Consider the following 62500-nt stretch of genomic DNA (forward strand, 5'->3'; position numbering starts at 1 on the left):
GACCTTTACCTTTACGAATCATACGACCTTTACCTTTGCGAATCATATCAACTTTACCTTTACAAATCATATAAACTTTACCTTTACCAATCATATAAACTTTACCTTTACCAATCATGCCACCTTTATTTTTGCCAATCATGCCACCTTTACCTTATCAATCACACAACTTTCCTTCCTATTTAGGTTATGCCATCAAGTATGAGGACACGGGCAATACTTTTAAAATGTATCTATTACATTAAAATATTACATATACTTTTAAAATGTATCTATTACATTAAAATAATACATATACTTTTAAATTGTATCTATTACATTAAAATAATACATATACTTTTAAAATGTATCTATTACATTAAAATATTACATATACTTTTAAAATGTATCTATTACATTAAAATAATACATATACTTTTAAATTGTATCTATTACATTAAAATATTATATATACTTTTAAAATGTATCTATTACATTAAAATAATACATATACTTTTAAAATGTATCTATTACATTAAAATAATACATATACTTTTAAAATGTATCTATTACATTAAAATAATACATATACTTTTAAAATGTATCTATTACATTAAAATATTACATATACTTTTAAATTGTATCTATTACATTAAAATATTATATATACTTTTAAAATGTATCTATTACATTAAAATAATACATATACTTTTAAAATGTATCTATTACATTAAAATATTACATATACTTTTAAAATGTATCTATTACATTAAAATATTACATATACTTTTAAATTGTATCTATTACATTAAAATATTATATATACTTTTAAAATGTATCTATTACATTAAAATAATAAATATACTTTTAAAATGTATCTATTACATTAAAATATTATATATACTTTTAAAATGTATCTATTACATTAAAATAATACATATACTTTTAAAATGTATCTATTACATTAAAATAATACATATACTTTTAAAATGTATCTATTACATTAAAATATTACATATACTTTTAAATTGTATCTATTACATTAAAATATTATATATACTTTTAAAATGTATCTATTACATTAAAATAATACATATACTTTTAAAATGTATCTATTACATTAAAATATTACATATACTTTTAAAATGTATCTATTACATTAAAATATTACATATACTTTTAAATTGTATCTATTACATTAAAATATTATATATACTTTTAAAATGTATCTATTACATTAAAATAATACATATACTTTTAAAATGTATCTATTACATTAAAATATTACATATACTTTTAAAATGTATCTATTACATTAAAATATTACATAAACTTGACTGCAATCATCAAGTTTTGTTTACAGGAAAACATTGTACATGAAATTAGTTATTATGTATAAAAGTATTGTAATAAACATAGGATATTTGCTTCTTGTATTCACGTCTCTGTTTATAGCCTTTTTAGATTTTAGTGCTTGTTTGTATGAGCATGAAGAGTCGGGGTTTCGAAGTATTTCTCAACCAATGTTACTGTCTAATTACTAGGTGCAGACGTCATAATGTACTATATTCACGAGATTTTATTGTGCCATAGATTATTTTCTTCAAAGGGACTGTCCCTAATTTCCAAACTTAGAAAATTATCTGAATATTATACGTATTCGTGTTTTGTAATTTGATATAGGAATAATTCTTTGTATTGTATGTCTGGGTCCTGTTTTGCACTGCATGGCTTGAATTGCAAACATTCGGCTCGGAAAGGCTCACTAACGAATCAAACAAATGTGAAGAAAAAACATGCAAGTGTGAAACGAAAGTTTCGTGATGTGTGGTCATTATGTGCTTATAGTAAAATATTTGTAGTATTCGCGCGGTTAAAAATCTTTCAGGTGATAACGACTGATGCCTTGGGATCCTTGTAAACAAGAAAAACAACTGGCCTCAAGCCAGACTCACGCGGGTGTTTGATTCGCTGGGTACAGATAATTTTTGCGTATAACAGAATGTACTTGGAACTGTAATGGCAATTAAATTGATAGCATTCAGAGGTAAGCTGGTCTGACAAAAAAATCTGACTTCATTTGTACGAGCACTTAATGTAGACGGCAGATCAGAGCTTAATATGTTTGCAGTTGCGTCCATTTTATACGCGAGTATGATACGATATTCAACGTATCATTTAACATAAATGCACACATTAAAAACCAAACCGAACACTATACAAAATTTAATCATATTACTATGACTGATACTGAAACAAAACTAGAGGTGTTGCAATCTCCAACCACGCATCCGCACAAACCAACACCAGTTTACTTTTCCTGACATAACATACTAAGGCCCAGTCTTCAGCTTATTCCAGTATGATCCAAAGGATGTGATGAGAAACAGATGCAGAGCCTAACTGAAGAAGTTCCATGGAAAGGCTGTTACCGTAATGGAATTCTCCGTAACTAACCTATATGGGATAATTTCTGTACAATTCTATGACACTATGTGCACCATGGCTAGATCCGTTCACATTATTTTTAAAAAAGGAAAGTTGAATAATAAATTAAATTTTACCGTGATTTTGCACACGGTGCAACATCTGTATTTATCTAGTGGACATTAAGTGTAACAATACATATCTATCTCGCCAATTATATCATTTGCTGATAATTTCAGTCTTGTTTTTAGGACATAGTGTTGGACAGTTATGTATTGTATGCTGTAGAAAAGCATAGTATAATGAGGATATATGTAAACAGAAATGCGCACCGGAGCAGAACACACGCACTTAAATACACACACAAAACAAAAAGCCCTTAATGTATCATTGTATAATGTTTGTTTTAACGTGGTAGAAACATATTAATGTGTTTAAACAGAGCAGTGGTATTCTTTCTATGCGGAGCATGTCCAATATTCAATGGTTCCCTGACTGTATATGTCATGTCTTTATTACATGTGTATAATTTCGGGGCAGTATGGTTCTCATGACCTTGTTACATGTATAGAGTTCGGGGCAGTATGGTTCTCATGACCTTGTTACATGTATATAGTTCGGGGCAGTATGGTTTTCATGACCTTGTTACATGTATATAGTTCGGGGCAGTATGGTTCTCATGACCTTGTTACATGTATATAGTTCGGGGCAGTATGGTTTTCATGACCTTGTTACATGTATATAGTTCGGGGCAGTATGGTTCTCATGACCTTGTTACATGTATATAGTTCCAGAACGACATGGTTGTCAAGTCTTACATATAGCATGATTTTGAACCTTCACATTCCTTATATAAGATATTTCAAGATAATTTGTATCTAAATAAATCGATACTCAGAATATTATTGTATTCTGTATATATTTTATTTTCATTTTTACTTTTTCTCTTTTGTACTGTAACTATCGACTTAAACGCATAGAGGTTGCCATTTACCCAACTTCCACATCCTATAAATTGGAAACGACTCTCTCTCTCTCTCTCTCTCACACACACACACACACACACACACACACACACACACACACAAGGGTATTACAATTATTTTACCATCCACGAAACAACGCAAATCCATATATTTCAATATGAGACATTAAAGAAAACTTCACAAATAACATACTGCTGAAGTAAATTTGCAACAGTCATGATGAAATAAAACTCCGAACATACAACAATCGCTTGCTACATCCATGGTGTACAGGTAGCTCCCTAATTACTTTAGTAGGTATGTTTCTTTGCCAACGAAGACAAACTGATGGGAATATATAGAATGATAGAAGTTACAATTGGTGAATATATTAAAATATTTTCAATTCCATGTAGGACAAGTTCATAATGTTATGACATCGTTAAAGTAGTATTACCTCCACTATGAATCTGTTTAATGACGGCAACGGTAAAGGTGGATTCTTAGAACTCTTTCGATCACTAAACAGACATATATTGATATTAGTCAGTCATATGTCTCACCTGTATTTTATTGCTATTTTAGGTAATCCCACTTAATTGCTAATGAGATACTGTTTAAAATACACACACATTACCTTTAATAAGTATCAGAGAAGCACATTTTGGTTTCGATTGTATTCTGCCTTCATTTTGTTGAAGTATTTAGCCTAATGACCATGGTTAGTTTTGTTGGGCAATCAAAACAAATTGCCTGTCCCAAGGCAGACCTACCTTGAAATTGGAATCGAACTCGGTTCTCTTGCGTGATAGCGCAGCAACTCTAACCATTGAGCCACCTCGCCTCTCGATAAAATATATGGTTCGTGTTTCTCTGAGACGCGCAATACTTGGGTCTTCTTTAAAATGTTTTGCCTTCAACACAACATGGACATTGCACGGAAACCCACAATGCGCGGTATAGGAATCGAACTGTGTGTATTCATGCACAAGAGTCCAGCACTCTAACCACTATAATATCTGAGTGCATTAGTGACGCACATCAAGATTTTGATTTACTAGCGATAAGACTGTATTTAGGTGATTTTACAAGTGGCTTTGTTACGTTGAGCAATTATAGTACATTGTGCCTGGCATAAGGGTATAACTTGTCAGCCGAAACTGTCTGGATTAGGAATCGAACCCGGTTCTCCTTATTACGAGTCTAGTTCGGTAGTTAGAGCTAAGGTCCTTTTCTAAAATAATATTGCTGTGCATCAGAAACGATCAATAACATATTTGATGAAGTTAGGCAAAGCCAGCTGTAACTTGTGCTTTGGTTAGTGTTATTTTTTTATGTGAAATGAGAGCAAATCGTCTTTACTATGACCACAACAGATCAGTCGGTCCGTTCTCTAGAAAGAAAAACTGCTGGACTTATTTGTTTATTTTCTGTTTGAGGGTTTTGGTGTTTTTTTATAACCTCTTTAATGTGGGCAAACTTTTTATAATCCCTTCACTAGAGCAAAATTTGAAATGATCGTGTTTCCTGTCTAAAAATAAAAGGATATACTATTGCATCTTATCTTATCATAGTGTATCTACCCTGCCTGGCTCAGTTCGGATACAGTTTTGTTTGATGTGATCTCCAACATCCTCATCTTTCCTTATGTCTTTTGTTTTACTTGGTCTGCTTGTTCTTCTGTCTGACAAAATAACTGACCGCTGTAGAGGCCATGGGATACACTATTCTAATTATATTACAGATTTAAATAGTTTTGTCTAAAGTTACCCAAATTATGACACATCATATAATATAGTTTTTTTATCCGAAGGAGAGTGATTAGAAGTGAAACCAACTGGACAGGTACGATGATTTCCCAGGAATTTCTATACAAGGGAAATAATCTAAACCAGTTTTCACACATTGGAATTTGATGGAGTTATTTTCCTTTTTTGACTTTGGTTAGGCTGTCCTATGGTTTCAATGTTTTTTTAGTGCGATTGATTTTAACGCTTCAGCTACGCAATGGAAATTGTAAACAGATTTTAAACTTCAGGCACGTTTATTTGATTAAAACGTCAAAACTGGGTAATAGTATTTTACAGCGTCCAGAGTTATTTTCGTATGAGGAGGATTTGTATAGTTCACACAGAATTAACACCAAATCGAACTAATTTAAGTGTGTGTGTGTGTGTGATTTGGATTTTTAAAACAAATCCAGTCATATCGCTACGATGTCTGCAGTGTGGTAGTTTGTAGTGATGTCTAGCACTGGGGCATCATGCCGCAGGCATGTAGCATGACGCCCCATCCAGTCACATTATCCTGATACCAGGCTGACCAGTCCTAACACTAACCTCTTAATGCTGAGCACCAAGCGAGGCAGCTGTTAGTACCATTTTTAAAGAACTAATTTAAGTCTTAAAGTATTAGCCCAATCAATTGCAAAGAGGGGTAAAGTCTGTGATGTGCTTGAAAACTTTTGAAAGGAAATATGCGGTAGATATGTGGACCCTTTCACATCCCATACTATTTCGGGGGTGGCACCAGCTTTTTTTTTTCTCCTTGAGAAAGGTGCTTTCCTCTTGTTGCATAAACAAACAAACCCAATTCGTAAGGCAAAATACTTTCAATATTTCTTAACTCTAACAAATCAAAATGTTGTCGTACCTTTTTATTGATGCCAATGAGGGGCAGGGGACCCGAGTGGCCGAGTGGTCTAAAGCGCTCACCGTTACGGATCACTGCCATCTCATCTGTCTGCGTGGGTTCAAGTCCAAGGCTCGGATAGCGTGGGTACGTGGGAAAGCCTTCCAGTAGCTTCTCGTGTGTCGGTGGTTCTTCCCTGGGTTTTCCAGGGTTCTTCCTCCATCAGTTATACTGGCCGCCATGTATAGCCTATCTTGTGCTGAAAAATGGCGTTAAACCCTAGAACAATAACAACAACAACCAGTGAGGGGTATGGTTGCTCGGTCGTGAATGTGTAGGGTTCGTACGCATTGGAACAGTGTTTAGTTCCCAGAACAGAGAGGTCCGGTTGCCTTGTTGCGTCCGCAGGAAAGACGATTTGCTCCCATTTTCCAACAATAGTGACACCAACCAGAGCATCCATGCAAAACTTACACAAACCCAAAGTATCAGGCAAAACACGAGAAAGCGGGTCCAGCCAATCATACAAAATGTTATTACGCCTTTCTTATTCACACCAATATTAGTTTATGGAAGCGATGTAGCGCTCTCTAGAGTGCTAGATTCGAAAAAAGGAAAACCGGGTTTACTTCGTCTGACATCTTATGCCTGTATGTCAAACATAATTTAATCTGCCGTCCATACAAAACTAACAAACTAATCCAAGCATCTAAATGCAGACGTTTCGCAATGGAATCAAAATTGTGTTTTGTGTCTGATGCACTTAAATCCTAACGCGGTTATCTTGCGCATGAATACACGGTTATATTCCTAGTCAAGGCCCGATCCACCTCTGTGCTATGTACACGTTGTGACCTTGAGCAAAGAAAAACGAAAAGGACATACCAGTAGCAGTAGAGTTACCGATGTGCATAGTTTTGTTATTATTATTATTATTATTATTATTAAAGCAAGAGCCTTCCGCTTGATCGTGACTGTGGTGTCATTTACAACTTAAACTAACCAACGCTTCAAGGCAAAACACCTTCAAATGGATCACGCCAACCTCATGTGGTTTACTGAGTGGCCCCGTGGCTCAGTGGTTAGCGTGATGGGCTTTTATGCAAGATAACCAGGTTCAAATCCCATTCCAGTGCGGATCTACCTTAGGACAGACACTTTACTCGGATTACATAACAAAACTCTTGCCCCGATGATGTTTATTTCAAACGTTTAGTATAATAGCACAATGCTGACACCTTCACGTTTTGGGAGGACAATAAAGTACATAAACGCAGGGCTTTGTAAAAAGCAAATTATTCTACCTTTAATTCTGAAACAATTAAATGTGCTCGTGACAAAAAACAACAGACAATAATAGCATATACAACTGTAGTCTTAAACGTTCAATGGATGTTTTGTACGAAACAGAGAGAAATAAAACAGTTTTATGCGAGATGCATCTTCAATGATTTTTATTGTAAAAAGCTGACATAAACTTGGGAATTGGGAACAATTTAAGATGGGCTGCAATTGGTGTTAATAACACAAACACAAACACACATGAATAGAGTATGCATAATACGTAACTCACACATGAATAGAGCATGCATGATACATAACTGAAACACACATGAATAGAAAATGCATGATACCTAACTCACACATGAATAGAGTATGAATGATACGTAACTGAAACACACATGAATAGAGTATGCATGATACGTAACTCAAACACACATGAAAAGAGTATGGTGATACGTAACTGAAACACACATGCATAAAGTATGATGAAACGTAACTGAAACACACATGAATAGAGTATGCACGATACGTAATTAAGTACATTATGTTTTATTTTACTGAACGTTTTGATTAATGATATATTATTTAATTTCATTATAAGCTACAATACTAACCGTTATACAACATATACCAACGTAACGAGTCCAGCCTGTTTGTAATTAGTTTTGCTATTCTGCTTACAGTACATAAATGTATAAGTAACATAATAGACTCAGTTTTAAATAGTAACTGAAGTATTATCTTTTATAATTTAATTTTGCAAACACGTTCTTCTTTCAGATACATGGTTCCATTTCCCACTGTAATTTTAAATTTTAAAAAGTTATGAAAAACTTGAAATAAAATATTAATAACTTAAACTTGAATAACGAAAATAGTTTTTAAAAATCAGCAACTATTAATCGTCAATGCGTTATTTCGCATGTTGATTTTCGGGTTTGTAAAACAAATTAAAACGCAGCAGCATGGAATGTGATGGCTGCATTTTACCTTTTACCTGTGACAATTAACTAAAGCAATGTTTGCTGAAGTTTGAAGACAAATATCAGTAAATAGTTCAAGAATTAAGAAAAAAGGCATGGCTTACGATATTTCCATTCCGAATTTACATTTACTTAATAAGTCGCTTTCGTATAATAAATGTCCTGTTCGTCTAAAATAAATTATATTTCCATTTGAGGCAATATGATAAAAAAAATTTCATTCTTGCAATATCACGATTTTACTTATAGCAAACACAATATTTATATTTGCTTTATTAATTTCAAAGCTATATAACAAAAAAATATTTTTTTGGTTCCTTTTTGCATGCCGATAGTCCATTTTGCTACATTTCGGAAAAAGAAATTCAACTGCGCATTTAAGACTTACCTCATTGCACTGGCTACCTATTGCTCACAGTTGGCTTCTCAAGGGGAACAGACAACCCCATATGTAACCCAAATGAAACTCCATTCTGCCAAAGATGTGAACTACGAGGCACAAAACAAGTGTGTGTGCGTGTGTGTGTGTGTGTGTTTTGGATTTTTAACGTAGCTATAACATCTTTACAGTCATATCTTTACAATATCTGTAGTGTGACAGTTTTAGCGATGTCTAGCACTGGGGCATCATACCGCAGTGACATTATCCTGATACCAAACTGGCCAGTCCTAACACAAACTTCTTAAATCTTGAGCGTCTAGAGAGGCAGCTGATAACAAAAATTGTATTAGTCTTTGGTATGTCTCGGCAGAGGTTCAAACCCGAGACCTCCAGTATCCAAGGCGTATGCTCTAACCACTAGGCCACCGGAGCGGTGTTAATCCCAAATCAAGGAAGCATAAATCATGGTTAAAGCAAACCATTTCATTGTCAAATACCACAAGCTAATGGACATCTTGAAAGTAATTCCTCCTGAAAATGTGATCACACCTGGCGTTTTATTTGCCAACAAATGCCTTTTATGCATTTTGACGATAATTCTAACAACAGCTACAGTAGGCAGGGACAGTGCGTCAGATGGCAGCACATTTTACAGAGTTAAATACAAACTCTCAGTCGCCGTCACTGTCGAGCGGGATTGTGGGTCAGCAGTTTTGTCCCCAGCCCAAAAGTATTCTATTTCTGACATGGATAATGACCCGCACAAAGATTTGTTTGTTTTTCCTTTAATCGCCGCAACACGTTTGGTCTGATTCTCAGATAGGTGCGGACATTTCAGACACTTATCTTGCCTTAGATGTAGACAGTCTGCACATTTTTGTCTAGCATTTGCAGACACAAACATGACCCTCAACAATCAGGGTTAAAGAATTGTCTCACAAGTACAATATATTCATTAATTTAACATTATGGTTGTACCTTAATATGTAACAGAAAAATATAGAACATGCTCCATAAATACAAATATTTATTTTCAATATGCTCAGAATCATGTGACATCTGCAATAGTACCGGTTGTCGCTGCTATGAATTCTATGTTGACAGGACCATGGATAACAAGACTCTTACAAAGTGCTATGAATTCTATGTTGACAGGACCATGGATAACAAGACTCTTACAAAGTGCTATGAATTCTATGTTGACAGGACCATGGATAACAAGACTCTCACAAAGTGCTATGAATTCTATGTTGGCAGGACCTTTGGATAACAAGACTCTTACACAGTGCTATGAACGCTATGTTGACAGGACCATGGATAACAAGACTCTCACAAAGTGCTATGAATTCTATGTTGACAGGACCTTTGGATAACAAGACTCTTACACAGTGATATGAACTCTATGTTGACAGGACCATGGATAACAAGACTCTCACAAAGTGCTATGAATTCTATGTTGACAGGACCTTTGGATAACAAGACTCTTACAAAGTGCTATGAACTCTGTGTTGACAGGACCATTGGATAACAACACTCTTACAAAGTGCTATGAACTCTATGTTGACAGAACCATTGGATAACAAGACTCTTACAAAGTGCTATGAACTCTATGTTGACAGGACCATGGATAACAAGATTCTTACAAAGTGCTATGAACTCTATGTTGACAGGACCATTGGATAACAACACTCTTACAAAGTGCACGAAATTGATGCAGATACATTCCGTCTTCTTTCTAGACTTAATGACTTACTCCACAGACGCCATTTCCTCGGCTTGATTTGAGAAATCTTTATCGGTGACTATGTGGTACTCAAAATAAATATAAACATGTCCAGGTAATCGGCTTTCGAATAGCACAGTTTATTGGTTCCAAGCGGGTCACGTGGCTCTCATCCATATAGGTAATGACATCATCATTCCAAAACTGGACAAACAACCTAGAGTAAGAAAATACTGATTACAACTTCAGCATCATTCAACAAATTCGAGACATGTACCTCGTAGGGATTTAAATTATAACCCCCGTGAAAGCAACATGACCACTTATGAACTTGGAAAATTATTGCACAAAGAAACTGATTACACGGCAGGAGAATTTATTCTAAAATTTTCTTTCGTCTTAAGAAAGATGGATCTTTCAGACTGATTTGGATTACCGGAAGACCTTCGTAATTATGTTGAATATTATCAATACATAATGAAATCGTAAAAAAAATATACGCTTCACTTAACTAAGAGAATTGCTGGTTTTCTTTCGTAAACTTAAAGACTGCTTTCCTTTTTGCCAGTCTCCTTTCAATATAGAACGTATCTGATGTCTATTAGGCGTAGCCAACTGGATTTCACTTGCCGCCCAAATGGTCTTGCACCTGCTCCAAGAATATTAACAAAACTTCTCGAACCAACTCTTTCGTCCTGTTGTTAAAACAGGGCACATAAATATGTGGCTTACACACATGATAGTTTGCTTTTGATTGACTTTTCTTGCTGAATTAAGCTTTACAAAATATATATTCACCCCAAAGTATGAACTAAAGTTAAATATATTATAATGATACCGAAACATCAAAATAATATTCTTTCGCACAAAAAAAAATTATTTTTTGTCTACGTATATTTGTGCCTACATAATGTTTTTACAGTCGCTTGCAAAAACAGTCGCTTACTAATGGCAATGTCTATTTATTCCTAACAGAAGGGAAATGAATGTTTCCTTATAAAAGTTAGAGTAATGAGTTATAATATATATAAAAAGTATTTATAAATTATCGACTAATTTGTTCTCCCAATTTATATTTCAAGTTCAGTGAGTGAAAAACGGACGAAGCGGAGCTATCAACCTTTTGAGAAAAGCACATCTGATGTAAGGTAAGGTTTTATAATCTATAGTCCAAAAATAAACCCATCCATCATGAATCAAAATAATGTGAATTAAAAGTGATTTTAACAATACCTCCGATCGACAAAATCTTTTATTTTAAATAAATGCGATACATAGTGACGAAAGCCTGCTAACGTCCTCTTTTTTGAGAGAGAGGAATAAAATATATTCAAAATATGAAACTGTCGAGTGAAACCAACATAAGTAATCAGTTTGAAAAATGCCGGAACTTATGACGTCTGGGTGCCATTTTGATGGCTTTTGAGTCTAGACGTATGCAAAATTGATCAAATACCAGGCTGTATTTTAAAGCAACGTTAACGACCTCTACCTCTACCTTATATCACCAAATGTACTGACGGCACAATTATGGCATGTACCATATTTCACTAATTATTATTATACAAAACAGGAAATACGTACATTTGTCTGCCATACTAATTTATGCATTTCAATGACACCATTTTTCGCATAGAAATAGTATTGTTAACAGCATTAATGGTATTGTTAACAACATTAATAGTATTGTTAACAGCATTAAAAACAACATTTGATGATACGGTCATGAAATGCATTGTTTAGTTAGCGATAACAGAGAATATTTGTTTGAAGTGCCTGAATAACGAATATCTTTCATCGAGTTGATGAAAATACCCAAGATGAAATATATCCGTTATTCGCTAGAAGCAAGCAAATTTTTTTCTGTTTATTTTATTTTCCAACGTATTGGCTAGCAAGATGTCCAATTCAGTGGATTGAAGTGGCAGATTTATACAGGATCCATCGCGATATCAGCTGATTACCGTTTATGTTCCGCTTTGTTTTGTGATTATTCAGGGAGAAATATAAACAGTTACACAATTCTTCTTCTCAATTCAAAGTAAAATATCATAACAAAATAAAAACAATTATTCGTGCCTTAATTGATTTGAACTCAAATTTAACGTGAGTATAAAAAAATAGCTTCGAATGTCACGTTTATCTTGTTATCAAAGCAGCAATGAAATTATTTATCATATTTCACTCCGCTGAATTTCACAGTGAATCATCGCAGCTCGGTTAATCCAGTAATTTAAGGCTTAGCATAAAATAATACTATATATATTTTAATTATATCACCGTTTGCCAGTTAATAACATTAAACAATCATTTGGTAACACGGCCATGAAATACGTTTATTTGTTTGCGAGGTTACTTTCTGTATTTATGTGATACCAGTTTTCGCAGGTGACTGATATTAAGCAATCGTTTGGTATCACGGTTATACAATTCTTAGCAGAGAGCATCGTTATGACTCGTTCTGATAAAACCTTGTTAAACAAAAATTAAAATTCTACGTAATAAGAAGAGATTTTACCGCCAGCTTAAAGAACAGGAACAAAAACAACAACAACAATAAAAACAATAATAATAATAATAATAATGTTACACGCACACGGGTATTTACTTGACCGAGCGGTTGTCAAATCCTGGCGCGATTCTCGCTAGAAGTCATAAGTTTCCCCGACTTTCCAAAGACTTCCATACAACCTCAGTTGTAAATCAGAAAGCCCGACGTGTCCATTCTGTACCTAAATTTTCCTCTAATTAATGCAAGACCACAGATAAACCAAACTGCCAACTATCTATCAACCGTACATCTGCGTGTTTTGGCTTCATTATGTTTCCGTACCACCAACCGTTCACGCCTTAGAACATATATGAGTACTCCCTAACAATGGGAACTATTTTAACTCCGCCACCTTAGGCCAGTCAATGTATGCTTTCCAGGCACATTTCGCCGATGTAACTGCACCATATTCGCCCACATGGCGACATAAACAGTGTCTGTCAAGTCCCTTTTTATTTATTCCCTTGTGTAATTTACCAGTTTAATACCGTAAGTACTGTCCTTGCAGTCACGCTACCAATGTATACCACTAGATTTTAATATGTACTATTTTACGACAGGGACATTCATTCGGTTTTGGTCGGAATTCACTACTAGTGAACCAGGACATCATGGAAACACACTAACACTTCACTCCATGACGTTTGCTCCTATTAATTAGCTCATTAGTTCGGGCCAGGAATATTTCCATGGCGACGAATTCCAATAATCAAACAAGTAATCACACAAATCTAAGAATTGCTTAAAACGGGGCACTACAACCACGTGCACATACTCTAAATTTACTACATTACCCCCGCCTTTAAAAAGATCACTCGACCTCGAGTGACACAAACGTCACACTTCTGTGGTCTAATCAGAATTGATTATTTTCCCGAAAATCAACCACCCAACCGATTAATGATTCCCAAAGATGATTAAAACAAAACTCTGAATCAATGGACTTGTTCCTAATAGCCGCTCACTCAACATCCGTAAGTAAACTCTTTTTTTTTTTTTTTTCTGTTTGAATCCACTGCTTGCTTATAAGTAACCTAAATGTCAACAATAAACACAATTTAACCAAGTTGAATCTAACATGAAAATGTTCCAACAAGCTGTTCGGGTTCAAACTCTCTCAAATCAAAAACAATCTTCGGAATTCGCTGCAGGAAAGACTTTTCTACACATAGGTCTCTAACAACAAGACAGTAAATGTAACACAGGACCATTCCTGTTTACCCAAAAATAACTCAGGTCTGGAGTTTGCGTTCCCACCAGGATACACGTCTCCAAACAGACCTTGTTACGCGCGTACACATATTTCTTTTTTTTCGCCCCAGTCTGTGTCAGACGATCCTATCTTCTTACAACTAACTCACCACTAATGAACTAATGCTACAGCGTCCCAACATAGCCATAAAATAAAACGTACTCCCAAAAGCAAACGTTTAGAACACCATCATATAAACAATTCACTATACTGTGGTGTGCAATGTCATTACTTCATGCTGCTAATTAATTAACATGTTTTACAAATTGTCAATCACAACTTTCCAAATGGACACTTTTCCATCCAAGCAGACAAATCAAACTACACATGATGGAAACCACACCGAATCATTATGATTGACAGGATGGTAGTGAACAATTTTTAATACACACTGTACGAAACAATTCTCAACTGGCAAGTCTTTAGCAGTTCAATGACAAGAAAACACAGGGACCTTCCTGTGTACAACGAGATTAGAGAATGCGCTTTTCAGAGAAGAACACGTCTCTTACGAACCTCAAATACAAGTCAACCATGACTTCAACGCCAAACTGGCGCGGTACACATTGTCATCCACCGAACGCATGTGACACTGCCTTTTCCATGATCTATTCACCACTTGTACTAACTCTACAGTGACAGAAAAAAAAAACAGTCCACTAATCTCCAAACAATCATCATAAAATCATCCTCTTCTCTTCATAATGTAGCTTTGCTTCACACCAAGCACAAACCAAACAAATAGATCTAATTTACCAAACTATGGATTCCTCTGAATCCTGCTTTTTCGGCTGTTTTTCAACCCAAATACAAAACTTTATACGAAAATAAACCAAACGCCATACCTTCCTTTGGCATTAGAATATCATCCAGCCTTGACACTACAAATATAGATCTTTCTAAAATTCAGAAAACATCCATCTCCGAAACACCACCCTGGCTAATTAAACAACCAAAAGTACGTTTTACGCTACACGATGGAGAAAAGTCCGAAACAAACCCTTCTATCTTCCACAACTCTTACCATGAACTCCTCACCGAATTTAAAAACTATACCAGAATTTACACTGATGGATCAAAGGATGAGGAAAAGGCTGCTGCAGCCTTTGTTTGTGGAAATCACACAACGCAAGTTCGCTTACCAAATGGAGCATCAATTTTTACAGCCGAAATCAGAGCAATAGACCTTGCTCTGCAACATATAGAAAAGAACTGTATTTTAAACAGTATTATCTTCTCCGACTCGCTATCAGTACTCCAGTCACTACACAATAGAAAACTGGAGAACCCATTATTGAAAAGCATACTCGTAAAAAATACCGAGCTGAGTGTCTCCCACAATATAATATACTGTTGGTTACCTAGCCACATTGGTATTAAAGGTAACGAAAAAGCAGATCGCGCTGCTAAAATGGCCCTTTCTCAAGAACCATCTGATTTTAAAATACCATATACTGATTTTAAACCTTGTATCAGAAAGTTCTTCGGTCAGAAGTGGCAGGCATCATGGAATGATGCTGTAAATAACAAACTTCATGCAATCAAACCAACTCTAGGAGAATGGACTCCTTCCTACAGAACCATTCGTAGGGAGGAGGTAGTCATTGCAAGAATCCGAACTGGTCATACTTATATCACCCACACCCACATACTAAAAGGTGAAGACCCACCAGAGTGCGTTTCTTGCAATGAACCATTCACTGTCAAGCACTTTATGATAGAGTGCTTTGACCTACAACCTACGCGCGATCGTTATTACGTTGTGCATGACATGAAAGAACTTTTTGATAATATAAACATCACTCGTATTATCGAGTTCTTGAAAGCCGTAAATATTTACTCTAAACTCTGACTTTTATGCTATCACCTTGTGCAGTTTTATGCAATATATATACCGTCCCATTTTAATACCTATTCATCTTTTTTACATCTCCCGTTGATCGGGAAGCTTTATTTTGCACCGTTACCATCTTACCGTTTTTAATTTCAACCATTTGTTCTTTTATATCGCTGGTCGATATAGAACCTTTTATAAGTTTTAAAAGATTATACAAGTAACACTTTGTTTGGCGCTAAATAGCCTAAAAGTGCTGATGCGCCGTTAAAAAACAAACAATCAATCAATCAATCAACCAAACTATGGATTCAAGCAGCAAACAACTTCTACAACTATTTTGAATTAACTCTCCACACGATCAACACATACATCTTATCCATAGGAACATAATAAAGACAAAGATTGGACATCTGTCATCACATAATTAATTTACTAGAATCACACTATTTACACAGCCGACGGGCGCAGATTATTATGATTCTAACTGCGTGGCCTTGATTTTCAAACCCGTTATGACAATGTGTCCGTACCCAACCAATTTAATAATCACGGGGACACGATTATTACCCACCCATTGTTTATCACCGGTCAGTGCTATAAGTTCATGAAATAACTGTACTCAGTTTAAAAACATGTCTGTAACTTGTCACAACCAGTGACACTTCCTCGCCTTGCCCTTCTTTGTTCCATTAGTTTAGTTCTTTGAGCCGTAATTGGATAAGGCGATACTTCTTCCTCCTCATCGGTATCATCATCACTAACGTGTATATCTTCGTGGTTATCGGTGTGTGTACCTTCACTTTCTGGTCGCACCAAGCATGGTTTTAGTCTATTGAAGTGAACAATCTGAGTCCCCTTATGATTGCTTCTTGCGATCAGGTATGTAACATCCGTTACTTTCTTAACAATCCGCCATGGTCCAATCCATTTGACCTGTAATTTAGGTGACTTCCCTTTCTTTCGTAGCGTATGGTGCAACCACACTAGGTCACCATCACTAAAAGATTGACCATGAACCTTAAGATCATAAGCGACTTTCTGATGCCGAATAGCGGTGCCTATTTTTTTTTCGGGCTTCCTCGTTGGCTTCCCACATTGCTTCTCTATAATCCGACACAAATCGAGGCAGATTCTTTGGGGCCTCGTCTGGTGTTTTGCCAACTAGAAGATCCGTAGGGAGAATCACTTCTCGGCCAAGCATTAGCTTGTTCGGGGTGAATCCGGAGGAAGTGTGCTCAGATGCACGATATGCCATGCTCGTAAGAGAAAGGTATTGGTCCCAATTTTCTGGTTTATCATCTACGTATGCTGCTAGCATCTGGCATAAAGTTCTGTTATACCGTTCCACCATCCCATTACATTGTGGATGATAGGGAGACGTTCGCGTCTTCTTAATCCCTAATATTACACACAGCTCTTTGAATACGGCACTTTCAAACTGCCGGCCTTGGTCAGATAACAGCACACGAGGCACGCCAAATCTACAGATAAAATTATCCAGCAACGCTGTTGCGACCGTAGTGGCTTCAATATTAGGCAGAGGCACCACCTCAATCCACTTAGTGAAGTGATCTCCAATTGCAAGGATGTATGCATTTCCTTCTTTCGATTTCGTAAGAGGTCCCAAAATATCTAGGGCTACCAGCTCTCCTGCTTCCCCAGCCGTTATGCCCTGAAGTTTCGCTCGGCGCTTCTGTTTGGGACTTTTGTGCTGAGCGCACACGGAGCACGTCGCACAGTAGTCACGAATATCATCCCTCATACCGGGCCAATAGTAACGTTGACGCACTTTACTGAGCGTTTTGTCAACACCTAAATGTCCCCCGGCGGCTCCATCATGGCATTGTTTTAGGACTTCTCGCCGCCAACTGTATGGTACGACGATGTATCTTTTAACTGGCTTGCCGGCACGATCTAGCCAATCTCGCACAAGCATGTCGTCTGACATCTCTAATAATTTGTATGCCCCCCATAAAGCCTTAATGTCTGCACTATTCCCAGATATTTCTTCCCAAGCAGGGCGTTTCTGTGCCTCAACCCAACTAATGACTCGTGATAAAGTAACATCTTGTCTCTGTATCTCTCCGAAATGTATCCCACTGTCTAGCCGTATAGCGGAAAACCCCACGGTAGGTTTGCTACAGTATTTGCACCCGTTGCACGGTAAGCGACTCAAACCATCAGCATTGGCATGTCGAGTTCCAGGGCGATGTTCTATCACAAAATCATATTCTGACAACTGCTCCAGCCAACGAGCCAACTGTCCCTCTGGCTCTTTGAAGCTCGTGAGCCATCGCAGGCTACTGTGGTCAGTGCGTACCTTGAAATTTCTGCCATAAAGGTAGGTCTTAAAAAGGCGAATGAAATGTACGACGGCCAACAGCTCACGACGAGTGACACAATACTGGCGTTCGGTCCTGTCCAGACACCGACTAGCGTAAGCTACTACTCTTTCTTTCCCATCTATGTTCTGGGACAGGACAGCACCTATGGCTTCACCACTCGCATCTGTGTCAAGTATAAAGGGGCTATTGAAATCCGGTACAGACAGCACTGGTGCAGAGGCAAGCGCTTTGCGTAGTTTTTCGAATGCCGCCTGGTGTTCCTCTGTCCAGCGGAAAACAGAATTCTTTGTCGTTAGTTGGAGTAAGGGAGCTGCAATTTCAGCAAAGTGACCTACGTACCGCCTATAATAACTGCAAAACCCAAAGAACCTCCGCACTGCGGTTACTGATTTCGGAGTGGGCCATTTCAAAACAGCAGCTACTTTCTCAGGATCAGTGGCAACTCCGGCCGCTGAAATAGTATGACCCAGATACCGAACCTCTCGTGCTCAGAGTGTACATTTGCTGGGTTTCAACTTTAGGCCGGCCCCTAAAAGACAGGTAAAGACCCGTGCTTGTCTTTCTAGTAATTGCTCGAACGTGCTTCCGAAAACTATCACGTCGTCGAGATAAATCAGACAAACTTCATATTGCAGCTCGGCTAGGACGGCTTCCATTAGTAGCTCAAAGGTCCCTGGCGCGTTGCATAAACCGAACGACATGACGTTAAATTGATAGAGACCCCTTCGCGTTGCAAACGCTGTCTTGGGCCGATCAGCCTGCTCAATTTCAACTTGCCAGTACCCCGACATCAAATCTAATGTCGAGAACCAGCTCATCCCAGACAGCGAATCCAGACTATCATCGATTCTAGGAAGAGGATACGCATCCTTCTCTGTAACTTTATTTAGCGCCCTATAATCCACGCAAAACCTCTTCCTCCCATCTTTTTTTGTCACCAATACCACAGGGGCAGCCCAGGGGCTTATGGACGGTTCTATAACCTTTTTTTCAGCATGTCGTCCACTTGTATGTCAATCTCCTGTCGTAGCTGGAACGGTAATCTTCTAGGTGGTACTCGAATTGGCGCGGCATTCCCTGTCTTGACAGCGTGCTTGATAAGGTTTGTTCTGCCCAAGTCGTCATCATCTTTAGCAAACTCTGTGCGAAATGCGCTTAACTGTCTGCTTAGGGCGGCTGCTTGATCTGAATTCAAATGGACGCTTGATCTCTCAAATAATTCAGACAAATACAACGGTAGACTGCTGTTCGAATTCTGTCTGGAACAATCGACATTTTGTGTAGATATGGCTGCACTGGCTTCAGCACAACAAACACCAGCCTGCAAGTTCACCGCCTCTTTAGTCGGGTTTAGCAACCGTATTGGCACTGTTCCGTCTACCGTCTTGATGACGGCTCGTGCGACAAGGATTTTTGTTTCATGTCTAAATGATGATAGAGGCTCAAGCACTGACTCGGTAGCTAACTTTCCACAGCCAGCATTTGCCATCCAACCTCGCGTGATAATTTCCTTCTCACCTGGGACAATGATGTTTTCAGCCAAGGTGATAAGGTGACAGCCTAAAGACCCCGCAAAGTAGCACGGGAGCTTTAGTCCCTGCATTTGCAGTGTACACTGTGTTATGCTAATGTCACATTTATGCAGACGGAAAAAATCTAACCCAAATATTCCATCAGGCCTAATGTCAGCAACGACGAAAACGTGTCGCCTTCTGACGCCTTTCCAAGCAATCAAAAATTCAGCCTGACCATAAGTTTCAATTTTGTTACTGGATGCACTGATTAGTTGGCTATCCACAGTGCTGAGTTTTGGCTTTCGATGACATAGTGCTTCATACCGCCTTTTGCTGAAAATGGAAACGGCAGCACCAGTGTCTGCCAGCGAAGCGAGCTCCACCCCATTAACAAGACATTGTGTGTACAGTCCCGGTTCTTCGTTTAAGTAACGTACATGCTTGGAAATGTCTGTACTGCTTATCTTTTTGAGTCCCCTTTTTGTTGGTCTCTTTTTCTCCACTGTTCGTTGTATTTGTTGAGAGGCTTAGTACATTCGCTTTGGTAATGACCCCATCTGTTACAATTCAAACACTGAACCCCTGATCGCCTTAACTCGCGTTGCCTACATTCCGTCTGGTGCCAACGATCTAATGTTTCCTGCTGTTGTTTATTCAACTTCTTATTTTGTTCCACTAATGTTTCTATCTTTGCCTCAAGTTGTTCTATTGTAGTTTTATATGTACTCTCCTCACACCTGTCTGCAGACTCCTCATAATCCTTCCTAGCAGAACTTACTGGCTTCTGCCTTGCACCAGCACGCAGGAAAGCCTCCCATTCGACCCCTACCATGATGGCTTCTTGCAAGCTGCTAGGGCGATGACGCCAAATTTCAAGCTTCAGATTTTCATCCTGTACCGCCCCTAAGAAGTGGTCTTTTGCCAGCCTATCGCGAATATCAGGTGGGCAACAGGGATATGCCAACGAAACCAGTCTTTGTATTGTTTGACCTAATTCAGGGAGTGTTTCCCCCCTTCTCCTGAAACAGCTTCGGAGCTGTGCCTTGTAGTACTCATCTTGGTTACGAGGCGCAAAGCGAGCTTCCAAGGAAGCTATCAACTTCTCAAATTCCACTTGACCGGACTGGACTTGGAGATCTGTTAAGACTTGGAGAGCATCTTTCCTTAAACACGCAGCTAAGCGCAACCCTTTTTCAGCTTCACTCCAATCGTTAATCATTGCGCAGTGTTCGAAATGTGTCATGTAGTCTAGGAAAGGTTGCGAACCATCGTAAGTGTCTGCTTTAACTCTTGTCTTTGTTCGAGTTGGAGACAGTGGGGCACTACACTCTGTTTTTCCCGTGTCATCTCCCTGGGTTTCACGTGAGCCTAACGTCACTTTTCCATTGTTTATCTCACTGTGGCTCCCGACCGATTTTTCTCTCAACAAATTACCTATGGTTGTTCCTAATTTTTCGAACTTTTCTGTGATGAGGGTATCTATAGTCTCTAGCAGACTGTCAGTGGGCGGACTTAACTGTCTCTTCGATATTGGATACGTAGCTCGATTGTAACCGTCAGACCTCACGTTCTCAGGCGTACCCTCCTTTAAAGTTTCGAACTTCAGACCATCCGACTTGCTACCAAATGCACCTGCATCGCTATCAACTTTATTGGACTCGCACGGAGTCGAGGTCACAAGAAACTGGACGTTACTGTCTACGTCCACATGTTTTATCTGGCTCTCTATAGTAGGCGACAAGGGCGATAACAGTCGCCAGTGAACAGACTGTGGCAAAGGCGTATCAATTAAAGAGGTAGGCGTACCTCTGCCAGTAGCCATTATAATAACTTATAATAATTCCCTATTAGCCTGTCGCGATGAACTTTAAAAGAAACTTTCCTACTACCAATTGCTATTTAGAACAGGCTTAGAAGTATTCGTTGTTGTTGTTGTTGTTGTTGTTATTGTTTTGCCAAATCCATTACGAAATGTTAATAAATTCAATATTAAACTCATCGACTTAACACAATACGGCGAGGGGGGAGGTGTCAAATCCTTTTTTTTTTCAACCAATTAATGGTCGCTTGTCGCAAGTACGCAGACCAATCTGTGTACTTTTCAATTCACTGAGAAAGTAGCAGGTCTGTCAAAACCTAAATAATGAGATTTTAATAACACGAACATAGAGCGAGATGGACGATTATTTTGGTCCAATCTGTGTTTATGCTATGGGGGGGGGGGGTATCAAACACGCGATCTTACGCACGGTTCTTCTCTTATTATTTAATAATTATACAGCCAAATTCACGAATCGGGAATGCACAGAATTTCAAGACCAAATAAATTATGATAACGTTAGACCATTTCAGCTTAGTTATCTCGGGAATAATTAGTCGTTTTGCCCAATTCTATATCCACGTCTCAGCAATGTAACACGATGCTTGTGACTGACCCGCGTTCGTTTATCCGAGAGCCATCTCCAGTTTCACTTGCTTGGCTGCATCACTGCTGACATTACGTCCTAGATAAAATATTCCGTCTCGACTGGACATATGTACTCAAATCAAACAAATTTCTTAAGAGCAAATAAATCTAACTACTTTCGCAGACTAAATATTGCGAAATAATGAAAATAATTTTTAAAAGTGTTGTATCATTTATATCTATTTTTAATATTTATGATTTTTTTTTTTAATTTTATAGGACACGTCTTTCTTTCCAAATTGCGAAGGAATAGTCTGTTCTATACATAATACACTTTCAACATATCACATAACTATTCACATATCCCATCGCTAGCCACCAGAAATTTTCTGTTACACGCACACGGGTATTTACTTGACCGAGCGGTTGTCAAACCCTGGCGCGATTATCGCTAGAAGTCATAAGTTTCCCCGACTTTCCAAAGACTTCCATACAACCTCAGTTGTAAATCAGAAAGCCCGACGTGTATTATGTACCTAAATTTTCCTCTAACTAATGCAAGACCACAGATAAACCAAACTACCAACTATCTATCAACCGTACATCTGCGTGTTTTGGCTTCATTATGTTTCCGTACCACCAACCGTTCACGCCTTAGAACATATATGAGTACTCCCTAACAATGGGAACTATTTTAACTCCGCCACCTTAGGCCAGTCAATGTATGCTTTCCAGGCACATTTCGCCGATGTAACTGCACCATATTCGCCCACATGGCGACATAAACGGTGTCTGTCAAGTCCCTTTTTATTTATTCCCTTGTGTAATTTACCGGTTTAATACCGTAAGTACTGTCCTTGCAGTCACGCTACCAATGTATACCACTAGATTTTAATATGTACTATTTTACGACAGGGACATTCATTCGGTTTTGGTCGGAATTCACTACTAGTGAACCAGGACATCATGGAAACTCACTAACACTTCACTCCATGACGTTTGCTCCTATTAATTAGCTCATTAGTTCGGGCCAGGAATATTTCCATGGCGACGAATTCCAATAATCAAACAAGTTATCACACAAATCTAAGAAATGCTTAAAACGGGGCACTACAACCAAGTGCACATACTCTAAATTTACTACAATAATAATAATAATTTCCCGAATCTGATGTTTGACGATAATCATTATGATTTATCATCTCAATATCATCATCATCATCATCATCATCATTATTTGTGTTATTATTGTCACCGTTATCATTATGATCATCATTATGACAGCACTAAAATCAATATCGCGGGCGAAGTTTTGGACCTCTACAGTTCTTTTGGAAGGAATATAAATGACATAAAGGTCATGGTAAAACTGTCTATATTGGCAATTTCTCGTACAAAAATGGTATGTGGATATTTTTCTATCTTACCTTCAAGTTATTACACCCTAAATAGAGACAGGTTGTTGTTTTGTTTGAATGTTAAATAAAGTATCTCCGGTTCACTACATGATCTTTTTTCTTAAAACTTCAAAGTATTAACTTTAAGTACATGCTTTCAGACGGTGGCGATAAACAGAATTTTTATTATATATCAATTAGACCACAGAGTCATCATTTTGACGTTAAACGTAATATTGTTCGCTCTTGAACATATCTATTTATTACATCCAGGCATACCGTACTGTTCCGCTTTGAGGTAGTTCTTCTCTCTCCTATGGTGCGTATCATACTTATTGATGAACATGCGTGTTGACGTTCGATTGGGGCGTTAAAGGTCAACATTTAAACAAACGACTGTGTTTACTTCATTTTTTTTTTTTTTGACGATTGTTTGGGTCATCCAATGCGGCATTTTTTTTATTTGAAAGGGCAATTTATGATGTCGCATCTTTGTTAAATAAAAAATATTTCCCTAAGATACTCCACACACACCGTAAAAATGCCCCCCTCCCCCAAAGAAAATAAATAAGCAGCTCAACTGCTTGATCAGGTGGTTATCTAGTAAGAAGCTTGGAGGAAGAATTTCACTTATTTTGGTCATCCTATCGCTTCTTGGATATGGGTAATAAAATGTTCTAAATTGTTCCGGTTGGATAACATTTCATAGAGACACTTTTCAACTTTTAACTTTATAAAGACATTTATCTGATTCACATAGGGTTTTTGTCTTATTTTCGACAGGATGGTGATCTATTTTTATTTGCATTTTCTTATACCTGTATTAAAATTGATATCGAGATGGTGCCAATACAATGTAATCTTTCTTTTCAAAGAAGATAATTTAGTTCATGAAAACGATTTTTACCCATTCATGATTTTATTTAATGCGTTACTAATATTTAATTTCCACTGTTTGTTACTTGTTTGAAATTCATTATATGATATAGATAAATGCATTTTTTACTTGACCTTGTCCAAAATCAAGTTCAAAGTGTTCCTGACTAAACACTCTGATGATGTTATATTTTAGTAAACAAATAATATAAGGCTAATATTTTCTCTGTGAGAGTTGTTTTCTTTTGGTTGGTTGGTTGTTGTAGGGTTTAACGCCATTTTTCAGCACACGATAGACTATACATGGCGGTTAGTATTAATGGTGGAGGAAGAACCCGGGAAAACCGGAAAGAACCACCTACTCACGGGTAGCTACTGTCATACCTTTTCACATACCCACATTGGACCAATCGGAGACTCGAACAAACGCAGACAGAGGTGAGATGGCAGTGATCCGTAACGGAGATCGCTTTAGACCACTCGGCCACTTGGGGCCCGAGAGGGGTTTAATATTAGGATCATTATCAATAGAAGTAACCGTATTTATCTTTAGCCTGAGTCAAAGACATTGTGTTTACCATGTTCTTTATTATACTTGTAGCAAAAGAATTTTCTAGAATTGAAGTTTTTATTAAGTAATATGTTTTTAATAGAAATTGCTGATTTTGACCTGGGTCAAATGGGTGGCTTTATAATGTTGTTTATATTTAAATTATTCATTCATGCTGTATGATCTTGAAGCAGAATCAGTCTTATTGTTGTGTTCGTATTTCATATGGGTTGGAATTTCATTGTTAAATTTATTCATTCACTAGAAATACCAAATGCGCATCTATCATGTTCTTGGACACAAACATTTACTTGGAATTATGGTGAATTCAAACAAGGATATCCTGGATTATATTACTGTGATTCAACAAAAGACTGTTCGCACGTCATTGCAATTCAGGCCATTGGTACATGACTATCAGCCTCTACAGGCTCATCAGCACCTTCAGCACTGGAAGTTATTTCGAACACCACTAAAGCTTATTCAGAATTTTATTAATTGGAACTTTTATTAGAAATTCTAGCATTATTTGGGATTTAATTATCAATACCGTAAGTTTCTTTTTACACTGTCATTTTGTATTCTAGCGAATTGTACAAAGATTGCTGCTTCTCACTCTTTTTTTTAATTACTTATTGCGAGATCATACAGACATGAAGCTTGTAGATAAGAAAATATTCGCATTTTTTCCGGGTTGGATAACATTTCATGGATACACTTTCAAGTTTAAACATTTTACTTTTTGATCAAGATTACTTTGTATTTTATAGAGATTGTTGTTTTAATAATTTACCGTTTATCTAAGTTGCTAGTTTGTATGGGATAAGACTGTGATATATGTTTTTAAACTACTTCGTCTTATACTTGTAGTAAAATCCATATCAAAGTGAGGGCAGTGCAATGTAATCATGCTTTCACATAAGATATGAGTGTGTGTGATTTGGATTTTTAACGTAGCTTTAACAATTTTTCAGTCATATCGCGACGATGTCTGCAGCGTGGCATTTTATAGTGATGTCTAGCACTGGGGCATCATGCTGCAGACACGTAGCAGGATGTGCCACCCAGTCACATTATGCTGACACTAACCTCTTAATGCTGAGCGCCTAGCGACGCAGCTGTTAGTACCATTTTTTTAAATGTTTGGTATGACTCGGCTGGGCTTCGAACCCGCGACATACCTCATCCGAGGCTGATGCTCGAACCACTAGGCCACAGGAGCGGTTTAACATAAGATACTTTCGGTGGTGAAATTTATTTGTGCAGTTTCAATCTTATTTTCTTGACTCCCTTAGCTCCGATATGACCCACGTCGAGACTGTATATTGTTTCCTCCGAAAAATTAATTTTATGGGTGGAGCGGGTGCAGATTTGGTGGGAGGGGAAGGGGTGCGGAGGGGAGGGAAAGTAGCAGTGATGAGTAGAAGCTCAATTCAGATCCTTGCATTTCCAATAACATTAAAAATAAAACAAACTACCTAATACGGTATTCAACATAGTACCAGAAACATTTAAATCGTTCAGAAATTTGTCAAAATGTAGGTTTTGACAGCTTATAATAGGGGCTAGATTCTGTACATTGTAATAACATTTTTCATATCGTAAACTATTTGACTCTCTGAAAATAATGCAAGTCTGATTTAGTAACGCATCACTGTGGGTTTATCGTTGTTGTCAAGGAAGTAAAGGAAAATAATCTCAGGCAGACGCGAACAACGTCTGCTCAAATGTCTTTTTCAATGATTAATTTCGTATATATAATGCAAAGGCAGTTTCTATATATGTGTTCTAAGTCCAACAATACTCGTTATTGTTGCAGGTATATGTTCTGCTGGAGCACACAATCAAGCGACGCATGGTATGACTGGAAATCTTATATTTTCGCATGTGAAAATATTGGAATGCAACATCATGAAAATTATTTTGCCAAAAAGTCTGTATATTTTACACTTAAGCTTACTATAAAATACATTATTTAATAATGATATTATAACTTTATTTAATCCATTACAAATAAAATGCCCATATGCCGGTTTAAAGTCTAATTACTACATTATTACATGATTACTGTCTCATTTCTAAATGATCACATGACTGCTGTCTCATTACCACATATTACTAATTATAGCACTGAGGTAATATTTAGGTAAAACTAACAAACTGAACACTACACTGAATGCTGTTCAATGTTTAACCATATTACCATTATTAACAAATTACCATTATTGCCAGTCATATAAACAAAACTAAATCGGTAATAATCTCTCAGCCACCCACTACCCCAGCCACCCACTACTCCACCCAACTCTCTTTCTCTCTCTGTCTGTCTGTCTCTCTCTCTCTCACACACACACACTCACACACCACCACCACCACCACGTTTACTTTAACTGACATATGACATACTCCGGCTTACTTCAATATAATACAATGAACTTGCCTAAAAATAATGACGAACATAATTGTTGAAATTTCGTGATAAGACTTTTACTGTTAGCATTCCACCGTAACGGAGCTCTCCAGATATGAGCGGTCATTGTTTTTAGTTTTGTCTGTTTTATTAAATGTACGATATACGACGCCACTCGCGCCAAGGCTTCCATAGCTAGATCAGTTCACATTCTTGATTAATACATTAAGCTGTCTAATAAATTAAATTTGACTTCGATTTCACACATAATGCGATATCTGCATTTATTTAATGGGCGTGCAATGTAACAGTATATCTCATCAATCAGATAACTTACTGACAATTTAAATCTTGTTTTCAGGACATAATGTTGGACAAATATGCCTGGTCTGTTGTAGAATAGCATACTAATGTGGGCATATCTGTAACTGACAAGCGCACTGGAACATAACACAAGTAAACAAATACGCACACATAAAAAGAACACAAATATATCATCGTTTGTACTGATTGTGATCTGTACCAGTTACGAAAAAAAATTATGCTTAAACTTATTAATGTTATTCTTTCGTCTTTCAGTATTTGGTGGTTCTCTGACTGTGTATGCCATGTCCTTATTACATATATAAAGCTTCAGAGCAGTACGGATTTCATGTCCTTATTACATATATAAAGTTTCAGAGCAGTACGGATTTCATGTCCTTATTACATATATAAAGCTTGAGAGCAGTACGGATTTAATGTCCTTATTACATATATAAAGCTTGAGAGCAGTACGGATTTCATGTCCTTGTTACATATATAAAGCTTCAGAGCAGTACGGATTTCATGTCCTTATTACATATATAAAGTTTCAGAGCAGTACGGATTTCATGTCCTTATTACATATATAAAGCTTGAGAGCAGTACGGATTTCATGTCCTTGTTACATATATAAAGCTTCAGAGCAGTAAGGATTTCATGTCCTTGTTACATATATAAAGCTTCAGAGCAGCACGGATTTCATGTCCTTATTACATATATGAAGCTTCAGAGCAGCACGGATTTAATGTCCTTATTACATATATAAAGCTTCAGAGCAGCACGGATTTCATGTCCTTATTAGATGTGAAAAGTCCAAAGCAGCACTGATGTCATGTTTTTATTACAAATATAAAGTTTCAATACAGCAAGGCTGTCATGTCTTTACTATATATATATATATATATATATATATATATATATAATGTTTCAGAGCAGCAATTATGCCATGTCTTAATTGTATATATAAAGTTTCAGAGCAGAATTCTTGTCATATCTGTGTTACATGTAGAACGTTTCAAAGCAGCGAGGACGTCATGTCTCTGTTAGATATATAAAATTTCAGAGCAGCATCATTGTCATATTACATGTAGAAAGTTTCAGAGCAGCAAGGCTATCATGTCTTTGTTACATGTATTAAGTTTCTGAGCAGAATTATTGTCATATCTTTATTACATATATAAAGTTTCAGAGGAGAATGACTGGCATATCTTTGATACATTTATAAAGTTTCAGAGTAGCCTGATTGTCATATCATTGTTACATATACAAAGTTTCAGAGCAGAATGATTGTCATATCTTTGTTACATAATCAGTATGGACCATCAAAGAAAACGTCACATCTGAGATCCCGCTGAAGAAAATTTGAAATAGTCTCCACCAAACTAAACTCCATACATATAAATATCAGTAGCTCCTTTTAAGTGGTAAAAACCCATTATTTATTGTATTAAGTACGATCCGATGTCGATAGAGACAAAGAGACAGGCATGTACAGACAGACCAATAGGATTTGAGACGTACTAAAATATTGTCGATTTCATTTATAATAAGAAGCTGTGGAATTCTATGTTGTGGAGTTTTAGAACTCTTTAGTTTACCGAACAGATGAATCATAGTATTCATCTGATTACTAATTTTTAAGTAATCAGAAGTAACTGTTAATGCGATACTGTTAAAAATACATGTAAATAGAGTTTTAGAACTCTTTAGTTTACCGAACAGATGAATCATAGTATTCATCTGATTACTAATTTTTAAGTAATCAGAAGTAACTGTTAATGCGATACTGTTTAAAATACATGTAAATAGCTATTTAATCCATGACGGTAAACATACATTATAACCTGAACTGATGTATGATTATTACATGGTTTTATTTCGATAGCAACATACATCTACACTAATTGTGTTTTGCTTTAGTTTGTTGATATTATATGTGTATCAGAGACGCATAACAACATTTTGGTTTGGTTTGGATTATATCTATATCTTTTTAAAAGTATTTTGCCTAATGACCTTGGTTAGTATTGTTATGCAGATCCGCGTTGTACTGGTAATCGAATCTGGTTCTCTTGCCTAGAAACCCAGAACGCATGCCTTGGGCTACCGAGCCACTCAATAAAATGAATGTGGTTGGTTTATGTAAGAAATCAAAATCTAAATCATTATGATTTGTGAATCTATAATAATTGCTACAAAATATCAACGTAAATGTGACGATAAAGAAAAAAGATAAAAATTAAGAACACATAACCTATTATATTTTTTAAAAAATCAACTGAACACATGGTCAGCAACTTAGGCAGTTAAGATAATAAATGCAACAATGTATAATAAAATCATTTTGTACACCTTGTGCTTGATTTAGGACGAACGTCAAGTACGAACTGCAGATATACGTAACATATAATCATTATGAAAATCCCCAGTGAACAATACAAATTATAAATTAATAATAATAATAATAATAATAATAACACACCATCATCATTAACAACAGCAACAGCCTAATGCAAAATTCTGATGTTTTACATTAAATTCTTTGCTTAGTGTTCGAATTCGTAGATTTTGTTATTATGTGGAAGATTTTGATCACAAGTTTTATCACACTGATATACATTCCATATTCGCACTTAAAATTAGACGAAATATTTATCATTTTTACCGTATACAATAGCCTATATGCGGTTTTAAAATACCTGTTTTAATTCAATTGGGGACAAAATATAAAGTCAGGGTCTATATCTTCTAGATGTTACAATCAGGCATATCGTGCTGTTCTGCGATGGAGAGTCGAGTACCACGCATGCTGTCGTAAGTGAGTAATGACCATGAAATGGGGATTTATGGCCATCCTTCTTTTCTTTTATTTTCTTGACATTAAAATTATGCAATGCGGCTTTTTATATCAAAACTAACTTTATAATGCCACATTTTGTCTAGAAAATAAAGCCATCCAGTAACGCCTCCACGCACATCATAAATTCCTTCCCATAAGCAACTACTTGATCAGCTGCATATCTTGACGATATAGTACGATGTTTGGACGAAGAATTACACTCGTGTTAGCCAGCCTATCGCTGTTGGTTATAGGTAAGAAAATATTTAGTATTATTCAGGTGGAATAGCATTTCATAGTTACAATTTTCGAGTTGAAATATTTTGTTTTCTATCAAGAAAACATTGTACTTTATAAAAACTTATATTTCAATAATTTATCTAATTTGCAATTTACCTAATGTATTAGTGAATATTGGATACGACTATGATATATTAGTTTAACTATTTCGTCTGATACTTATATTGATTTTAATATCAAAGTCGGACATGTACAATATAATCTTGCTTTCACAGAACTTTCTTTCGGTCGTGAAATTATTTATTTCCGTTTCCATTTTACTTTTCTTGTTTAACTGCTTATCTCCTAATGAAGTAATACTAGACAGTGGAGATTTGGTAAGGAAGAGATTGGATGGGAAGGGATGGGATGGGGAGGGTAGGGTTGCGGTGGTGAGGAGAGATGAGTAAAATGAGTACAAAGTCAGCTCATGCGCTTGTATCTAAAAAAAATTAAAAAATTAAAAAATGAAAACAAATGATCTGATACAGTAATCAATATGGTAACAGCGATGTCTTATGAGTTGTGCTCCCTGAGTGGTTAGGAAATCTTGTCGAATAGTATTTGGCAATCCGTGTTACGTTCCATGCCTTGCTAATACTCAAAAGATCAGGACAGTTTTAAGTTCTACCGAATGAAGCACGACTTGAATATATGGACGGGGATTACCGCCATAATTATATGCGTATATTTTTTAATCTTAATTTCGTAATGCATTATTGTCAATGACTGCTTGCCAGTGCTTCATTCATAATTCTAGTCATGAATTTTCTATTTTTCACTGACGCAAGCTATAAATGGCTGGTTGCAAATGCTTCCATCTACTTTCCTTCTGCGTCATTGTATCTTACAGTTTGCCACCTACTGGATTTATTCCGTAGTTTGGTGTATGGCAAATGCTGTTTTGTATATTCCGTTTATAAACTTATCATATTACAATTACATCATTCCAACTGCTGTTTCACACAGATGTGGCCTTGCACAATGTAAATACTAGGTTTTATCAGTACTGTCTTTGGTGTCCAACTCGTGTCACCATCTGTTGTCATAATGGCATACTAGATATTAGCATGACATTATTATAACAGACTGCGGTTTAAATTTCTAAAGTTTTTCCACAAATAATTAATGCTGCCCATGGAGCTTTACGGCATCCATTTTGTGTCAATGAACATTGTAACTACTTTAGTCCGTTTTTTAAAGCGTACGTTAGAAACGAAGTTTTAATCCTTCTCTAAAATCACGTGCTTTCTCAAAGATCTATAGTGATTTACAGCATCTTACGAAAACAAAAACGCATACACTACAGCAAGGTGGTTCATCTTTTTCAACCCCAGTTTTGACTCACTTAAGTATTTGCTTTCAGTACTTTCACCGTTTAAGAAATCTACTTCTTAAGGATATCTCTCATTACATTTGGAAACATTAATTATTTTAGCAAAGTAAGGATCATAAATTAGAATGATATATTCCCTCGTACTCTTCTTAACGAGCTTTCATCCGACGATTCCTAGTTGTAAGAATCATTTTGTACGTCACCCATTTTGACGCACCTCGCAGACGTTTATCTTTTCCTGTGATACTATTGTACATAAGCTCTGGCGAAAATAATACATTTCAGTGCAACATCAATAGCACATAAAAAGTTTATATGTATAATCTCATTAAAAAAAAAAAGAACCTTGCGTAAAGGTTTTCTTATTCTTATCACAATCTTCTTGTCGGAATAATTGCGATTATACGTATTAGATTTAAAATATTCAATTTGATTTGTTAATGTACAAAACCTTAACCTTTGAATGTATATAAAATTTATATAAAAAACAGCTGTAAAACTGGTTTGCATCCTTTAAAATTTTTGTTCTTAAAAGTGGAAATAATCTGAGACAAAAGAAATAGTGTTACAAGAGATTTTACTTTTATTTTTTTTAATTCTTATCATTATCAAACCAATTAAAAATAATAAATTGGTTCAAGAATTTAAAAAATATCAGTATAGTAGCACCCTTAGGTTCTAATTATTCAGCTGTTCTTTGTCACATTACAGAATGTTTAAACAACTTTAAAGAATTTATTAAATATGAAATTAGTAACGCATGATTTCGACTTATTAAGTGTACCGCTCTTTGCAATATAAAAGTAGTTTATTGATTTATCTATGCTGAGAGAGAGAGAGAGAGAGAGAGAGAGAGAGTACCAAGACTGCACATTTCATTAAGTTATTGTAATTGTATAAATGTATCCTGGGTCGATGAGCGTGTTTTGGGATATTATTAGGGTCTGTCCTTCAGCAAGTATAAACTAGGGTTAAAAAAAATTATACTGATCTTACTCGATAATTATACAGGGTAGAATTTTCACTGATCACAGTCATTTTATTGGGTTTGATTTTAGTTAATTGCCTACATGTATCCTGGGTAGTTGAGGGTGTTTTGGGACAGTCGTTGCTGTTTTAGGGTAGTCATGGGATCTTTTATTTGGTGATAATTACCAACAAGGGGACAAAAACTCTCCTGATCTTATTCGATAATTATACAATGCATAATTTTACTGATCACTGTCTTTTTTAAGGTTTGATTCAATATAATGGTATACATGTATCCTGGGTAGGTGAGAGTGTTTTCGTACAGTCTTGTTCTAGCATCTTGACTCTAAGGGTGATAAACAGAAAAATTAAACTGTTGGATGTCTAATTCATTCATAAGTTGTTGGAAATAATCAAACATGAAATTGCTGGGCTGATTTAGAGGGGTGGGGGCAACAAGTGTTAAAAACATTGCTTAAACTTTTACAACAGTTTTTGCTTTGATATTCCTTAAAGGAATATCCTATGGAAATCTTGAGGACGCACACAACAAGTATTGGTTGCTTGATTTGGTATTAGGTAAGGAACCGACAGTCTACCATTGTTCTGCTAAATAGGTTGTCAAATGGTCAAATGCAGGAATAGGTTGCAGATGTGCCTTATATATCTTCTGACTGGGATTTCCTACCATTTGACAAGTGTGAAAAGATATATGGTACTTATAAACATCACTTTTAATTTTTGGCAAATAGAAATGATTCAGGATCTTGTGATAAGTCTTAGTGAACCAAAATGACCAATATAAGGAGTTTTATGGGCTAGACTATGAATTTCCTGTCGATACGACTTAGGAGCAACAATTTGATTGCTCACTGACCACTTATCACCATTATTATTATTACTCTGCCGAGTGATTAAGTCATTTAAATTATGGAATTTATCTTAGCCAGTGTCACAAGGCATACATATTAGGAATAACGTGCCAAACTAAAAAGTATAATAGTTTTGTGAATCTCAAAGCATCAGAAATACCAGATTTTTGCAAATAGAATACATCGTTTCACGGTTTTCGCTCATAACAATTGCAAACAATTTATTTTATTGCCCGCAAAAATGTCTCCAAAAGGTGAGCATTTTTGTACAGTGTATTTATTGAATACAGATCCAGTAATGGAATGATTTTTTTTGGGAATAATTCTTGAAACAGCCGCTAGGGAATATAACCTGAATGTTCTTGAGGCATAATTTACAAATGTATGTGGTATACAAAAGGCATAATTTACAAATGTATGTGGTATACAAAAGGAAATGTCTCGGCCAGTCAAAAATTTTCAGTTTTGGTTCCTCAGAATTTTCAATTATAAGTGTAACTCCAATCCAAACGCCAACTTGTATAAAAAGCTAGTCCTTATTCATGTCTTATTCACGTGAAAGTGAAAAACAACAGGGATTGGCAAATACACCTGTAAGAACAACGTAATAGGGCAATCCAGCTATTTGTTCTTTATTATTGCCTACAACGAATGATAAGTTTTGTTTAAGACTAATTCATATAAAAATATTGTTTATTTTTCTCTAATATTTCCTATGAAAAGTTCAACACAAGACTGTATATAGTTTTTATTTTTTTATTTTGTTTTATTGCATAGTTGTATCGTGCTGATATTTTTTGTGTCATGACAATATTAACGTATATTTTAAAGAGGATACAATAATGACAAAATCACAGACAAATGAAGATGTTTATGCGGGGTGGTGGTGGTGGTGGTGTCGGGATGCTACTACAGCCTGAGCTGTAAGTAGACTTAAAAACGTAAACATTTTTTAAAAGAATTATATGTGGGGGGTGGGGTGGAGCGTCTTACACTTCTAACAGAAAACAATCACATGTGTTGAAGATACATGTAAACATTTGTATTAATCTTTTTTAAATACGACATTAACTTCATATCAAAATGGATCAAACAAGTTTGGTTCTGTATTGTAACAGTAATAATAATAAAAAAAATTGATCTGGTTACTGGTAGCGGTTGTAACGTTATTTATATTTAACATACTATATTTTTATAAAACTGCTACCAAAGGAGTCTGATGTTTTATCAGTGAAGTACCTTACAATCAACCATCGTATCTGTACTATATATATTTCTTCATATATGGATGTATAATATTTTAAAAAATTAAAAATGTAGTTTCCAGTTTGATATCTGTGCAAATAAATCATCTCATAATTGTATGGAAATCTTCTTTATGTTTATAGTCAATATATTTCATACTATTAGAATTTATTTTCTGACATAATGAAATAAGTAGAGTATAACTATGATGTGATGTCCTTGTTTCAAGTTATTTGTCTCTTTATCTTGTATTGGAATAAGAGATTTAAAATGAAAATGGAGATAAGAGATACTTGTTACAGACAACTAGTGACACTATTTGCTGGTTATTGCACAATCATCTATACAATACATATATAAGAATGCTGTATAATTTGAATATTTTCCTTACTTCTTGTTATATATATATATATATATATATATATATATATATATATATATATATATATATATATATATATATATATATATATAAACTGTAACTCTAAACTCCATATTAACAGTAAAAATTAATTACATAGGGATGAGAGAATAAATAGAATCCTCATCTCTGTAATGTGCTCTCTCTCTCTCTCTCTCTCTCTCTCTCTCTCTCTCTCTCGTGAATACACAAGAAAGAAAAAGTATGGCTGACTTTGAGGTACAATTTGCTCAAACATTATGACGTCTTTACTGATCCAAAAAGCAGAATTTGATCACATTGCGAATATAAACAAATTAGGATCTTAAGTCTTGCTTGTAAGCGGCTACCCTATTCTGCCACCGTGTGGCAGTGGTAAATTATACCCACAAAATGTCGAAATAAAAATGGGGTGGGAATGGTCAGCAGGAAATATAACATATCGTAAGTATATCTAATTTGATAAATTTGATTTGTTTAATGCTTCTTGCAGGCCACCTCTCTTCCGAACGTTAATGCTTTGAGAAATCAGCTGACTGTAATGCAGAAATATCATTCGAATGATATTTTAAATAAGACGCCCCAACCATGCCTCAAAGTGGTATAACCTCTTCTTGCTAGGGTCAGAAGAGAAATCGTATTGCAAGAAATTGACTTATCAAAGCGCCATCTGTTGTCAAAATGAGACATTCATTTATGCTAACTTCTGTGATGCTAACTTGCAACGTACTTGATGCTACATTATAATCATACTTTTAGAAGTTGTAATCTCTGTAACTTGTGATATAGCAAGTTTGCAAATAGAACATTGAACTAGTAATAACTTATATAGCATTTGCCATACAACAAACTACAGAATCAATTCAGTAGTTGTCAAACTGCAAGATACAATGACGCATGGAGAAAGTTGATATGAGCACTTGCAAGCAGCCATTTACAGCCTGCATCAAAGAAGAACAGAACATTCATGACTAGATCATTGATAATAATGCAGAATGACAGTAGCACTTGCAAACGGCAACGTATAATTTGTATCCATTAAGAATACAGTATACATAGATAGAATTATGACAGTAGCACTTGCAAACGGCAACGTATAATTTGTATCAATTAAGAACACAGTATACATGGACAGAATTACGACAGTAGCACTTGCAAACGGGAACGTATAATTTGCATCAATTAAGAATACAGATGGACAGAATTATGACAGTAGCAGTTGAAAGCAACCATTTAAATAATCCATCAAGGTTGATTTGAAAATGCAAGCATATAATTAAGGCGGGAATCCACCTCCATATGAATATACCCGGCTGACAAGAAAAGTCAACCAGTCGAAGTGTTTTAAGTTATCCTACTTGTAATAAGCCAACACATGGTGTGTTTAAAGTTTCCCACAACCCAACATTCCATGCATAAAATAATTTGTTTTGTACCTTGAAATCAAATTTTCCACTTTATTTGTCTATTCTATAATGCAGACTATCCTAATTTGATTTTCTGGTACCTTTCAGACATTGATGGGATTCGATACACTAATATGTGTCCAAGCGGATTACCGGTGAGCATGGGTTGTAATTCGTTCCTGTTTCCAAGCTCATGCCCAAGCGAGTATTACTGTTACGTTTCTACAGAACGCGCTGGTTTTTGTTGCCCTATTAACACTAGGATCACGTGCCCAAGGGGCAACTTTCCCGCCGGTCGTTGCAGGCCTTTTGCTGCCAACCAGTGTCCCATAAACCACTTCTGCTCGTTCACATCAGTACGTGGGTTGGGAATGTGTTGTCCTCTCGATTAGCGAATAGAAATGTCTCTGTCATACTCCCGAAAAGGAGGAATACCACTTGCGTGCTGTGTAGAAAATGCGCGTCCTACATACTTCTTTCGCCAATGTATCAGTGACATCACATCTATTGTGGAAATCAACAGCGTATATATAATTTTCCAATCGTTCTTTGACGTGTTCTCTTTTGATTGCCATTTTGCGTTTCTGTCTCATCCTACTTGAAATCCTATACTGATATGTGATAAATTTTATCATAATATAGAAATGGCTTCATCACAAATATGACATTACTTCAGTCTCCAAGCTTCATCACAAATATGACATTACTTCAGTCTCCAAGACATCTCTCTCTCTCTCTCTCTTTTTAACACACACACACACACACACACACACACACACACACACACACACACACACACACACAAGGCCATGAAAAATTATTTCATCAAGCAAAAGGCTAATTCGGGTCCATAGGTTTTAATATTGTCCCTCAGAGAAAACCTTAGAGGTAAATTACCGCTGAACAATGTTGTTTGAATCACAGTTCGCAATCAATGATGGTCATTTGTTCTGATCGATTTGGAGAATTGTCTAGTAATTAGGTTTGAGAAAATATAAACGGAAGAAAACATGACAAAAGAAAACGAAATTCCGTTTCAAAGAGGGCACTTTCATAAATGATGATTTTGTCATAGGGAAGTAGATCTACCAAAATTCTACATAACGACGATTACTATAAATGTTATAGATATAATGTGTGCGTGTGTGTGTGTGATTAGATACCGAAAAGACCTTTAACTATTTTTATTAGCTTACTATTTTTAAGTAATGCAATACTGTATTAATCGTTCATTATTTAATACTAGCATAGTAACTTTATGTATTCCATTACAAATTAAATACCATGTAAGCAGGTTTCATGTCTAATTAATACCTCATTAAATGAATATTGTCTAATTACAACCCGATTACATGACTACTGCCTAATTTCAAAATGATTATATGATTACTGTCCGATTACTGTCTGATTACTTAATGATTACTGAATGATTACTGTCTGATTACTGAATGATTACTGTCTGATTACTGAACGATTACTGTCTGATTGCTGCCTGATTACTGCCTGATTACTAAATGATTACTGAATGATTACTGTCTGATTACTAAATGATTACTGTCTGATTACTGTCTTATTACTGAATGATTACATCTACTTGGAATAAAACATACAATTTTAATTCCTTCATAACTGGACGACAAAGATGCAAATAACCTTGAGATTATTTTTGTTTTAGGAAAAGAACTAAATTTGCTTATCATCACTGTTACCAATTAGAATGCATTACTTTCTATTTAGGTAATATTAACAGTTATGAGGACACGGACAGTGCTTTCAAGTGTACTGTTACCAATTAGAATACATTACTTTCTATTTAGGTAATATTAACAGTTATGAAGACACGGACAGTGCTTTCAAGTGTACTGTTACCAATTAGAATATATTACTTTCTATTTAGGTAATATTAACAGTTATGAGGACATGGACAGTGCTTTCAAGTGTACACGGACATAGCTTTCAAGTGTACTGTTACCAATTAGAATGCATTACTTTCTGTTTAGGTAACATTAACAGTTATGAAGACACGGACAGTGCTTTCAAGTGTACATGGACAGTGCTTTCAAGAGTACACGGACAGTGCTTTCAAATGTACCAAACAGACAAATAAAAATGACACATTATCGACAGTAACCCAAACGTATTTGCTTATATTTAAACAATATTGTACTTGACATTAACTATTATGTATGTTCAAACGTATTGTAATAAACCCAGCTTAGGTATTCTTTGTATTTCCGTTTATAGTTTTGCCCGATTTTAGAGATTCGTTGCATGATAACGGCAAGTCGATATTGCGAAGTTATTTCTCAACTCGAGTAATTAGCCATAATGTACTATTTTAAGAGACTTCGTGATGTGGATTAAGTTCGTAAGATAGGTTCTTCCTATTTTCTTATCATGCGCAATACTCTTGATATTTTAGATAATCATGATTTGTAATTGGAGATAGGAATAATACGTTGTATTATATCTTTGGGTCGTTTTTGTATAGCATGGCATGAATTGCTAATATTTGAAATTAATGATATTAATAATATTAATAATATTAGCTCCGAAAGGCTAATTGAGAATTCCTACAAATGTGAATAAAGGAAAGTCATACTAGTGTAAAATTAGAGTTTACTGATGTGTGATCATTAACTGATTAAAGGAAAATAATTTGAAGTATTCGCGCGTTTAAAGTTCCAATGCCGCCATTATGTGCAAAAAGTCGTATAAGCCAAATCACATAAATAATACTGAATCTGAAAAGACATTGGTCTTAAACATCATTCGGTTCCTTTAAAACCAGATAATATCGACGTTTCATCACATTATGATCCATGTAATTTCTCCTTCGAACCGTCAAACCCGGCCATATTTTCCACATTAGTATAATTAATACGATGTTTATCGGCAACATCCGTGAGTGAACCGATTTCAGTCGGAAGCTGGAACTCAAGATTTCATGACGTCACCGTTGTGAACAGAAGAAGCCAACTCCACGCTGTCTAATACGGTAGGTGATCGTAATGTGATATGCTATTCTCATTTTGCGTTTGATATGATGCAGTACTCGGTCTAGCATTTACAAATTATTTTTTATTTTTTTTATTTTTTGTTGTCTTAAGGTCATTGCAAACAGAGGAACACAATTAGCGTCAAATCAGACTCGCGCAGGTGTTTAATTCACTCGGTAGAGAGACCCATTGCATGTATTTGTAATTGTAATGACAATAAAATTGATGACATTCGTGGGTAATCTCTTCTGGCGACTAAATCTGATTTCAATCACATGGGCACTCAAGAACGATGTCAGATCAGGGTCAATTATGTTGGCAGTTGCGTCCAACTTATACGTGGATGCATACGGTAGTTTATAAATCATTAGACACAAATGTGCACATTGCAAACATGAAAAACTGCACTGAACCCTATATAAAATTTAATAATACGACCATGATTGATAATCATTGAAACAAAACTAGATAAGCAACAATTTCTCACCAGGACCCGCCCCAACGCATGCACACAGAAACAACTGTGTTTTACTTTTATTGACATCTAACATGTTAAAGTCCAGTATTCAGATTCTCCGGATGTGAGCGATCTGGATTTGTTTTATACGATTTTATGAGGCTATGGGCCCTAAGGCTAGATCTGTTTACATCCTTTATTATTAATAAGGACAGATGAGTAATAAATAAAAGAATTTATTTAATTGTCATTCTTTGTAACAATACATATCTATCTCATCAATCATTTCATTGGCAGACACTTTCAAGCCTCGTTTTGAGTACTTAATGTCAGATAGTTATTTATTGTATGTTATAGGTTAACAAATTACCACGAGGATATCTGTGAAAAGAAACATGCACTGGCGTATAACACAGTCACATAAATATAACCCAAAAACTTTAATTTCTGCATTTACTACTGGCTGTAAAAGTTATCGGTACAATTTTATGTTTAAACCAAATAATGTTATTTTTTATGCAGAGAATATCCAGTATTCCACTCATTAGAAGTATTTAATACTGTATACATTCTTATTCTTCGTTATATGTTTTTCTGTTTTACTCTATCGACTTAAACGCCTTTTCCCCATACGACTTAGTCATAATTATGAGTTTATTTCGGTACCTAAGACCCCATTTCCTCTGTGTACGTGTGCCTGTCTTCTGACCCATCCACACACACACACACATGCAGTGGAGCATCGAAAGTCATTTCACCATCCACGAAAACAACTCAGATCAAAGTATTGCAATATGTGATGTGAAAGAAAACTACAAAAGTGAATTACTGTTGAAGAAAAGTTGTAACATTCTCGACAATCGTTTTCTCGATGTATATTTAGCAAAAAGCCTCTTAAATACATTCGCAGTTAAGTTTCAGTGCTGACACAGACAAAGAAAAAGACATATGCAAACAAACAGAACTAAAGATGGATAAATATATTTAAAGATTCTCAATTTCATGCAGGACGATATGATTTATGACGCTGACAAAAGGGAATTAGATTCACTATGAATCTATTTAATGACGGCAACGGTAATGATGGAACTGCGTGTTGTAGATTCTAAGACTTCTTTAGTTCAACGAAGAGAGCATTATTATATGCACATTTTTTCCCCCGTTAACTTTACATTGTCAGAATCGTGCAGTATTACCCGATACTGAACTCGCGCGACAATACACATATAGCATTCACGTGCATAAAGGAACTACTTTCAACGGTAATGATGGAACTGCGTGTTGTGGATTCTAAGACTTAAGTAATAGTTAATAATATACTGTTTAAAATACATGTAAAATAACTATTAAATCCTTTACGGTTAAAATATGCTATACTCTAGATTTGTATCTGTTATTATATATGTTACATTTTCTTAGCAACACACATCTATAGTAACTTTATGTATCTGCTTAGTTCGTTGGTCTTTGACTTATGCGTATCAAAGACGCACAACAATATTTTGGCTTGGTTTGGATTATGCCAGTATTTTATTACAAAGTGTTTGGCGAATGACTTTGGTTAGTTTTGTTATGCAATAAGAGTGAAATGTCTGTACCAAGGCATACCCGTCATGAATTTGGAATCGAACCTAGTTCTTTTGCGTGGAAGCTCATCACTCTAACAAGTGAGCCACTGTTAATAAAACTATGGTTGGTCTGTATTGGCTAGTTTTGTTTGTTCAATGACAACAATTGTTTTTCACAAAGATCATACCGATGGATCTTGTTTTAGTGAATGCAAAATATGAAAATCGGTCACTATACTGTTACATCCTATTACACTGGACAACAAATTTTTACAAAAGTCATGTTACTGAAATAAAATTAGTCAATTCTTATCAATTTTTATGTGCTGAACACGAATATGACAGTCAAATTGCAAAATTGGCTCTAGTTTTTTTGTAATCTGCAAGAAATTAATGTTTACATAACGAAATGCATTCCAATAGTAAAAGGTCAACTGTAATAGCCTACCTATAAAAAATCAAGTCATTGACTACATCTTAGATTTCTTCGCCTGTCTCTTGTACAGCTGTTCGGGAGCATCTCTGAGGAGTGTCCAGCAGTAGTCAGCCAGCATTGTAGTGGACCATTTTCCCTGGTATCTTTGTTCCATTGTTGCGATATCTTGATGAAAACGTTCGCCGTGTTCATCACTAACAATACCACAGTTGCTAGGAAAGAAATCCAAATGGGAATGAAGGAAGTGAATCTTTAGAGACATATTGCAGCCAAGTTTCTTATACTTCATCAACATGTCTTCTACTAGTTCCTTATAGTTTTCTGCCCTAACATTTCCAAGGAAGTTTGTAGAAACTAGGCGAAAAGCATTCCATGCTTGTTTCGCGTCACCTTCCAGCAAGTTGTTGAACCGGTCATCTTTGAAAAGCTCTCGAATCTGAGGACCCACAAAAACTCCCTCTTTAATCTTTGCTTCGCTGAGTCGAGGGAATTTTTCATGCAGGTATCGGAATGCTGGCAAAGTCCGGTCAATGGCTTTCACGAAGTTCTTCATCAAACCTAGTTTGATGTGAAGGGGTGGTAGCAAGATTTTCTGAGCCTCAACCAGAGCTGGGTGTTGGATATTCTTCTCTCCAATGGCTACATTCTGCCTGTGAGTCCATTCCTTCCTCATGTAGTGCATTTCCCTTGCTTGGCTATCCCACTCGCATAAGAAACACATGTATTTTGTATATCCTTGCTGCAGTCCCATTAAAAGGGCAACTACCTTCAAATCACCACAGAGGTGCCAGCTGTACTTGTTATACTCAATGGAATTCAGTAGCTGCCTTAAGTTATCGTATGTCTCTTTCATGTGGACAGCATACGCTACTGGAATAGATGGAAGAATGTTTCCATTGTGCAAAAGCACAGCCTTGAGACTCAGTTTCGAAGAGTCCACAAATAGTCTCCATTCTTGTGGGTCATGAGTGATTTTTAAAGCATTCATGAGGCCCTCAATATCGGAACAGAATATCAGATTACTTTCCTTTCTGAAGAAAGGCTCCAATTGCTGGTGGCGCTTTCGATATGCAGTAATTGTGACATCTTCTTCTAGAAGATTCCATTGTTGGAGTCTTGATCCTAGCAATTCTGCCTTGTTCTTTGATAAGTCCAAATCACGAATCAGGTCATTTAGTTCTTCCTGTGTTATTCTGTGTGGGGTTGATGATGCACCACAGTGAAAATCTGGATCACTGCATGCTGATGGACCAGGAGAAGAACAGGTCGACTCACCTTTGTCTTCGTCAGATGAATCAAGAGAATATTCTGCTGGAGGTTCTGGAATAGGAAGTCCCTCACCATGTGGAACTGGTCTCAATGCAGACGGAATGTTTGGGTAGACTATTCTCGACTTCTTTCGCTTCGTTATTCCGCCGGAAAGAGGAGGAACCAAGCAGAAGTAACAGTCATTTAAGTGGTTGCTTGGCTCTCTCCACACCATTGGGACTGCAAACGGCATTGATGACCTTTTGCAATTCAACCACTGTGAAAGCTGTGTTGTACATGTAGCACAGCATATATGCGGAGCCCAAGGCTTGTCTTGGTCACCAACCTTGCATCCAAAGTAAAGATGATATGCCTTCTTCACTTGAGAATTGATACTTTTCTTCTGGTTGGCAAATGTCACTTCCCCACAAATATAGCAAAAATTGTCCGCGGTATTAACACACTTTCGAGGCATTACTGTTCTTTATTGTACGTAAATGGATAAAATAATAAGTTTTATGTAACAGTAGCTTGAACTGTCTCGCACAACGTCTAAAATATTTTAAATGCTGAACCTATCTGATTGGGCTTTATATAGTACACTGCTTACGTCAGCTTCAGCAGCCGCCTGGCATTAGTATAATAGGCCTACACATGTATAGTACACTGCTGACGTCAACTTACTTCAGCAGCCGCATGGCATTAGTATTGCATTGCATCAGAAAATGATGCAATCAACTGTGGATGATGTGAGCATGATGGTATTATGCAATGTTACATCATTATTCCGGATGTTGCTGCAGTCCTACTGGAGAAATTTACACAGTGAAACATAGAAAATGAGGTATATGAATATCTTCAAAACGAGAGCCAATACAAATTTTTCACGGTTATATTCGTGTTCGGCACACCAAAATACTACAGATTAGGGCCTTTTCAAGTCAGTAATGATTTCACTGTTGACCAGTGTTATTTATCGTTGCCCGAAGACACAACGTGCACACTGGACACCACCCAATACGGCGTATTATAGGTATCAAACGGTGTGCTTTCATGCGTAGGACTCCAGCACGCTAATCACCGTAAGATTTGAGTGCATCATAGATGCACAACACAATTGATATGGCTGCGATAACCCTGCATTTAGGTGCTATGACGAATGGCTTTGAATACGTTGTAGGGCAGTTGGAGTAAATTGTGTATGACATAAGTACATAACATGTTATCAAACCCAGCCTGGATACGGAATCGAATCCAGTTATCCATAGTACGAGTCTAACACGCTAACTGGAGCTACCGCACTTCTCTAACAAAAATATTGACGTGTATCAGAAGCACGCAATAACATATTTGGCTTTGTTGGACAATACTGTTAGTTGTTTTACCTGGAGGCCCTGATTAATAATAGGTAAAATGAAAGTAAATAGTCTTTCCCATGGACAAAGCTTGCTCAGTTGACCTAGTCTGCTCTGGAACTAAATCCGTTACTACTGCTTAAGAATCCATCACATTAACTACCGCGCTACCGTGTTTCCGATTGGAAAACTCAACATTGTTTTAATTTACTATAGCTAAGCAGTGTTGAAGTTTTTCTGTGTGACTTTGGTTGGTTTGCTTGTGCAAAGAGATAGTAGTGTGCTGCTCAAGAATAAAAAACGGGAGGCAAACCAGCGTGGTATGTAATTCGAACTTGTTCGCTTAGTTATCGTCCAGAACTAAGATAGTCAAATTTTGGGGCGGGTTTCTCACGAGCCAGACATTATTCTGTTACATTCATTGTAAACAGATCAGTGCATGTCTGGACTTTGGCGAGAGTAGATCATAGAGAAGTTTGAGACACTGGACTGCGCTCCTAGAGCCGAAGTTGTGAGCTTGTTAAAAGTATCCTTTTCAAGTCAATTGCTTCCACCATTTTCGGCCGATATACAATGCACCGCTTTTAAACGCAATTGATTAGCTGGCATTACATTCTATGGAAGGCAACTCATGAAATAATATAGATGTTGCTAGGACGAAGCATTAAAATATTTTTCGATCCGCAAAGGTGAAGATAGGGTTAACGTATCGGTTCATTGGCTAGCTCACTAATACAGACAAAAGCGATATAATATTAGCGAGTAGCATTGCAACTTCCTACGCAAACAAAATATGAAAGAAATAAATTCTTCATTCGTAAAATGCAGCAGAGGTTCCAGTACGACAGACTTTCAGCATTATAGCTACATCGTGTGCATGTTGATTGGGATAGTGAAAATAGCACCTAAATGTTCATAAATGGTACGGCCCACCTTTTTCACGACAACAAGGTGACAATAAGCGACAAAATGTAGCATTTAGCAAGATTTTGTCTGCAATATTTAGGAAGAACCCGAGAAATCCACGGAAAGAACCACCGACCCTCGAGAAGCTATTGACAAGCTTTCTCACATACCCGATTCGGCCAATGTGGGTATATGAGAAAGCTTGCCAGTAGCTTCTCGAGGGTCGGTGGTTCTTTCCGTGGATTTCTCGGGTTCTTCCTCCACCATTAATACTGGCCGCCATGTATAGCCTATCGTGTGCTGAAAAATGGCGTTAAACCCTACAACGACGACAACGAGTAACTCTAACATCATTGGTAAAGAACCACTATCGGCCCGTTTATGTCTCAATTTACCTTCAAATTCAGTGAGTTAAACTCACCAAGCGGAGCTAGCGTTCTTGTGACCAATGCACACCTGAACTAAAACCAAGAGTATCAACTATCTACAATGTCTCTTTAAAATAACTGCTATAACGCGTGGGATAAGACCTGGAGTATTCCTTTCTTGCAGAAGAAAATCAAAACCTTTTCAAAAGATGAAACTGAAGAGCGGAGTCTTCCTCTTTGAAGCAGATCATTACTCTGTTATGGTGAAAGAGAATGCTTACTGCTCGGTTAGGGTCCGTTGTGGGTTTAAGGCCAACATTCAGCTTAAAATGACACTGAGTTTACTTCATTTTTTATATAGTTTCTTGACACCGTTGTTTGGGATGCGCAATTAATCTATATTTGTATTAAAATGTAGTTTATGATGTCACATTTTATTTCTAGAAAACCTTCTAGGAACCCATACCCACAGGTCATGTCACGCAAGTGAGTTTCAGTGAATGTAAAATCATGTTTATATATATCATTTTCAAACCTCGTTCAAAATACTCTTTTGTCTTTCTCTTTTGGACCACCCCATACAAATTTATAGAACGTCTCAAAGCTTGGTTTTAGGTGGGTTTCATAAACTTGGAAATAAGTGAGCAATTTTGAATAGGGCCAGGCTTTTCACAACTACACTTTTTCTAAGTGGGGTAATTGATCTTTTTGAACTCTGTATAAGTAACGATTTACCTTCACTAATTTTGCTTTCATAATTGACCTTAACCAGAATAAAATGCCTCGATACGTGCAATATGACGCATTCTAATTTAAATGATATTCTTGGCAGTAGCCTACAGTACTTCCTAATAATACACATTTAGTGTTTTCAATATTTATATTAAGCTCTGAAAAATTAGAATACTGGTGGGTGAGAGCTAGAGCTAACATAGGTGACGTCTCTGAACCACCCAAGGCGGGGACGGGGACATCTGAATACTGTGAAACTAGATATTCCGTGAGGTTAACTCCTTTGATATTTGGATTTCTCTGAAACAAATGGGCTAATAGATCATTACAGCTGAGATTTGCTTTTGATATATATATATATATATATATATATATATATAAGTAGTGAAGTGGGTCACTTTAGCGACAATGGGAATTAGCATTACAGACCCCCCCTGGGTCACTTTAGCGACAAGGGAAATTTAACATGGAGAAAAATCGTGGGTCACTTTAGCGACAAGGGGAATTAACATGGGAATAAATCGTGGGTCACTCTAGCGACAAGGGGAATTTAACATGGAACTATAGTGTGGGTCTGTCTAGCGACAAGGGAAATTAACATGGGGGGGGGGGGAAATAAAGTTTGGGCTTGTCTAGGGACAAAGGGAATTGAACATGGGATTTTTATATTTTTTTTTTTATATTTTTTTTTAAAAAAGAGGTAGGTAATTGAAAAGTCATTCTCTTTTCGAGAAATATGGGTGGCCCTGAAAAGGACCTTTGGTTTTTCTTCTTCTGCTTCTAATTTCTTCTTTTTCTCAACCAACTTCTTATTTTCTCTCCTACACTCTTTCTCTTCTTTTCTTTCTCCTCCTCTTCTTTCTTCTTCTCTTCCTCCTCTTCTTTCTTCCTCTTCTCATTTTCTTCTTCTTTTTCAATTTTTTCATTCCATTTTCGTATTCTTATCCTTTCCTCTTCATCCTCCTTCTCATCCTTTATCTCTTTCATGACACCACTTATCATGTCCTTTACTTTTCTTAAGTTATTAATTTCCATATTTAGTCGATGGGGACTATAGGAATAGTGGTCTTCATTGAGTCTCACAAACATCTGCTCCATCATTCCTAAATTGTCTAAAACGTCTTGCAATGTTTGCATTTTGTCAAGTTGGTTCGAAGCCATCTTCTTTGTAGAATGGTTTGAACGACGAATACTGTGGGTTCTTAAACGAAAAGCGCGGACGTGAAGGAAAACATCCCCCTAAAAACATAAAATTGATCTTACCTAGATCATGACCAAACAACGCGCGGACGTGAAGGAAAACATTCCCCACTTTTCTCATTTCATATAATAAAACCCAAACTATACTCTCCACATACGCTAAGAAACAATAAAGAAACCCATAATCTACTATTCACACCAACGTACGTGATCAGTTACAAACACAAACACAAGCACACAAACACATACACTCGCACTATGAAAAAAAAGAGTTAGTGTTTATATTCACACTACTCTGCCTACACACATTGGCAAATTGATGGTTATTTCTTTTCTAGAGTATTGGGTAGCCCTGAAAAGGGCTGTTGGTTTTTTTTTTTGAACTCCAGATGCACCTATCTAATCATGGCACCTTCCTGGCCTGGCGCCACACACGCATCTTCTTCCCCAGTCTCCTTTCACCTTTCTTCTAGGGAGTGCAGAGGCGGGATGATTGGCTTCAGCACCCCAATCCTCTGTCTCTGGTATCTTGTAAGTCATCCTCTCTCCTATTTTCTTTTCCTCCTCTTCCCTCTCTCTTCTCCTCTTCCTTCTTTATTCTTGCCTCTTCTACTATGGCTTCCGCGGATAGTTCATTTACTATGCGCCTGGCATATTCCAGGTGCATCTGGAGTTCTAGCAGTTTCACAATTCTGGTGTTCATTCTTCTGGTGGTGTTGATCAATCAACAAGGGTAGCTAGACTGACGAGCGAGTTTCAATTTATACTGAAAGCGCGGACGTGATGGAAAACATCCCCCTAAAAACATAAAATTGATCTTACCTAGATCATGACCAAACAACGCGCGGACCTAAAAGAAACACTCACTTTTTATGCTACCCATTATTATTCTAAAAATTTTTTGTTATTAACCACTTCAATAGACTATCCACATACGCAAAGCAATCCAATCTAACCCCAAATCTACACCTCAAACACCAAAAAAAGACATCATTTTAATCTACTATCCATACCAACGTACGTGAGCACTTACAAACACAAACACACAAACACACAAACACATACCCTCACATTTTTTTTTAAAAAGAGTTAGTGTTTATATTCACACTACTCTACCTACACACATTGGCAAATGGATGGTTATTTCTTTTCTAGAGTATTGGGGTAGCCCTGAAAAGGGCTGTTTTTTTTGTTTGCTTTGGCAATCTTTTTTTAGTTTCTAAGAATGCGATGTCCTCTGAGGATAGACTTTCTGGCGATAGGTCTGCTTCTTCGGAAAGAGAAGAAGAACTCTTTGGTGTCGATACGGCAATCGACAAAGCCTCTGTCAGGTTCAGGTTGCTGCTGTTGTTGTTGTTGTTGTTGCTGCTGCTGTTGCTGCTGCTGTCTCTGAAGTCTGTACTTCTCTGTCCATTCTTCTTTTTCCCTGTTCACTTCTTCTCTGAAGAGCTCTTCTATCAGGTCTTCAGTGACTTTTAGCATTCTCACATTCTCTATCTCTTCTGGCTTCGGTATCAGACTGTGTCTGACCCTATGCAAATTCACGTAGGCTTCGTTTAGCTTAGCTAGTTTGGAGCACATCTTCGTAGGAGGATGAGTCGACAATGGATGGTTAGACTGGAAACAACCCCCGGTTCTTAAAGTCAAAGCGCGGACGTGAAGGAAAACATCCCCCTTCACGGTTTTCGAGCCGCAACGTTCAGTGAGTGTCATGAGAGGGATAGTAAGAAATGAAAGAACATGAATCCAACATTCTTATAGCTAAACAAAAGACAAAGGCATTTTTTTCAAAACACAACATTTTTTTATTCAAAAATCACTTAACACTAAACAACAACAACTCTAACATTTTTTAACAATAATCCAACATTATAACATCAAACATTTTTTTTCAATTCACAGTCTACCTTAAACAGGGCTGACAACGTTGTGAATGAAATTGTGATTTCCACTGTTGGAAGTCATTAGGCCATTGATGGACACTACGTTTCCTAGCTTGAGACAAAAGATAAGCATAATGGTCACAAAACCATCGATCTACTTTCACATCGTTTCTTGAAGAAGAACGAGGATCAAAATGAGTCACTAAATGTTCTAAGGAATAGCCCAGGCTGCGATGATGCAGAAAATACACACAGTTCTGTCCACACACCAAGGAATCTGTGCCTTGTAATTTCACATTATTGAATCGGGTGGTCTGAGCATTTCTTCTCATAAAGTCGATGATATCGTCTTCCAAAGGAGGTAATCCGTACGAATCGAAATATTCCACACATCCTTCTTGAGGAAAGTAGACGGCTACCCAGTGGGTTCCTGGGAGATGACTGTCGTCCGTGTTGATGACATAAGCTTGATGGTCTTGAGGTTTGCGATGAGGGAGTTCATCTTTAGCACAGACGACAGGATTCCAAGAAGCCGTATACGAACTGTGGTTCAAAAGGTAATAAAGTTCCCAGGTATCCATTGATTTGTGTGTTTTTTTTCTTCTTCTTCTTCACAGGTAATAATATGTCATCAATTCGATCCTGACTTTTTGCTTGAAAATATCTGACAAATAACCGTTTCTTCGTTTCGTCTCCTCACTCTGATTCAGGAGAGCTTCGATACGATGGATCTCTTGAGTGGTTAATGGTGGACAAGAATGTTCACGCAAGTCTTTATACCACTGGTGCCACACGTCTTCGTCCGAGATGAGACTCCAAGCTTCGTCCAGATACTCGTCCAATTTTTCTTCTTGACTCAGCATCAGGCATTTATCGTGTTGAATTTGACTGGGATGATCGTTTTGACATCCATAACACTCTTTCTTGATCAATTCCGTCATTTTTTCGACCAAGTGTTTGGCAAAACAGCAGACTAAATGGGCTTCTTCTTCTGGCCATCTCGACTTCATCATGACAACTTCTTCGTCTTTGTCTTGGGATTCTTCTTCCACGGTCTCCTCACATTCCATCTCCAAAGTTTCTTCATTAGGTAAAGAGGGAGAACAGTCTTCCATGGCTTCTAGTAATCTAGAATGACTTCTCTCAAACTGTTGATTTCTATGGCATTATCAAATTCGGCATACAGGATGACGTTCACTGTCTTTTTCACTTCTTCTGCAAACTGAAGTTCCACAGGAATCTGGCCGGATTTTATAGGGTGGAAATGTCCCTCGTCGCTGCCTTGGTCTGGAGTGAAATCGAAAGCCCACAAAGCATAGCCTCCGTCATAATCTTCGTACGTAATCCCGTGACTGGTGTTGGTTCCTAACTGGCCCGTGGCTTCGTACAGGGACAAGTACGATCTCAAGTAATTCTTCGCGGTACCAAAGTCACGTTCGAAAGGTCGGGTACACAAGGTCTTGCCATCGCGACTGACTTCGATTTTCTTCACCTTAAAGTGATCAAAGTTGAAAGGATTTTCAGCGAAGTCTCCGTTGAAGGCTGAATTTAGGACCATACCAAGGATTAAACGCTTGGGTAATTGTCCTTGGAACAGATGATCTTCGATCATGGAATGCTGTCCAGCAGGAATGGTGAACGTTTTCACTTCCACACGTCGTATGGGATACTTGGCGGTCGTTCTGCTCAACGTTTGACTGATGTCGTTACCTACTTTGGGTAACACTTCCACGCGTCGTACGTAGAGTTTGGCGTCCTCGATTTTGCTTTTAGGATTGCCAGTCTTAGTAGCATCAGCATCAACCAACAAATGGAAAGCGGCACTGCTGAGATTCAGTCTCAAGCGGACATTGACTCCTATAGCAAATATTTCTCTTGCAACCACATGTCCAGATGTAAACGATCCATCAGTTCTAAACTCTTTCCACCTAGGATTTTGGTTCGTCTTTCCACAAAGCCGTCATTGTCATTTGGGTCACTTGCCTTAAACTTGCCCCCTTCGTCAGGTTCCCATAGCACACAGGCATTGAGATGAGTATTCTTGGCATCTATTGCGTACGTCAAGAGATTTTCCAGGTAGACACGGTAAGGGTATGTATCCATGCTGCTGCTGACCAGTTTGTTATTCAAGTACAAGTCCACTGAGCTGAACAAGGAATGCATGAAATTGTTGACGGGAGCTATATTCTCAGTGTTTTCTACTGCACCATTATCCTTATCTAGAACTTTGACTTTCAAGTACAAGTAACTGCTATTCAGATCGATGTAATCTTCGGGTTGTCCTTTGATTTCAAACTCGATGGGAGCGGAATCGGCCAGTGAGGAGACGGGGTGAAATTCCACCCATTGGGATTCTTGCATGGTCATCATGGTAGGGGGCATGGCAAACAGATCCAGTTCCGTCTTGGAACAAGCGCAAGACTCTCGGTGCATCATTATTTTTTGTTCTGTTCTTTCTCAATAATCGAAAACGTCTAAGTCTCGAACGGTTCTTCTTTTCTTGATCTTTCTCGCTTGAAGTCTGGTGAAAGGATGTTTTCTTCGTCGTCTCTTTCTGCCTTGTCCTTGCTGAATGCCTGATTCGGTAGCGTGCAGGGCATTTATAGGTGTGTCTCGGCGGCCCAAAAGGTCTTTACCCGTTTGCAGCAAGACATTTTTGCCAGCCCTCATGAAGGCTTCTTTAGGGTTTTGTTTGTCGATGATGACATTTTGGAGAAATTCTTTGCCTTGCGTCAGTGCCGCATCTTTCAAGGCGTCCAATCCGCGTGTCACCAACGGTTTCAACACTGGAGCCACCGAACGAAAGGCGGATTTTAACATGTCTCCTAAACCGTGTCCTCGCTGTCGTGCAACCCCTAGGTACACTGGATACATGACTTACTTACGAGTCGTGAGAGAACCGTTTTCGAAAATGGAGTTTCACCGTGACTTTTCCTTTGGTGAATGGAATATTTTGTCCCAAATCTCCTTTTATAGCAATGTTGACCGTGTCCAAATACGACTTGCTGACAGGCAAATAGTGAGGATGGACAAATTCGCGGTGGACGTGGTAAGTGTTTCCACCTTCCTCGTCAGTGGCCGTGGCAGAATTTACTTTGAAAGGAATGACACGCAGTAATGGCACGGAGGTGTGTCCCACCACGTTGTACTCCACCACATCGGAGTACACGAACATCAAATTCAGTCCTTGGTTCAGTTCTACCGGGTAACGAAAATACCTCGCAAAATGCTCGTTGTTGTCAATCTCTGCGATGTCAATCTTTTTGGTCTGCTTATTCGTAACCATTTTGACGTCTCCACCCAAAATGTTATACAATCCAGGGCAAAATTTAATACGTATAATTCTATCCTCACTTTCAAATCTGATGAGAAGACGGTGAGACTGTTTGTGATACTCGATGGTGACACGTTTTTTTAGAACTTTCTCAAAGGTTGCATAGAATTTGTCAGCGATGGCCTCCACCAGATGTTGACCACTAAAATAATGGCCTGAGTTAATTTTAAAGTGATAAACGTAAAAAGGAGGAGAAGGGTTTCTGTTGCTGTGGGGTATTTGGGTCTTCTCAAGATGTAATCTATGTTGAGGAGTGGCCGACATGGTTTGCTGCAGTGCTGGGTCCAGAATTTCGAGGTCAAAAGCGTTTTGACTTTCAGTGATGTTTTTGATTTGTGTTGGGTGAATCATTTCTACTAAAGCCACTTCCCAATGGCTTCGTGATCTAAGGGGATGGCCTGAGGTAATTTGGCCGTGTAACAGCACAACGTGTTGTTTGGAGACACCTCCATGGAACTGTCACTGGGTAAGGTTAAGTAAAATTGGTTTTGGTGACTCATAATTCCAGAGTTCTGTGGCTGTCCGAGGGGTTATTACTGGACGTTAGAGGCGTGTCTCCGCCCAAAATGGGGTTCTGGTTGTGGTTGTTGTTCGACTGGTGACTGGCACTGGCACTGGACACAAGGTTCCCGTGGTTCCCGTTCGAGGAGAATTTCAGGGAGGGATTGGGAAGCAGGTAACCGATGCAACTGCTCAATAAAATGGTCCACAATTGTTTGTCTCCTTGTTGCAAACTCAAATTGGCGATGGCTGCCCCGATGACACAATACACCACGAAGATTTGGCAGAAAAGGACGATTTGCGTTTTAGGCACACGTTCTCCACACCACACCCACAAGGGTTGTTTTTGTAAATCTTGCACAGAAGAACTAGGTGAAGGAGGAGTGGTCGACGTAGCTGCGTCTGTGAGAAAGGGCATGATGGTCACTTCTTTTTATAGTCGATGACTTGCGAAGCGTCGATCCAAGAATCGAAACTGGGTGGATATCCTTTCCAACGTACTTTGACTTCTTTGACACGTCGCTTGCCCACTTTACGGGTTCTGCGTTCGAGAATGCTTTCGATGTCGTACACGTCGTCTTCTTTTTTGGTGACACGTTGTAACTCGGGCAAATAAAACGTTCCTTTGAGCACTTCTCCGTTCATGTCTTCCAATTTATAGACGGCAGGATGACGGCCATGCACTCGTCCAGTGACACGAAACAATTCGGTCGTCCAGTTAGGTAAGTAACCTTTGTCGAAAGTGCGTTTGGTTTTGCCAATGCGCACCCAATCTCCTACGGCCAACTCTCCACTTTTCTTGGGGACAGTCCTCGTCGGGGACGTACCAAACAGGCGCTCAAACACCAACACTTCGTTGTTGGGAGTCACGTCTTGCGGGGCACGTCCGATGCTTCGATGGTAAGATTGGTTGTACGCTTGCACCAGGTGCGGTAAGATGTCGATGTACTTCAGAGTGTGGTGATGCGTAAAATATTTCCACATGCGTTCTTTCAAAGTGCGTTGAAAACGTTCCACGATGCTAGCTTTGGTTTCGGGATTCTCGGTGGTAAAAAATGAATGTCACGTTTCTTTAATTCTTTTTGGAAAGCTTGGTTCAGAAATTCGGTGCCTTTGTCCGTTTGCCATCGAAGAGGGTGACGACCGCTTTGTTTCAAAACCCGTTGCAGGGCTCGCACTAACTCGCTGCTCGATTTGGAAGTCAAGGGCACGACCCATGCAAATTTGGAAAAGACGTCGATGACACAAAACAAATATTTGTAGCCACGATTGTAACAGGCCAAATGAGAGACATCGGCTAAATCGGCTTGCCAATGATGATCTATGCCTTCCACTCGGGTGCGACTTCTAGCAAACTTGCGTCGAATGGATTTGTGTAAAGTGTAGGTAGCTTGTTCTTGTAACCATCGTTGCACTTGAGGTAAACGGAGACTTTTCAGTCGAGTTTTGGCAGCACGATACAATTTTTGAACTCCTGCGTAACCTGCAGGATGCGAGGGATCGTAGTAAATGCTGGCTAAGACTTTTTCCATTTGTTTTGTGTTGGTTGGTTGGTGTGTTAATAAGGCACCCACTCTTGGAGGATGCTACTCTTTTTCTCTTTGGGTATTTTCTTGGATTGCAATGCTTTGCGTGTGCGTCCGGCAATAGGTGTTGAAGAGGAGGATGTCTGAGCGGGGGATATCGGTTCTTGTTTCACTTCTGTCTTCACTTCTGTCTTCTCTTTCTTTTTCTCTTGTGATGAAGAAGGGGCGGCCATCATCTCTTTAATCCATCCAATTCTGGAGGTAGGTGGTGTTGTTAGCTTGCGTACTTTTTCTGGTGGAGTTTGAAACCCTTCTTCTTCTTCTTCTTCTTTTCCTTTTTCTGTCTTGGTCACTGGTACTGGTGGTACTGGTACTGGTACTGGTACTGGTGATGGTGCTGGACTTTTCATCAAGGTCTTAAAATCTTTCAGAGTGGGTAGAGCTGTTTCGTCTAAAGCTTTCTGGTGAAAGAGTTGCAGTCGTTGCAAGAGTTGACCGTACTTTTGCGATTTTTCTGTTTCGAACAAATCTTGGCGATCCATCAAGAATTGCAATTCGTGTTGTAACTGGGACATCTCGCTCAAATTGGGATTGGGAGGTAAATGCGGGGTACGTTGTTCTTGCCACCGATGGTATTCCATCCATCGTTTGTAAGGCAGTAAAGCTAGTTTTCGTCCTTCCATGGGGTTGTCAGGGGTCGATTCTGAGATCTTGGGACTCCCGAAGGCCTTTTTATCTTGCTCCCACCAGTCCTCCCATCGTGGTTCCCAAGACTCCTTTCAGTATGGGGCCTAACAAGACGGGTAAAATGCCTCCACGTTGAACCAACATCTTCTTTTGACGAATGGGAATTTTCTTTTGAACCATTTGGCGAAGAACGTGACGATGTTCGCTTAAGCATTGTTTCTGGTGTTTGGACAAAGGGATCGTGCCTTTCAAGACGTTCAAACAACATTCGCACGCGGTATCGATGACCTCTTTGGAGGCCGATTGAATGAGTTTTTTTCGTAGAGGTGGAGAAGCTTTGGACAGGACAGATAACATGTTCCCATGTTTGACTAAACGTGGTGGTAGTCCTTTTCTTTTCTTTCCTTGGGGTTTTCTAGAGGGTGACATCTTTGAGTCTTCAGGAGCACCAAAAAAAACACTGATACCCCCGACTTGGTCACAGGTCTTTTTTATACTGGAACGCGTCGCCACTGATTGTCTTTACGTCGTATCAGTTTGAGGACAGGCATGACACGTCGTGGAGGGGTACGCAACGGACTAAATCGAGCCAGTTCTTGCTTGGACAAATCCAGTAAACTTTGTAACATGCCAGATCTTTCATGGACTTTGATTTTGGGAGAAGGTACTTTGTGAGCAGCAGCCACTGCCGCTAAATTGGAGGGTCCTGCCACTGGGGAAGTTCTTTTTGGGGTCATCAACGGAGATGTTCTTGGTGTGATCAACGTCTCCAAGTACTCTTCAGTTCTTGGTGTCATTAATGGAGAAGTGGATGAACGTGAGGCTGCCAGTGACCGTGTCACTGCCGTGGCAGGTCGTGGTTTGCGAGTGTAAGGTTGAGTCCTGGCCGAAGAAGAAGTACCTCTCTTGCGACTAGTTTTCTTCTGTGGGCTTTTCTTTTTCTGGGGGCTTCTTTTCTTTTTCCGGGGTGGTGTCTTGTCAGAGGAGGGTCCCGCCACTGGAGAAGTTCTTCTTCTCTTTGGGGACCTGGTCTTTTTCTTTTTCTTCTTGGGGCTTCGTTGAACTTTTTTCTTGGGGAGAAGTTTGGGGGCATTAGGATCCCATCTTAAGAGAGAGCGAATGATGACCCCTCCTAGAGTACCGCTCCCTCCAGGTTTCAAAATGATTTGTTTTTTGGTTTGAGTGTCGATGCGCGGATCGGCCAGTTGGACCAAAGCGACTTTGTTTCGATCGAAAAAGCGTTTGGTTTGATGAGGAATCTGAATGATTCCTTGGAGTATTTGACGTGCCGTCACCGTGAACCATCGTAAGACTTCTTTGAGACTAGCTTCTAAGACACGACCTCGTATTTGTGGATTTTTTTCTCGACTGATGCCATACAAGGCACGAATCAATTTGACGGGAAGATGCGACTGAAGGGACGTCATGTTCACACTGTGTGTGAGACAGACGAAAAGGGTCTGAGGTTTTTATAGATTTTTTATGTGGAGTGAAATGAAGTCGAGGACGGAGACGTGTACAGGACAGGCCCTCCGTCTTGGCACCAGTGGTGAAACAAGTGGGTACGAAATCGCAAATCCTCGGGGGTTGTAGGTTTCAAATCGACGAGTAAATAGGCGTGTGGCGTTTGAGTGGCATCGTCGTACGCCTGAGTCAGCCAAGGCGTTCCTAACTGTTTGGCTAAGACTTGCACTTGCGATTTATCTCGAGGGCTTTTAAACAAGACCACATAATGCGCATTGAGACTGATGGTGCGATGGGCTTTACTTTGTTGAAACAAATTTTGAGTGATGTAAACGACACTGGCATTACGGTGATGCCCTTTGCGCGTGAACCACAGTTTAATTTCTTCTTCGTCTTCTCCTAACATGTCGTCGAAAATGACCAAATGGGTTAGACGGGAGTCAGAGACGATGCCGTCGTCTTCTTTAGGAATGCCTTCCACAAACACGATGGAATCGCCTTGACTTTCTCGCAAGAGGCTGTACGCCGATTGCCACTCTTTGTAACACCACACGATCCGTTGAGGTGGCCGATCGATCAAATGATGTTTATGTTCGATCAAACGTTTGACGAATTCGGTTTTGCCTGAACCGCTAGGTCCAGCAATGAGCATATTAAAGGGATGACGAAGATACAAAGCCTCCCAACTGGCACGATCTAAGTGTTCGTCGATGACTTTGACAGTAGAGGAAGAGGGAGCAGAGACAGCAGAGGTAGCCATAGTGTGAGAAATGTCACTTGTGGCACGAAAACAAAACAAGACAAGAGTTTATATACTTTTTTCAGAACACGTTTATTGAATGTTTTTTCAAACATGAATACGAAAGACAAAAATCCATAAAAGCCAAAGGCTTAAGTTCAAGAATAAAAGGCACATGATAACCATTAACGTGGAATAAACACAAGTGTCTGTACAACAACATGTTTTGGGTACTGTTCTAACTAGTTCTATAGTAGGGGGTAAGGTCACACAAGTGTCCTTCCGAAAGGGTCTTTCAGGTCTGTCCACGACAGTCCCGTCCTGGGTGACGGATTCTTCTGGCACCGTCACTAACACGGGTTGAAAAGTAACTTTTTTCCTTGAACAACTCTCGTGCATACTGGGCCACTTCTTGGGTCCAAGCCTCAAAATCCCATTCTTTCCAGGCACGGACATCTGTCCAGTGGGGATGTAAGTCACAAGCTACACACACATCGTCATACACGTCTTGGGTAGCTAAAAGTTGACGAATCTTTTTTTCCCGTAGAGGTCGAGAAGTATCTAGATGAAAACGCAAGGCTTTGAGCAAAAGGAGTTTTTCGTGACCATTTAAGGCCATTGAGGTGGTAAGTACTGATCGTAAAGAGTCCACAAAGAATCGGCTGGTAAACGAAATCCCAGAAAACAAGTCACTAAGACACACACCACTTGTCGACCAAAATTGAATGGATACAGTTCTTGTAATAATCGATGGTAATGATCCACGGTTTGAATATGGTGATTGAGTTCCTTCCACGGAATCTGTTCAATAATATGTGACATAATCCGTGGCATGGCAACTTGATTTTATAGTCTCTTTGTTTCGGAAGCAATAAAGGTAATTTCTAACTAGACATGTTCGTTCTCCAGTAGGGAATTTAAATGTTACATACTGTAACTGAAATGTCAGAGTTTGTCTAGATCTTTCGTCTTTCTCTAAGCAGATACCATGTAACAAATGTTGGTAATCCTTTAACTCGTCTTCCTCAATACGTTGCAGTAAGTGAATCTCGAAGTAACCAAAATTACTAACGTCTAGTTCATCATCATTCACAAACTGAAAGTGTTCAACAAGGTCTGAGCACTGAAAAAATTTCTGACGAATCAGTCCTCTTATACCATTCAGGTACCAGTGGTTAAAGATCTGGTGACGTAACGGATGCAATTGTTCTTTACGTTTCACTTGTATTTTGACCAGTTCTCGGTAAATCCTTTCTCTCAACTCCTCAGGCATGCCCAAAATGTTCTCTTCTAAAGTATCCGTAAGTATATACACTGTTTTTGGAATCCTTGGGTGGTGGCCAATAGCCTCGTTTACCTTTGTGCCTGATGTAATATCCACTCATAATCAGTCTTCTTATACTTTGGAACAGAGCATAATTTAAAAACGGTTGAATAACTTTGCGTTTGCGTTTCACTTGTATTTTGATCAGTTCTTGGTAAATGCGTTCTCTCAACTCCACGGGCAAAGCACGAATGTTCTCTAGCAAAGTATCCATGAATAGGTCATACTAAATCCTCTTTGGTCTGACACAAGAAATGTACTCTTTGCACATACATGGTTTTACTTCAGTGTCGAATTTAAATCGTTTAGTCACTAATCTACACATTACAATTCGTTCAGAAGTTTCCTCTTTCACCAAGTTGACATTGTGTTCAAGATGTTGGTAATTCGTTAACTCTTCCTCTGGAATTCGATGCAGTAAGTTTACAATGATGTAGTAGATAGAATCGTCCATAACAAACCAATCCTTTTTAAAACTAGGGGATCGTTGATCAATGTCTGTCCAATGGAACACTTTCAATTGAATCAGTCCTTGTATAGCCTTCATGTACCAGTGGTTCAAACACCGGTGACGTAACGGATGCAATTGTTCTTTACGTTTCACTTGTATTTTGACCAGCTCTCGGTAAATGCGTTCTCTCAACTCCACAGGCAAAGCACGAATGTTCTCTTGTAAAGTATCCATGAACAGATTATGGTAAGTTACTTCAATGTCTCGGTCCCACTAAGGGTAAGTAATGACAATTCGGTGACCATCGAGCATGTTCTACGTAGGCCGAATCTTGCGGTTCCCAGTAATGAAATAACACACCGCAACTGAAGCACTTGACTTTATCTCCTTCGCCCAAGTAGAAAAATCCGGCTCTGGCTAATTCTTCGGGGGTCGGTCCTCCCAGATACTTAGGCCATTTTCCTTTGAACGATTGAAGACGATTTTCAAAGTCGCAGTATTCCGACAAACGCACAGGAAACGAATATTCGTCTTTCACAGGTTCGTTTCGATGAGGGTTGGGTGACATGAACAGGAATTTGCTCAGGGCTGGATGACATCAGTAGGGGGGTAGACGTGAAGGTGAACATTCCCCTTTAAAACGAAACCCAGTAAAATGTCCAAGAGGACGAGCGGCATCCCTTTCCATGATAGGGGTAGTGAAACTAAAGTTCCCATGATGCTTTACGGCATCGCTAAGGTCACAACGTACAGCATCGTACCCATCGCAAGGCTCACAATCGCATTCCACTTCAGAAGCCTCACACTTGAATTGTGCCTTTCTAAACAACTTGTTTTGTGTTTCTCTGAAAGTATTCATCTTGTTCGCTCGGTCTTGGTAGTCGTAATGAACTATCGATCTTGCCTAGGGTTCCTTTTTTATATACAGACCAATACCGACGTGTCCATACGGTAAGGTGAAATGATTGGGAAGTCGCACTCGCTTCTGGTACACGATTTGATAGACTTTTTCCAAGGGCCGACTGACGATGTGATGAGTGGGTAAACGTACAATCTTGTTCGGTTGATAGGTGGTCACTTTAAGTTTCCATCCTCTCCCGATTGCAAGGCTTCTTTCAATACCCCAAAGTTGACCACTCGACTGGTACGATAATTCAGAGTCAGTCCTTTCACTTTGCACGTCGTGTGCACTTCTCCTTGTTTGCCACGGTATTCTTAGTCATAATTTTTGGGACCGCCACTGACGAAACTTAGAATCTTGTCGTCGGGATGCTCGTCTGTCCAGGCTCCTAAACGGTCTCCTTCGATGTTAGGGTGCTGTTGACTAGGGTGATGGATGTAAATGCAACTGTCCGTGTCAAAGCACAGGACGCGTTCCCCTAACAGTTCTAAAGCTTCGTACAATTTTAAGCGAGCATGGGCTGTCACGTAAGCCGCAATGATGACATTTCCAAAAGGGTCGTCTTGTACAAAGTCCAGATCTTCTTCGTAATTGACCAAGATCAAATCCTCTCGAACGATGTCCACGTGTTTCATGTATTTGGTTTTGTCGTGAATCATCTGGAAGTAGCGGAAAGGTTCTGTCAAATATTCCGTCTTGGGTAAACACGGTCGTTGTGCCATTTTACTCCACAAGTAATTATAATTTAACATCACTTTGGCAAACGATCGCCTGCCTTCATTTTTCTCGATGTGGTCTAAAGAGATGCCTTCTTGTTCATAGTATTTCTCTTTGAATTGTATTTGGTCTTCGGGAGTGTGACACCAGGAAGGATAGCCGCTGGCTTCTTGTTTCAGTTTCAAAAAGGCATCCACGTAGTCGGCGAAAATGCCTTTCTGACTGGGATCACCCTTGTGGTATTGTTGTGTCTTGGGAAAGTGGCAAATTTCGTACACTTCTAACAGTTGGTATCCCATGTCCAGAGCTTTGAACAATTCTACGTTGACCCAGGTTCCCAAGGCCCGTTCTTCCTGGGTGTGCTGACAAGGTTGGTCTTGGTTGCACGTTTCGGCACAAGTACGGCACAATGGAAACATCAGTTTGCCTTGACAATGGTGAGGTAAGACGGGATGGTACAAGTCCGTGGGCGGCAAAACTTTACACTTGATCAAGCCTTCGTATTGTCGAATGTTTTTCAGGTCGGTGTGTTCCGTTAACAA

The 62500-nt window shown here is 38.0% G+C and overlaps 1 long non-coding RNA gene across 2 annotated transcripts; it reads left to right on the forward strand.

Moving 5' to 3' along the window:
* Positions 1 to 11507: 11507 nt before the first annotated feature.
* LOC149783071 (uncharacterized) lies at positions 11508 to 37709 on the forward strand. Of its 2 annotated transcripts, none has more exons than XR_016413985.1 (3): positions 11508 to 11522; positions 30760 to 30909; positions 37271 to 37709. It is a non-coding gene; the product is annotated as an uncharacterized LOC149783071 (long non-coding RNA). The 2 variants fall into 2 exon arrangements; XR_016413986.1 differs by lacking the exon at positions 11508 to 11522 and adding an exon at positions 25640 to 25654.
* Positions 37710 to 62500: the final 24791 nt, after the last annotated feature.

The sequence above is a fragment of the Sinohyriopsis cumingii genome, chromosome 14 (assembly GCF_028554795.1).
Source record: "Sinohyriopsis cumingii isolate HCF-2022 chromosome 14, ASM2855479v2, whole genome shotgun sequence".
Taxonomy (NCBI): Eukaryota; Metazoa; Mollusca; class Bivalvia; order Unionida; family Unionidae; genus Sinohyriopsis; species Sinohyriopsis cumingii.